Consider the following 72,089-nt stretch of genomic DNA (forward strand, 5'->3'; position numbering starts at 1 on the left):
CATTATTGGCCGTTACCCCTTTACGTCTCACCAGCAGGTAGAGGGTACACAGTTCTCTAAAACCCCGTCAGCATTTATTGTTTGTAGACTTTTTGCTGATGGTCAGTCGACTGGTGTAAGTTGAAACTTTTTGTAGATTAGATTTCATGGGTCTAACACTCCCTGAGGTTGAGCTTTTATCCATTTTCCTTTTTTTTTAAAAGAGCGTGAGTAAAACGTTAATATTCATACTCTCTTCTGGAAACATTTGCCTGTTTTGAAATTTTTGTCCATTCCCTACTTCAGCACAATTTTTTAGGGCAGGTGTCCTTTACAGCCCTGAGTCCTTGTGAATGTTAAGTGACCATTAGCTGTGAGTTTAAAGCTGCTCTTGCAGGAAATGGCCACAAGGTGGCATCATTTCTCCTTTACCAAATTTGGTAAGTGGGGAAACAGAGCCTTAATGGAAGTGGTGTTCTAGGTTGTAAATTAGAATGGATTGTGCGAGGAAAAAGCCCTTTATGTTTATGTCTCATTACTTGTTGTTCATATTTATAATTTACTTTTTATTTTTTATCCAAGCAAATTTGATTACAATGGTTTGTTTGTTCTAGGTGTGCAAATGTGGTTCTTTCACACATATACGTGTATCTATTCTTCCTCGCATCCTTTTCCCATATAGGTTATGACACAATGTTGAGTAGTCTTCTCCTGGTCTTCCGTACGTCTTTGGTGATTATATATTTCACATGGTTTGTATATCTCTGTTAACCCCAATATGGTAAATTATCCAATCCTCATCCCTTTCTCTTTGGTGAACTATAAGTTTTTTAATGAATCTGTGATTGCCTTTCTCTGTGGAAATATCTTCATTAGTATCAATTTTTATGTAACTCCTAAAAGAGATATGATAGGATATGTGTCTTTTACTTTCTCACTTACTACAGGTGCTGTGATTACGTCTAGACTCATCTATGGTGCTGCAAATGGCATTGTTTCATTTTTTTCACTAGCGAATATTCCATCTATACATGGAGGAGTTCTTCTTTGTCCACCCATCTGTTGGTGGACTTTTTGGTTACCTCCATATCTTGGCTATTGTAATACTGTGCAATGCAGATTGGCCTGCCTGTGTCTTTCCAATTCTCTCCTCTTAGATTTTAGGTTGAGGAGTGGGCCTGCTGGATCATATGGTAGCTCAATGTTTACCTTTTTAAGGCACCTCCATTCTGTTCTCATTTGTGGCCCTTTCCAAGTTACGTCCCCCTTGAAGTTGAGGGTATGCCTTTCTCCACAACAGCTTCAGCATTTATTGTTTGTAGTTTTCTTGCTGATGGTTTTTCTGACAAGTGTGAGCTGATACCTCTTTTTGGTTGAATTCGCATGTGCCTCATAATCCGTTGAAACTGAGCTTTAAGGCATATCCTTTTTATTTTTCAAGCTGTGATTACCCCTTAGTTCTTCAAAGTGTTCTCTTAAAGTATGTGTCACATTTTGAAATGTTTTGGCCATTACCTCCCTCAAGACATATTGAGGGCATGTTTCATTTACAGTCCTGCATTACTTCTTCCTATGAAATGACCATTAGCACAGGCCTTAAAGCTGTTTTTGCAGGTAACTGCTAGAGGGTGGCAGCCTTTCTATGTTCCCCACCCTGGTAACTAGGGAAATGACCTTGTGGCCTGTGGTGTTTCTCAGTTATAAATTAGAGTGGAGTGTGCCCGGACAAACCCACACAAGCTGATGTGTCTTTACTTTTGTTCAATTTTTAAATTTAATTTTTATTTTTTATTGGAGTAATTTTCCACTGTGTACTTGGACCACTTCTACTTTGTGCATTCCTCAGTTGATGGACATTTTCATTGCTTCCAAGTGTTGGCTATGGTAAATATTGTTGGAGTGCAGGATTGCCAGCCTGTGACTTTTTTTTTTAATATTTTTTTATTTATTTATTTATTTATTTATTTATTTATTTATTTATGGCTGTGTTGGATCTTCGTTTGTGCGCGAGGGCTTTCTGTAGTTGCGGCGAGCGGGGGCCACTCTTCATCGCGGTGCGTGGGTCTCTCACTATCGCGGCCTCTCTTGTTGCGGAGCACAGGCTCCATGCGCGCAGGCTCAGTGGTTGTGGCTCACGGGCCCCGTTGCTCCGCGACATGTGGGATCTTCCCAGACCGGGGCTCGAACCCGTGTGCCCTGCATTGGCAGGCAGACTCTCAACCACTGCACCACCAGGGAAGCCCCAAGCCTGTGACTTTTTGATTCTCATTTTCTCAGGTGATAGGCCCAGCAGTGGGTGTGATTGATTGACTGGTAGCACCGTGTTACCCTTATCAAAGCACCTTCTTTGTGTTTTCATTAGTGGCTCTTACCACGTCCCCCTTAGAATCGAGGGTACGCATTTCTCCACAATCGCTTCAGCATTTATTGTTTGCAGCATTTATGCTAATGGCCCTTCTGGCTGGTGTGAGCTGATAGGTTTTTGTACTTTGGGTTTTCATGTCTTTGAAAATTCATAAAACTCATCATTTTTCTCTGCCGTTTTCTTTTCTGCTAAAAAAAGGAAACAGTTGGGAGTACAATATAATTCTTGAAATTGTCTTCTTGGAAGCTTGCCCTCTGTTAAATTTTTTGGTCGATTTTCCAGCCCAGAATTTTTTTAGAGAGCAGGTCTCATTTCCCGAACTGCAAGTGTGGTGCATATTTAGTGACCTTTAGTAATGGGTTAAAAGCTGCTGTTGTGGGAAGTGGCCTCAAGCAGGCAGCATTCCTCGATTCCCAAATCTGGGTACTAGGGCAGCAGAGCCTTTCTGGAAGTCGTGTTCCTAGGTTGTAAATTTTATTGGAATGTGCATGGAGAAACCCCCATAAGTTTATGTCTCATTATTTCTTCTTGGTTTTAAAAATTTTTTTAATTGGAGTAAAGCTTAGAATATTGTTTGTCCGAGGTGTACACAATCTGGTTCATTTGTACATTATATTTGTCTACTCAAGTACAGATGCTCTTCCCATGTAAAATGTTACTGAGGGTTCTGCAGACCTCCCTTGCTATATGGTTGGTGTTTTTGAGATATGTATATAATATGAGTTTGTATACATATAGTAACACTAATCTTAATTTATCCATTCCCCCCACCTTTCCTTTTAGATGAGCATAGTTTGTTTTCTAAGTGCGTGAGTGTCTTTCTCTGTGGAAATATGTTCATTTGTGTCAGTTATTAGATAATGCCTATAAGTGATATCATAGAATGTAGGTCTTTTGCTTTCCGACTTAACTCATGTTTCGTGATTATCTCCAGACTCATTTGTGGTGCCTCAGAGAGCAATGGTTCATTGTTTTCCATGGCTATTATTTCATTGTGTACATGGACCACTTCTTCTTTATCCATTCACCTCTTGTTGGACATTTTGATTGCTTCACTGTCTTGGCTATTGTGAATAAGGCTGTACTGCAGCTTTTGCAGCTTGTGTCTTCTCGATACTAATCTTCTCAGGTGAGAGGTCCAATGGTGCGCCTGCTAGATTGAATGGTACCTCCATTTTTACTTTTAAACAAAGATCCTTTCTGTTCTCATTATTGGCTTTTACCTCTTTACGTCTCACCAGCAGGTAGAGGGTACACAGTTCTCTAAAACCCCGTCAGCATTTATTGTTTGTAGACTTTTTGCTGATGGTCAGTCGACTGGTGTAAGTTGAAACTTTTTGTAGATTAGATTTCATGGGTCTAACACTCCCTGAGGTTGAGCTTTTATCCATTTTCCTTTTTTTTTAAAAGAGCGTGAGTAAAACGTTAATATTCATACTCTCTTCTGGAGACATTTGCCTGTTTTGAAATTTTTGTCCATTCCCTACTTCAGCACAATTTTTTAGGGCAGGTGTCCTTTACAGCCCTGAGTCCTTGTGAAAGTTAAGTTACCATTAGCTGTGAGTTTAAAGCTGCTCTTGCAGGAAATGGCCACAAGGTGGCATCATTTCTCCTTTACCAAATTTGGTAACAGGGGAAACAGAGCCTTAATGGAAGTGGTGTTCTAGGTTGTAAATTAGAATGGAATGTGCCAGGAAAAAGCCCTTTATATTTATGTCTCAGTACTTGTTGTTCATATTTATAATTTACTTTTTATTTTTTATCCAAGCAAATTTGATTACAATGGTTTGTTTGTTCTAGGTATGCAAATGTGGTTCTTTCACACATATACGTGCATCTATTCTTCCTCGCATCCTTTTCCCATGTAGGTTATGACACAAAGTTAAATAGTCTTCTCCTGGTCTTCCGTACGTCTTTGGTGATTATATATTTCACATGGTTTGTATATCTCTGTTAACCCCAATATGGTAATGTATCCAATCCTCATCCCTTTCTATTTGGTGAACCATAAGTTTTTTAATGAATCTGTGATTGCCTTTCTCTGTGGAAATATCTTCATTGGTATCAATTTTTAAGTAACTCCTAAAAGTGATATGATAGGATATGTGTCTTTTACTTTCTCACTTACAACAGGTGGTGTGATTATGTCTAGACTCATCTATGGTGCTGCAAATGGCATTGTTTCATTTTTTTCACTAGCGAATATTCCATCTATACATGGAGGAGTTCTTCTTTGTCCACCCATCTGTTGGTGGACTTTTTGGTTACCTCCATATCTTGGCTATTGTAATACTGTGCAATGCAGATTTGCCTGCCTGTGTCTTTCCAATTCTCTCTTCTTAGATTATTGGTCGAGGAGTGGGCCTGCTGGATCATATGGTAGCTCAATGTTTACCTTTTCAAGGCACCTCCATTCTGTTCTCATTCATGGCCCTTTCCAAGTTACGTCCCCCTTGAAGTTGAGGGTATGCATTTCTCCACAACAGCTTCAGCATTTATTGTTTGTAGTTTTCTTGCTGATGGTTTTTCTGACAAGTGTGAGCTGATACCCCTTTGAGGTTGAATTCGCATGTGCCTCATAATCCTTTGAAACTGAACTTTAAGGCATATCCTTTTTATTTTTCAAGCTGTGATTACCCCTTAGTTCTTCAAAGTGTTCTCTTAAAGTATGTGTCACATTTTGAAATGTTTTGGCCATTACCTCCCTCAAGACATATTGAGGGCATGTTTCATTTACAGTCCTGCATTACTTCTTCCTATGAAATGACCATTAGCACAGGCCTTAAAGCTGTTTTTGCAGGTAACTGCCAGAGGGTGGCAGCCTTTCTATGTTCCCCACCCTGGTAACTAGGGAAATGCCCTTGCGGCCTGTGGTGTTTCTCGGTTATAAATTAGAGTGGAGTGTGCCCGGACAAACCCACACAAGCTGATGTCTCTTTACTTTTGTTGGATTTTTAAATTTAATTTTTATTTTTTATTGGAGTAATTTTCCACTGTGTACGTGGACCACTTCTACTTTGTGCATTCCTCGGTTGATGGACATTTTCATTGCCTCCAAGTGTTCGCTATCGTTAATATTGTTGGAGTGCAGGATTTTCATCCTGTGACTTTTTGATTCTCATTTTCTCAGGCGATAGTCCTAGCAGTGGGTGTGATTGATTGACTGGTAGCACCGTGTTACCCTTTTCAAATCACCTTCTTTGTGTTTTCCTTAGTGGTTCCTACCACGTCCCGCTTAGAATCAACGGTACGCATTTCTCCACAATCCCTCCAGCATTTATTCTTTGCAGCATTTATGCTAATGGCCCTTCTGGCTGGTGTGAGCTGATAGGTTTTTGTAATTTGGGTTTCCATGTCTTTGAAAATTCATAAAACTCATCATTTTTTCCGCCGTTTTCTTTTCTGTTAAAAAAAGGATACAATTGGGAATACAATATAACTCTTGAAATTGTCTTCTTGGAAGGTTGCCCTCTGTTTAATTTTTTGGTCGATTTTCCAGCCCAGAATTTTTTTAGAGAGCAGGTGTCATTTACCGAACTGCAAGTTTGGTGAATATTTAGTGACCTTTAGCAATGGGTTTAAAGCTGCTCTTGTAGGAAGTGGCCTCAAGCAGGCAGCATTTCTCCATTCCCCAATCTGTGTACTAGGGCAGCAGAGCCTTTCTGGAAGTCGTGTCCCTAGGTTGTAAATTACATTGGAATGTGCATGGAGAAACCCCCATAAGTTTATGTCTCATTATTTCTTCTTGGTTTTAATTTTTTTTTTTAATTGGGGTAAAGCTTAGAATATTGTTCATCCTAGTTGTACACAGTCTGGTTCATTTGTACATTATATATGTCTATTCAAGTACAGATCCTCTTCCAATGTAAAATGTTACAGAGGGTTCCGCACACATCCCTTGCTATATGGTCGGTCTTTTTGAGTTATGTATATAATATGTGTTTGTATACATATAGTAACACTAATCTTAATTTATCCATTCCCCACACCTTTCCTTTTAGATGAGCATAATTTGTTTTCTAAGTCAGTGAGTGTCTTTCTCTGTGGAAATATGTTCATTTGTGTCCGTTATTAGATAACGCCTCTAAGTGATATCATAGAATATAGGTCTTTTGCTTTCGGACTTATCTCATATTTCGTGACTACCTCCAAACTCATTTGTGGTGCCTCAAAGAGCAATGGTTCATTGTTTTCCATGGCTAACATTCCATTGTGTACATGGACCACTTCTTCTTTATCCATTCACCTGTTGTTGGAAATTTTGATTGCTTCACTGTCTTGGCTATTGTGAATAAGGCTGTACTGCAGCTTTTGCGGCCTGTGTCTTCTCGATTCTTGTCTTCTCCGGTGAGAGGTCCAATGGTGCGCCTGCTGGATTGAATGGTACCTCCATTTTTACTTTTAAACACAGCTCCTTTCTGTTCTCATTATTGGCTGTTACCCCTTTACGTCTCACCAGCAGGTACAGGGTACAGAGTTCTCTAAAACCGCTTCAGCATTTATTGTTTGTAGACATTTTGCTGATGGTTAGTCGAATGGTGTAAGTTGAAACTTTTTGTAGATTAGATTGCATGGGTCTAAAACTCCCTGAGGTTGAGCCTTTATCCATTTTCCATTTTTTTTAAAGAGCGTGAGTAAAACGTAACTATTCATACTATCTTCTTGAAACATTTGCCTGTTTTGAATTTTTTTGTCCATTCCCTCCATCAGCACAATTATTTAGGGCAGGTGTCCTTTACAGCCCTGAGTCCTTGTGAATGTTAAGTGACCATTAGCTGTGAGTTTAAATCTGCTCTTGCAGGAAATGGGCACAAGGTGACATCATTTCTCCTTTACCATATTTGGTAACTGGGGAAACAGATCCTTAATGGAAGTGGTGTTCTAGGTTGTAAATTAAAATGGAATGTGCCAGGAAAAAGCCCTTTATGTTCATGTCTCATTACTTCCTGTTCATATTTATAATTTACTTTTTATTTTTTATCCAAGCAAATTTGATTACAATGGTTTGTTTGTTCTAGGTGTGCAAATGTGGTTCTTTCACACATATACGTGTATCTGTTATTCCTCGCATCTTTTTCCCATGTAGTTTATGACACAATGTTGAGTAGTCTTCTCCTGGTCTTCCATACGTCTTTGCTGATTATATATTTCACATGGTTTGTATATCTCTGTTAACCCCAAAATGGTAATGTATCCAATCCTAATCCCTTTCTATTTGGTGAACCATAAGTTTTTTAATGAATCTGTGATTGCCTTTCTCTGTGGAAATATCTTCATTGGTATCAATTTTTAAGTAACTCCTAAAAGTGATATGATAGGATATGTGTCTTTTGCTTTCTCACTTACTACAGGTGGCGTGATTACGTATAGACCCATCTATGGTGCTGCAAATGGCATTGTTTCATTTGTTTCACTAGCGAATATTCCATCTGTACATGGAGGAGTTCTTCTTTGTCCACCCATCTGTTGGTGGACTTTTTGTTTACTTCCATATCTTGGCTATTGTAATACTGTGCCATGCAGATTTGCCTGCCTGTGTCTTTCCAATTTTCTCTTCTTATATTATAGGTCGAGGAGTGGGCCTCCTGGATCATATGGTAGCTCAATGTTTACCTTTTAAAGGCACCTCCATTCTGTTCTTATTCGTGGCCCTTTCCAAGTTATGTCCCACTTGAAGATGAAGGTATTCAATTCTCCAAAACACCTTCAGCATTTATTGTTTGTAGTTTTCTTGCTGATGGTTATTCTGACAAGTGTGAGCTGATACCTCTTGGTGGTTGAATTCGCATGTGCTTCATCATCCGTTGAAACTGAGCTTTAAGGCATGTCCTTTTTATTTTTCAAGCTGAGATTACCTCTTATTTCTTCAAAGTGTTCTCTTAAAGTATGTGTCACATTTTGAAATGTTTTGGCCATTACCTCTCTCAAGACATTTTGAGGGCAGGTTTCATTTACAGTCCTGCATTACTTCTTCCTATGAAATGACCATTAGCACAGGCTTTAAAGCTGCTTTTGCAGGTAAAAGCCAGAGGGTGGCAGCCTTTCTATGTTCCCCACCCTGTAAACTAGGGAAAAGCCCTTGGGGCCTGTGGTGTTTCTCGGTTATAAATTAGAGTGGAGTGTGCCCGGAGAAACCCACACAAGCTGATGTCTCTTTACTTTTGTTGGAGTTTTAAATTAAATTTTTATTTTTTATTGGAGTAATTTTCCAGTGTGTACGTGGACCACTTCTACATTGTGCATTCCATGGTTGATGGACATTTTCTTTGCTTCCATGTGTTGGCTATGGTAAATATTGTTGGAGTGCAGCATTGCCATCCTGTGGCTTTTTGATTCTCATTTTCTCACGTGATAGGCCCAGCAGTGGGTGTGATTGATTGACTGATAGCACCGTGTTTCCCTTTTCAAAGCACCTTCTTTGTGTTTTCATTAGTGGCACTTACCACGTCCCTCTTATCATCGAGGGTACGCATTTCTCCACAATCGCTTCAGCATTTATTGTTTGCAGCATTTATGCTAATGGCCCTTCTGGCTGGTGTGAGCTGATAGGTTTTTTTACGTTGGGTTTGCATGTCTTTGAAAATTCATAAAACTCATCATTTTTCTCCGCCATTTTCTTTTCTGTTACAAAAATGAAACAATTGGGAGTACAATATAACTCTTGAAATTGTCTTCTTGGAAGCTTGCACTCTGTTTAATTTTTGGTCGATTTTCCACCCCAGAATTTCTTTAGAGAGCAGGTGTCATTTACCGAACTGCAAGTGTGGTGCATATTTAGTGACTTTTAGCAATGGGTTTAAAGCTGCTGTTGTGGGAAGTGGCCTCAAGCAGGCAGCATTTCTGCATTCCCAAACCTGGGTACTAGGGCAGCAGAGCCTTTCTGGAAGTCGTGTTCCTAGGTTGTAAATTACATTGGAATGTGCATGGAGAAACCCCCATAAGTTTATGTCTCATTATTTCTTCTTGGTTTTAAATTTTTTTTTTAATTGGGGTAAAGCTTAGAATATTGTTCGTCCTAGGTGTACACAATCTGGTTCATTTGTACATTATATATGTCTATTCAAGTACAGACCCTCTTCCCATGTAAAATGTTACAGAGGGTTCCGCACACCTCCCTTGCTATATGGTCGGTCTTTTTGAGATATGTATATAATATGTGTTTGTATACATATAGTAACACTAATCTTAATTTATCCATTCCCCACACCTTTCCTTTTAGATGAGCATACTTTGTTTTGTAAGTCAGTGAGTGTCTTTCTCTGTGGAAATATGTTCTTTTGTGTCAGTTATTAGATAACGCCTATAAGTGATATCATAGAATATACGTCTTTTGCTTTCGGACTTACCTCATGTTTCGTGATTATCTCCAGACTCATTTGTGGTGCCTCAGAGAGCAATGGTTCATTGTTTTCCATGGCTAATATTCCATTGTATACATGGACCACTTCGTCTTTATCCATTTATCTGTTGTTGGACATTTTGATTCCTTCAGTGTCTTGGCTATTGTGAATTAGGCTGCACTGCAGGTTTTGCATCCTGTGTCTTCTCGATTCTTGTCTTCTCCGGTGAGAGGTCCAATGGTGCGCCTGCTGGATTGAATGGTACCTCCATTTTTACTTTTAAACACAGCTCCTTTCTGTTCTCATTATTGGCCGTTACCCCTTTACGTCTCACCAGAAGGTAGAGGGTACACAGTTCTCTAATACCCCTTCAGCATTTATTGTTTGTAGACTTTTTGCTGATGTTCAGTCGACTGGTGTAAATTGAAACTTTTTGTAGATTAGATTGCATGGGTCTAACACTCCGTGAGGTTGAGCTTTTATCCATTTTCCTTTTTTTTAAAAGAGCGTGAGTTAAACGTTAATATTCACACTCTCTTCTTGAAACATTTGCCTGTTTTGAATTTTTTGTCCATTCCCTACTTCAGCACAATTTTTTAGGGCAGGTGTCCTTTACAGCCCTGAGTCCTTGAGAATGTTAACTGACCATTAGCTGTGAGTTTAAAGCTGCTCTTGCAGGAAACGGCCAAAAGGTGGCATCATTTCTCCTTTACCAAATTTGGTAACTGGGGAAACGAAGCCTTAATGGATGTGGTGTTCTAGGTTGTAAATTAGAATGGAATGTGCCAGGATAATGTCCTTTATGTTTATGTCTCATTACATCTTGTTCATATTTATAATTTACTTTTTATTTTTTATCCAAGCAAATTTGATTACAATGGTTTGTTTGTTCTAGGTGTGCAAATGTGGTTGTTTCACACATATACGTGTATCTATTCTTCCTCGCATCCTTTTCCCATGTAGGTTATGACACAATGTTGAGTAGTCTTCTCCTGGTCTTCCGTACGTCTTTGGTGATTATATATTTCACATGGTTTGTATATCTCTGTTAACCCCAATATGGTAAATTATCCAATCCTCATCCCTTTCTATTTGGTGAACCATAAGGATTTTAATGAATCTGTGATTGCCTTTCTCTGTGGAAATATCTTCATTGGTATCAATTTTTAAGTAACTCCTAAAAGTGATATGATAGTATATGTGTCTTTTACTTTCTCACTTACTACAGGTGGTGTGCTTACGTCTAGACTCATCTATGGTGCTGCAAATGGCATTGTTTCATTTTTTTCACTAGCGAATATTCCATCTATACATGGAGGAGTTCTTCTTTGTCCACCCATCTGTTGGTGGACTTTTTGGTTACCTACATATCTTGGCTATTGTAATACTGTGCAATGCAGATTTGCCTGCCTGTGTCTTTCCAATTCTCTCTTCTTAGATTATAGGTCGAGGAGTGGGCCTGCTGGATCATATGGTAGCTCAATGTTTACCTTTTTAAGGCACCTCCATTCTGTTCTCATTCGTGGCCCTTTCCAAGTTACGTCCCCCTTGAAGTTGAGAGTATGCATTTCTCCACAACAGCTTCAGCATTTATTGTTTGTAGTTTTCTTGCTGATGGTTTTTCTGACTACTGTGAGCTGACAACTCTTTTTGGTTGAATTCACATGTGCCTCATAATCCGTTGAAATTGAGCTTTAAGGCATATCCTTTTTATTTTTCAAGCTGTGATTACCCCTTAGTTCTTCAAAGTGTTCTCTTAAAGTATGTGTCACATTTTGAAATGTTTTGGCCATTACCTCCCTCAAGACATTTTGAGGGCAGGTTTCATTTACGGTCCTGCATTACTTCTTCCTATGAAATGATCATTAGCACAGGCCTTAAAGCTGCTTTTGCAGGTAACTGCCAGAGGGTGGCAGCCTTTCTATGTTCCCCTCCCTGGTAACTAGGGAAAAGCCCTTGCGGCCTGTGGTGTTTCTCGGTTATAAATTAGAGTGGAGTGTGCCCGGACAAACCCACACAAGCTGATGTCTCTTTACTTTTGTTGGATTTTTAAATTTAATTTTTATTTTTTATTGGAGTAATTTTCCACTGTGTACGTGGACCACTTTTACTTTGTGCATTCCTCGGTTGATGGACATTTTCATTGCTTCCAAGTGTTGGCTATGGTAAATATTGTTGGAGTGCAGGATTGCCAGCCTGTGACTTTTTTTTTTTTAATATTTATTTATTTATTTATTTATTTATTTATTTATTTATTTATTTTTGGCTGTGTTGGATCTTCGTTTGTGCGAGAGGGCTTTCTGTAGTTGCGTCGAGCGGGGGCCACTCTTCATCGTGGTGCGTGGGTCTCTCACTATCGCGGCCTCTCTTGTTGCGGAGCACAGGCTCCATGCGCGCAGGCTCAGTGGTTGTGGCTCACGGGCCCAGTTGCTCCGCGGCATGTGGGATCTTCCCAGACCTGGGCTCGAACCCGTGTGCCCTGCATTGGCAGGCAGACTCTCAACCACTGCACCACCAGGGAAGCCCCAAGGCTGTGAATTTTTGATTCTCATTTTCTCAGGTGATAGGCCCAGCAGTCGGTGTGATTGATTGACTGATAGCACCATGTTACCCTTATCAAAGCACCTTCTTTGTGTTTTCATTAGTGGCTCTTACCACGTCCCCCTTAGAATCGAGGGTACGCATTTCTCCACAATCGCTTCAGCGTTTATTGTTTGCAGCATTTATGCTAATGGCCCTTCTGGCTGGTGTGAGCTGATAGGTTTTTGTACTTTGGGTTTGCATGTCTTTGAAAATTCATAAAACTCATCATTTTTCTCTGCCGTTTTCTTTTCTGCTAAAAAAAGGAAACAGTTGGGAGTACAATATAACTCTTGAAATTGTCTTCTTGGAAGCTCTCCCTCTGTAAAATTTTTTGGTCGATTTTCCAGCCCAGAATTTTTTTAGAGAGCAGGTCTCATTTCCCGAACTGCAAGTGTGGTGCATATTTAGTGACCTTTAGCAATGGGTTAAAAGCTGCTGTTGTGGGAAGTGGCCTCAAGCAGGCAGCATTCCTCCATTCCCAAATCTGGGTACTAGGGCAGCAGAGCCTTTCTGGAAGTCGTGTTCCTAGGTTGTAAATTATATTGGAATGTGCATGGAGAAACCCCCATAAGTTTATGTCTCATTATTTCTTCTTGGTTTTAAATATTTTTTAAATTGGGGTAAAGCTTAGAATATTGTTTGTCCGAGGTGTACACAATCTGGTTCATTTGTACATTATATATGTCTATTCAAGTACAGATCCCCTTCCCATGTAAAATGTTCCAGAGGGTTCCGCACACCTGCCTTCTATATGGTAGGTCTTTTTGAGATATGTATATAATATGTGTTTGTATACATATAGTAACACTAACCTTAATTTATCCACTCCCCCCACCTTTCCTTTTAGATGTGCATAGTTTGTTTTCTAAATCTGTGAGTGTCTTTCTCTTTGGAAATATGTTCATTTGTGTCAGTTATTAGATAACGCCTGTAAGTGATATCATAGAATATAGGTCTTTTGCTTTCGGACTTACCTCATGTTTCGTGATTATCTCCAGACTCATTTGTGGTGCCTCAAAGAACAATGGTTCATTGTTTTCCATGGCTAATATTCCATTGTGTACATGGACCACTTCTTCTTTATCTCTTCACCTGTTGTTGGACATTTTGATTCCTTCACTGTCTTGGCTATTGTGAATAAGGCTGCACTGAAGCTTTTGCGGCCTGTGTCTTCTCGATTCTTGTCTTCTCCGGTGAGAGGTCCAATGGTGCGCCTGCTGGATTGAATGGTACCTCCATTTTTACTTTTAAACACAACTCCTTTCTGTTCTCATTATTGGCCGTTACCCCTTTACGTCTCACCAGCAGGTAGAGGGTACACAGTTCTCTAAAACCCCGTCAGCACTTATTGTTTGTAGACTTTTTGCTGATGGTCAGTCGACTGGTGTAAGTTGAAACTTTTTGTAGATTAGATTTCATGGGTCTAACACTCCCTGAGGTTGAGCTTTTATCCATTTTCCTTTTTTTTAAAAGAGCGTGAGTAAAACGTTAATATTCATACTCTCTTCTGGAAACATTTGCCTGTTTTGAAATTTTTGTCCATTCCCTACTTCAGCACAATTTTTTAGGGCAGGTGTCCTTTACAGCCCTGAGTCCTTGTGAATGTTAAGTGACCATTAGCTGTGAGTTTAAAGCTGCTCTTGCAGGAAACGGCCACAAGGTGGCATCATTTCTCCTTTACCAAATTTGGTAAGTGGGGAAACAGAGCCTTAATGGAAGTGGTGTTCTAGGTTGTAAATTAGAATGGAATGTGCGAGGAAAACGCCCTTTATGTTTATGTCTCATTACTTGTTGTTCATATTTATAATTTACTTTTTATTTTTTATGCAAGCAAATTTGATTACAATGGTTTGTTTGTTCTAGGTGGGCAAATGTGGTTCTTTCACACATATACGTGTATCTATTCTTCCTCGCATCCTTTTCCCATATAGGTTATGACACTATGTTGAGTAGTCTTCTCCTGGTCTTCCGTACGTCTTTGGTGATTATATATTTCACATGGTTTGTATATCTCTGTTAACCCCAATATGGTAAATTATCCAATCCTCATCCATTTCTATTTGGTGAACCATAAGTTTTTTAATGAATCTGTGATTGCCTTTCTCTGTGGAAATATCTTCATTAGTATCAATTTTTATGTAACTCCTAAAAGTGATATGATAGGATATGTGTCTTTTACTTTCTCACTTACTACAGGTGGTGTGATTACGTCTAGACTCATCTATGGTGCTGCAAATGGCATTGTTTCATTTTTTTCACTAGCGAATATTCCATCTATACATGGAGGAGTTCTTCTTTGTCCACCCATCTGTTGGTGGACTTTTTGGTTACCTCCATATCTTGGCTATTGTAATACTGTGCAATGCAGATTTGCCTGCCTGTGTCTTTCCAATTCTCTCTTCTTAGATTATAGGTCGAGGAGTGGGCCTGCTGGATCATATGGTAGCTCAATGTTTACCTTTTTAAGGCACCTCCATTCTGTTCTCATTTGTGGCCCTTTCCAAGTTACGTCCCCCTTGAAGTTGAGGGTATGCATTTCTCCACAACAGCTTCAGCATTTATTGTTTGTAGTTTTCTTGCTGATGGTTTTTCTGACAAGTGTGAGCTGATACCTCTTTTTGGTTGAATTCTCATGTGCCTCATAATCCGTTGAAACTGAGCTTTAAAGCATATCCTTTTTATTTTTCAAGCTGTGATTACCCCTTAGTTCTTCAAAGTATTCTCTTAAAGTATGTGTCACATTTTGAAATGTTTTGGCCATTACCTCCCTCAAGACATATTGAGGGCATGTTTCATTTACAGTCCTGCATTACTTCTTCCTATTAAATGACCATTAGCACAGGCCTTAAAGCTGTTTTTGCAGGTAACTGCCAGAGGGTGGCAGCCTTTCTATGTTCCCCACCCTGGTAACTAGGGAAATGCCCTTGCGGCCTGTGGTGTTACTCGGTTATAAATTAGAGTGGAGTGTGCCCGGACAAACCCACACAAGCTGATGTCTCTTTACTTTTGTTGGATTTTTAAATTTAATTTTTATTTTTTATTGGAATAATTTTCCACTGTGTACGTGGACCACTTCTACTTTGTGCATTCCTCGGTTGATGGACATTTTCATTGCTTCCAAGTGTTGGCTATGGAAAATATTGTTGGAGTGCAGGATTGCCAGCCTGTGACTTTTTTTTTTAATATTTATTTATTTATTTATTTATTTATTTATTTATTTATTTTTGGCTGTGTTGGATCTTCGTTTGTGCGCGAGGGCTTTCTGTAGTTGCGGCGAGCGGGTGCCACTCTTCATCGCGGTGCGTGGGTCTCTCACTATCGCGGCCTCTCTTGTTGCGGAGCACAGGCTCCATGCGCGCAGGCTCAGTGGTTGTGGTTCATGGGCCCAGTTGCTCCGCGGCATGTGGGATCTTCCCAGACCGGGGCTCGAACCCGTGTGCCCTGCATTGGCAGGCAGACTCTCAACCACTGCACCACCAGGGAAGCCCCAAGCCTGTGACTTTTTGATTCTCATTTTCTCAGGTGATAGGCCCAGCAGTGGGTGTGATTGATTGACTGGTAGCACCATGTTACCCTTATCAAAGCACCTTCTTTGTGTTTTCATTAGTGGCTCTTACCACATCCCCCTTAGAATCGAGGGTACGCATTTCTCCACAATCGCTTCAGCATTTATTGTTTGCAGCATTTATGCTAATGGCCCTTCTGGCTGGTGTGAGCTGATAGGTTTTTGTACTTTGGGTTTTCATGTCTTTGAAAATTCATAAAACTCATCATTTTCCTCTGCCGTTTTCTTTTCTGCTAAAAAAAGGGAACAGTTGGGAGTACAATATAATTCTTGAAATTGTCTTCTTGGAAGCTTGCCCTCTGTTAAATTTTTTGGTCGATTTCCAGCCCAGAATTTTTTTAGAGAGCAGGTCTCATTTCCCGAACTGCAAGTGTGGTGCATATTTAGTGACCTTTAGTAATGGGTTAAAAGCTGCTGTTGTGGGAAGTGGCCTCAAGCAGGCAGCATTCCTCCATTCCCAAATCTGGGTACTAGGGCAGCAGAGCCTTTCTGGAAGTCGTGTTCCTAGGTTGTAAATTATATTGGAATGTGCATGGAGAAACCCCCATAAGTTTATGTCTCATTATTTCTTCTTGGTTTTAAAAATTTTTTTAATTGGGGTAAAGCTTAGAATATTGTTTGTCCGAGGTGTACACAATCTGGTTCATTTGTACATTATATATGTCTATTCAAGTACAGATCCCCTTCCCATGTAAAATGTTACAGAGGGTTCCGCACACCTCCCTTCTATATGGTAGGTCTTTTTGAGATATGTATATAATATGTGTTTGTATACATATAGTAACACTAACCTTAATTTATCCACTCCCCCCACCTTTCCTTTTAGATGAGCATAGTTTGTTTTCTAAATCTGTGAGTGTCTTTCTCTTTGGAAATATGTTCATTTGTGTCAGTTATTAGATATCGCCTGTAAGTGATATCATAGAATATAGGTCTTTTGCTTTCGGACTTACCTCTTGTTTCGTGATTATCTCCAGACTCATTTGTGGTGCCTCAAAAAACAATGGTTCATTGTTTTCCATGGCTAATATTCCATTGTGTACATGGACCACTTCTTCTTTATCTATTCACCTGTTGTTGGACATTTTGATTCCTTCACTGTCTTGGCTATTGTGAAGAAGGCTGCACTGAAGCTTTTGCGGCCTGTGTCTTCTCGATTCTTGTCTTCTCCGGTGAGAGGTCCAATGGTGCGCCCGCTGCATTGAATGGTACCTCCATTTTTACTTTTAAACACAGTTCCTTTCTGTTCTCATTACTGGCCGTTACCCCTTTACGTCTCACCAGCAGGTAGAGGGTACACAGTTCTCTAAACCCCGTCAGCACTTATTGTTTGTAGACTTTTTGCTGATGGTCAGTCGACTGGTGTAAGTTGAAACTTTTTGTAGATTAGATTTCATGGGTCTAACACTCCCTGAGGTTGAGCTTTTATCCATTTTCCTTTTTTTTAAAAGAGCGTGAGTAAAACGTTAATATTCATACTCTCTTCTGGAAACATTTGCCTGTTTTGAAATTTTTGTCCATTCCCTACTTCAGCACAATTTTTTAGGGCAGGTGTCCTTTACAGCCCTGAGTCCTTGTGAATGTTAAGTGACCATTAGCTGTGAGTTTAAAGCTGCTCTTGCAGGAAACGGCCACAAGGTGGCATCATTTCTCCTTTACCAAATTTGGTAAGTGGGGAAACAGAGCCTTAATGGAAGTGGTGTTCTAGGTTGTAAATTAGAATGGAATGTGCGAGGAAAACGCCCTTTATGTTTATGTCTCATTACTTGTTGTTCATATTTATAATTTACTTTTTATTTTTTATCCAAGCAAATTTGATTACAATGGTTTGTTTGTTCTAGGTGGGCAAATGTGGTTCTTTCACACATATACGTGTATCTATTCTTCCTCGCATCCTTTTCCCATATAGGTTATGACACAATGTTGAGTAGTCTTCTCCTGGTCTTCCGTACGTCTTTGGTGATTATATATTTCACATGGTTTGTATATCTCTGTTAACCCCAATATGGTAAATTATCCAATCCTCATCCATTTCTATTTGGTGAACCATAAGTTTTTTAATGAATCTGTGATTGCCTTTCTCTGTGGAAATATCTTCATTAGTATCAATTTTTATGTAACTCCTAAAAGTGATATGATAGGATATGTGTCTTTTACTTTCTCACTTACTACAGGTGGTGTGATTACGTCTAGACTCATCTATGGTGCTGCAAATGGCATTGTTTCATTTTTTTCACTAGCGAATATTCCATCTATACATGGAGGAGTTCTTCTTTGTCCACCCATCTGTTGGTGGACTTTTTGGTTACCTCCATATCTTGGCTATTGTAATACTGTGCAATGCAGATTTGCCTGCCTGTGTCTTTCCAATTCTCTCTTCTTAGATTATAGGTCGAGGAGTGGGCCTGCTGGATCATATGGTAGCTCAATGTTTACCTTTTTAAGGCACCTCCATTCTGTTCTCATTTGTGGCCCTTTCCAAGTTACGTCCCCCTTGAAGTTGAGGGTATGCATTTCTCCACAACAGCTTCAGCATTTATTGTTTGTAGTTTTCTTGCTGATGGTTTTTCTGACAAGTGTGAGCTGATACCTCTTTTTGGTTGAATTCTCATGTGCCTCATAATCCGTTGAAACTGAGCTTTAAAGCATATCCTTTTTATTTTTCAAGCTGTGATTACCCCTTAGTTCTTCAAAGTATTCTCTTAAAGTATGTGTCACATTTTGAAATGTTTTGGCCATTACCTCCCTCAAGACATATTGAGGGCATGTTTCATTTACAGTCCTGCATTACTTCTTCCTATTAAATGACCATTAGCACAGGCCTTAAAGCTGTTTTTGCAGGTAACTGCCAGAGGGTGGCAGCCTTTCTATGTTCCCCACCCTGGTAACTAGGGAAATGCCCTTGCGGCCTGTGGTGTTACTCGGTTTTAAATTAGAGTGGAGTGTGCCCGGACAAACCCACACAAGCTGATGTCTCTTTACTTTTGTTGGATTTTTAAATTTAATTTTTATTTTTTATTGGAATAATTTTCCACTGTGTACGTGGACCACTTCTACTTTGTGCATTCCTCGGTTGATGGACATTTTCATTGCTTCCAAGTGTTGGCTATGGTAAATATTGTTGGAGTGCAGGATTGCCAGCCTGTGACTTTTTTTTTTTAATATTTATTTATTTATTTATTTATTTATTTTTGGCTGTGTTGGATCTTCGTTTGTGCGCGAGGGCTTTCTGTAGTTGCGGCGAGCGGGTGCCACTCTTCATCGCGGTGCGTGGGTCTCTCACTATCGCGGCCTCTCTTGTTGCGGAGCACAGGCTCCATGCGAGCAGGCTCAGTGGTTGTGGTTCATGGGCCCAGTTGCTCCGCGGCATGTGGGATCTTCCCAGACCGGGGCTCGAACCCGTGTGCCCTGCATTGGCAGGCAGACTCTCAACCACTGCACCACCAGGGAAGCCCCAAGCCTGTGACTTTTTGATTCTCATTTTCTCAGGTGATAGGCCCAGCAGTGGGTGTGATTGATTGACTGGTAGCACCATGTTACCCTTATCAAAGCACCTTCTTTGTGTTTTCATTAGTGGCTCTTACCACATCCCCCTTAGAATCGAGGGTACGCATTTCTCCACAATCGCTTCAGCATTTATTGTTTTCAGCATTTATGCTAATGGCCCTTCTGGCTGGTGTGAGCTGATAGGTTTTTGTACTTTGGGTTTTCATGTCTTTGAAAATCCATAAAACTCATCATTTTCCTCTGCCGTTTTCTTTTCTGCTAAAAAAAGGGAACAGTTGGGAGTACAATATAATTCTTGAAATTGTCTTCTTGGAAGCTTGCCCTCTGTTAAATTTTTTGGTCGATTTCCAGCCCAGAATTTTTTTAGAGAGCAGGTCTCATTTCCCGAACTGCAAGTGTGGTGCATATTTAGTGACCTTTAGTAATGGGTTAAAAGCTGCTGTTGTGGGAAGTGGCCTCAAGCAGGCAGCATTCCTCCATTCCCAAATCTGGGTACTAGGGCAGCAGAGCCTTTCTGGAAGTCGTGTTCCTAGGTTGTAAATTATATTGGAATGTGCATGGAGAAACCCCCATAAGTTTATGTCTCATTATTTCTTCTTGGTTTTAAAAATTTTTTTAATTGGAGTAAAGCTTAGAATATTGTTTGTCCGAGGTGTACACAATCTGGTTCATTTGTACATTATATATGTCTATTCAAGTACAGATCCCCTTCCCATGTAAAATGTTACAGAGGGTTCCGCACACCTCCCTTCTATATGGTAGGTCTTTTTGAGATATGTATATAATATGTGTTTGTATACATATAGTAACACTAACCTTAATTTATCCACTCCCCCCACCTTTCCTTTTAGATGAGCATAGTTTGTTTTCTAAATCTGTGAGTGTCTTTCTCTTTGGAAATATGTTCATTTGTGTCAGTTATTAGATAACGCCTGTAAGTGATATCATAGAATATAGGTCTTTTGCTTTCGGACTTACCTCTTGTTTCGTGATTATCTCCAGACTCATTTGTGGTGCCTCAAAAAACAATGGTTCATTGTTTTCCATGGCTAATATTCCATTGTGTACATGGACCACTTCTTCTTTATCTCTTCACCTGTTGTTGGACATTTTGATTCCTTCACTGTCTTGGCTATTGTGAAGAAGGCTGCACTGAAGCTTTTGCGGCCTGTGTCTTCTCGATTCTTGTCTTCTCCGGTGAGAGGTCCAATGTTGCGCCCGCTGCATTGAATGGTACCTCCATTTTTACTTTTAAACACAGTTCCTTTCTGTTCTCATTATTGGCCGTTACCCCTTTACGTCTCACCAGCAGGTAGAGGGTACACAGTTCTCTAAACCCCGTCAGCATTTATTGTTTGTAGACTTTTTGCTGATGGTCAGTCGACTGGTGTAAGTTGAAACTTTTTGTAGATTAGATTTCATGGGTCTAACACTCCCTGAGGTTGAGCTTTTATCCATTTTCCTTTTTTTTAAAAGAGCGTGAGTAAAACGTTAATATTCATACTCTCTTCTGGAAACATTTGCCTGTTTTGAAATTTTTGTCCATTCCCTACTTCAGCACAATTTTTTAGGGCAGGTGTCCTTTACAGCCCTGAGTCCTTGTGAATGTTAAGTGACCATTAGCTGTGAGTTTAAAGCTGCTCTTGCAGGAAACGGCCACAAGGTGGCATCATTTCTCCTTTACCAAATTTGGTAAGTGAGGAAACAGAGCCTTAATGGAAGTGGTGTTCTAGGTTGTAAATTAGAATGGAATGTGCGAGGAAAACGCCCTTTATGTTTATGTCTCATTACTTGTTGTTCATATTTATAATTTACTTTTTATTTTTTATGCAAGCAAATTTGATTACAATGGTTTGTTTGTTCTAGGTGGGCAAATGTGGTTCTTTCACACATATACGTGTATCTATTCTTCCTCGCATCCTTTTCCCATATAGGTTATGACACAATGTTGAGTAGTCTTCTCCTGGTCTTCCGTACGTCTTTGGTGATTATATATTTCACATGGTTTGTATATCTCTGTTAACCCCAATATGGTAAATTATCCAATCCTCATCCATTTCTATTTGGTGAACCATAAGTTTTTTAATGAATCTGTGATTGCCTTTCTCTGTGGAAATATCTTCATTAGTATCAATTTTTATGTAACTCCTAAAAGTGATATGATAGGATATGTGTCTTTTACTTTCTCACTTACTACAGGTGGTGTGATTACGTCTAGACTCATCTATGGTGCTGCAAATGGCATTGTTTCATTTTGTTCACTAGCGAATATTCCATCTATACATGGAGGAGTTCTTCTTTGTCCACCCATCTGTTGGTGGACTTTTTGGTTACCTCCATATCTTGGCTATTGTAATACTGTGCAATGCAGATTTGCCTGCCTGTGTCTTTCCAATTCTCTCTTCTTAGATTATAGGTCGAGGAGTGGGCCTGCTGGATCATATGGTAGCTCAATGTTTACCTTTTTAAGGCACCTCCATTCTGTTCTCATTTGTGGCCCTTTCCAAGTTACGTCCCCCTTGAAGTTGAGGGTATGCATTTCTCCACAACAGCTTCAGCATTTATTGTTTGTAGTTTTCTTGCTGATGGTTTTTCTGACAAGTGTGAGCTGATACCTCTTTTTGGTTGAATTCTCATGTGCCTCATAATCCGTTGAAACTGAGCTTTAAAGCATATCCTTTTTATTTTTCAAGCTGTGATTACCCCTTAGTTCTTCAAAGTATTCTCTTAAAGTATGTGTCACATTTTGAAATGTTTTGGCCATTACCTCCCTCAAGACATATTGAGGGCATGTTTCATTTACAGTCCTGCATTACTTCTTCCTATTAAATGACCATTAGCACAGGCCTTAAAGCTGTTTTTGCAGGTAACTGCCAGAGGGTGGCAGCCTTTCTATGTTCCCCACCCTGGTAACTAGGGAAATGCCCTTGCGGCCTGTGGTGTTACTCGGTTATAAATTAGAGTGGAGTGTGCCCGGACAAACCCACACAAGCTGATGTCTCTTTACTTTTGTTGGATTTTTAAATTTAATTTTTATTTTTTATTGGAATAATTTTCCACTGTGTACGTGGACCACTTCTACTTTGTGCATTCCTCGGTTGATGGACATTTTCATTGCTTCCAAGTGTTGGCTATGGAAAATATTGTTGGAGTGCAGGATTGCCAGCCTGTGACTTTTTTTTTTTAATATTTATTTATTTATTTATTTATTTATTTATTTATTTATTTATTTTTGGCTGTGTTGGATCTTCGTTTGTGCGCGAGGGCTTTCTGTAGTTGCGGCGAGCGGGTGCCACTCTTCATCGCGGTGCGTGGGTCTCTCACTATCGCGGCCTCTCTTGTTGCGGAGCACAGGCTCCATGCGCGCAGGCTCAGTGGTTGTGGTTCATGGGCCCAGTTGCTCCGCGGCATGTGGGATCTTCCCAGACCGGGGCTCGAACCCGTGTGCCCTGCATTGGCAGGCAGACTCTCAACCACTGCACCACCAGGGAAGCCCCAAGCCTGTGACTTTTTGATTCTCATTTTCTCAGGTGATAGGCCCAGCAGTGGGTGTGATTGATTGACTGGTAGCACCATGTTACCCTTATCAAAGCACCTTCTTTGTGTTTTCATTAGTGGCTCTTACCACATCCCCCTTAGAATCGAGGGTACGCATTTCTCCACAATCGCTTCAGCATTTATTGTTTTCAGCATTTATGCTAATGGCCCTTCTGGCTGGTGTGAGCTGATAGGTTTTTGTACTTTGGGTTTTCATGTCTTTGAAAATCCATAAAACTCATCATTTTCCTCTGCCGTTTTCTTTTCTGCTAAAAAAAGGGAACAGTTGGGAGTACAATATAATTCTTGAAATTGTCTTCTTGGAAGCTTGCCCTCTGTTAAATTTTTTGGTCGATTTCCAGCCCAGAATTTTTTTAGAGAGCAGGTCTCATTTCCCGAACTGCAAGTGTGGTGCATATTTAGTGACCTTTAGTAATGGGTTAAAAGCTGCTGTTGTGGGAAGTGGCCTCAAGCAGGCAGCATTCCTCCATTCCCAAATCTGGGTACTAGGGCAGCAGAGCCTTTCTGGAAGTCGTGTTCCTAGGTTGTAAATTATATTGGAATGTGCATGGAGAAACCCCCATAAGTTTATGTCTCATTATTTCTTCTTGGTTTTAAAAATTTTTTTAATTGGGGTAAAGCTTAGAATATTGTTTGTCCGAGGTGTACACAATCTGGTTCATTTGTACATTATATATGTCTATTCAAGTACAGATCCCCTTCCCATGTAAAATGTTACAGAGGGTTCCGCACACCTCCCTTCTATATGGTAGGTCTTTTTGAGATATGTATATAATATGTGTTTGTATACATATAGTAACACTAACCTTAATTTATCCACTCCCCCCACCTTTCCTTTTAGATGAGCATAGTTTGTTTTCTAAATCTGTGAGTGTCTTTCTCTTTGGAAATATGTTCATTTGTGTCAGTTATTAGATAACGCCTGTAAGTGATATCATAGAATATAGGTCTTTTGCTTTCGGACTTACCTCTTGTTTCGTGATTATCTCCAGACTCATTTGTGGTGCCTCAAAAAACAATGGTTCATTGTTTTCCATGGCTAATATTCCATTGTGTACATGGACCACTTCTTCTTTATCTATTCACCTGTTGTTGGACATTTTGATTCCTTCACTGTCTTGGCTATTGTGAAGAAGGCTGCACTGAAGCTTTTGCGGCCTGTGTCTTCTCGATTCTTGTCTTCTCCGGTGAGAGGTCCAATGGTGCGCCCGCTGCATTGAATGGTACCTCCATTTTTACTTTTAAACACAGTTCCTTTCTGTTCTCATTATTGGCCGTTACCCCTTTACGTCTCACCAGCAGGTAGAGGGTACACAGTTCTCTAAACCCCGTCAGCATTTATTGTTTGTAGACTTTTTGCTGATGGTCAGTCGACTGGTGTAAGTTGAAACTTTTTGTAGATTAGATTTCATGGGTCTAACACTCCCTGAGGTTGAGCTTTTATCCATTTTCCTTTTTTTTAAAAGAGCGTGAGTAAAACGTTAATATTCATACTCTCTTCTGGAAACATTTGCCTGTTTTGAAATTTTTGTCCATTCCCTACTTCAGCACAATTTTTTAGGGCAGGTGTCCTTTACAGCCCTGAGTCCTTGTGAATGTTAAGTGACCATTAGCTGTGAGTTTAAAGCTGCTCTTGCAGGAAACGGCCACAAGGTGGCATCATTTCTCCTTTACCAAATTTGGTAAGTGGGGAAACAGAGCCTTAATGGAAGTGGTGTTCTAGGTTGTAAATTAGAATGGAATGTGCGAGGAAAACGCCCTTTATGTTTATGTCTCATTACTTGTTGTTCATATTTATAATTTACTTTTTATTTTTTATCCAAGCAAATTTGATTACAATGGTTTGTTTGTTCTAGGTGGGCAAATGTGGTTCTTTCACACATATACGTGTATCTATTCTTCCTCGCATCCTTTTCCCATATAGGTTATGACACAATGTTGAGTAGTCTTCTCCTGGTCTTCCGTACGTCTTTGGTGATTATATATTTCACATGGTTTGTATATCTCTGTTAACCCCAATATGGTAAATTATCCAATCCTCATCCATTTCTATTTGGTGAACCATAAGTTTTTTAATGAATCTGTGATTGCCTTTCTCTGTGGAAATATCTTCATTAGTATCAATTTTTATGTAACTCCTAAAAGTGATATGATAGGATATGTGTCTTTTACTTTCTCACTTACTACAGGTGGTGTGATTACGTCTAGACTCATCTATGGTGCTGCAAATGGCATTGTTTCATTTTTTTCACTAGCGAATATTCCATCTATACATGGAGGAGTTCTTCTTTGTCCACCCATCTGTTGGTGGACTTTTTGGTTACCTCCATATCTTGGCTATTGTAATACTGTGCAATGCAGATTTGCCTGCCTGTGTCTTTCCAATTCTCTCTTCTTAGATTATAGGTCGAGGAGTGGGCCTGCTGGATCATATGGTAGCTCAATGTTTACCTTTTTAAGGCACCTCCATTCTGTTCTCATTTGTGGCCCTTTCCAAGTTACGTCCCCCTTGAAGTTGAGGGTATGCATTTCTCCACAACAGCTTCAGCATTTATTGTTTGTAGTTTTCTTGCTGATGGTTTTTCTGACAAGTGTGAGCTGATACCTCTTTTTGGTTGAATTCTCATGTGCCTCATAATCCGTTGAAACTGAGCTTTAAAGCATATCCTTTTTATTTTTCAAGCTGTGATTACCCCTTAGTTCTTCAAAGTATTCTCTTAAAGTATGTGTCACATTTTGAAATGTTTTGGCCATTACCTCCCTCAAGACATATTGAGGGCATGTTTCATTTACAGTCCTGCATTACTTCTTCCTATTAAATGACCATTAGCACAGGCCTTAAAGCTGTTTTTGCAGGTAACTGCCAGAGGGTGGCAGCCTTTCTATGTTCCCCACCCTGGTAACTAGGGAAATGCCCTTGCGGCCTGTGGTGTTACTCGGTTATAAATTAGAGTGGAGTGTGCCCGGACAAACCCACACAAGCTGATGTCTCTTTACTTTTGTTGGATTTTTAAATTTAATTTTTATTTTTTATTGGAATAATTTTCCACTGTGTACGTGGACCACTTCTACTTTGTGCATTCCTCGGTTGATGGACATTTTCATTGCTTCCAAGTGTTGGCTATGGAAAATATTGTTGGAGTGCAGGATTGCCAGCCTGTGACTTTTTTTTTTTAATATTTATTTATTTATTTATTTATTTATTTATTTATTTATTTATTTATTTATTTATTTTTGGCTGTGTTGGATCTTCGTTTGTGCGCGAGGGCTTTCTGTAGTTGCGGCGAGCGGGTGCCACTCTTCATCGCGGTGCGTGGGTCTCTCACTATCGCGGCCTCTCTTGTTGCGGAGCACAGGCTCCATGCGCGCAGGCTCAGTGGTTGTGGTTCATGGGCCCAGGTGCTCCACGGCATGTGGGATCTTCCCAGACCGGGGCTCGAACCCGTGTGCCCTGCATTGGCAGGCAGACTCTCAACCACTGCACCACCAGGGAAGCCCCAAGCCTGTGACTTTTTGATTCTCATTTTCTCAGGTGATAGGCCCAGCAGTGGGTGTGATTGATTGACTGGTAGCACCATGTTACCCTTATCAAAGCACCTTCTTTGTGTTTTCATTAGTGGCTCTTACCACATCCCCCTTAGAATCGAGGGTACGCATTTCTCCACAATCGCTTCAGCATTTATTGTTTTCAGCATTTATGCTAATGGCCCTTCTGGCTGGTGTGAGCTGATAGGTTTTTGTACTTTGGGTTTTCATGTCTTTGAAAATTCATAAAACTCATCATTTTCCTCTGCCGTTTTCTTTTCTGCTAAAAAAAGGGAACAGTTGGGAGTACAATATAATTCTTGAAATTGTCTTCTTGGAAGCTTGCCCTCTGTTAAATTTTTTGGTCGATTTCCAGCCCAGAATTTTTTTAGAGAGCAGGTCTCATTTCCCGAACTGCAAGTGTGGTGCATATTTAGTGACCTTTAGTAATGGGTTAAAAGCTGCTGTTGTGGGAAGTGGCCTCAAGCAGGCAGCATTCCTCCATTCCCAAATCTGGGTACTAGGGCAGCAGAGCCTTTCTGGAAGTCGTGTTCCTAGGTTGTAAATTATATTGGAATGTGCATGGAGAAACCCCCATAAGTATATGTCTCATTATTTCTTCTTGGTTTTAAAAATTTTTTTAATTGGAGTAAAGCTTAGAATATTGTTTGTCCGAGGTGTACACAATCTGGTTCATTTGTACATTATATATGTCTATTCAAGTACAGATCCCCTTCCCATGTAAAATGTTACAGAGGGTTCCGCACACCTCCCTTCTATATGGTAGGTCTTTTTGAGATATGTATATAATATGTGTTTGTATACATATAGTAACACTAACCTTAATTTATCCACTCCCCCCACCTTTCCTTTTAGATGAGCATAGTTTGTTTTCTAAATCTGTGAGTGTCTTTCTCTTTGGAAATATGTTCATTTGTGTCAGTTATTAGATATCGCCTGTAAGTGATATCATAGAATATAGGTCTTTTGCTTTCGGACTTACCTCTTGTTTCGTGATTATCTCCAGACTCATTTGTGGTGCCTCAAAAAACAATGGTTCATTGTTTTCCATGGCTAATATTCCATTGTGTACATGGACCACTTCTTCTTTATCTATTCACCTGTTGTTGGACATTTTGATTCCTTCACTGTCTTGGCTATTGTGAAGAAGGCTGCACTGAAGCTTTTGCGGCCTGTGTCTTCTCGATTCTTGTCTTCTCCGGTGAGAGGTCCAATGGTGCGCCCGCTGCATTGAATGGTACCTCCATTTTTACTTTTAAACACAGTTCCTTTCTGTTCTCATTATTGGCTGTTACCCCTTTACGTCTCACCAGCAGGTAGAGGGTACACAGTTCTCTAAAACCCCGTCAGCACTTATTGTTTGTAGACTTTTTGCTGATGGTCAGTCGACTGGTGTAAGTTGAAACTTTTTGTAGATTAGATTTCATGGGTCTAACACTCCCTGAGGTTGAGCTTTTATCCATTTTCCTTTTTTTTAAAAGAGCGTGAGTAAAACGTTAATATTCATACTCTCTTCTGGAAACATTTGCCTGTTTTGAAATTTTTGTCCATTCCCTACTTCAGCACAATTTTTTAGGGCAGGTGTCCTTTACAGCCCTGAGTCCTTGTGAATGTTAAGTGACCATTAGCTGTGAGTTTAAAGCTGCTCTTGCAGGAAACGGCCACAAGGTGGCATCATTTCTCCTTTACCAAATTTGGTAAGTGGGGAAACAGAGCCTTAATGGAAGTGGTGTTCTAGGTTGTAAATTAGAATGGAATGTGCGAGGAAAACGCCCTTTATGTTTATGTCTCATTACTTGTTGTTCATATTTATAATTTACTTTTTATTTTTTATCCAAGCAAATTTGATTACAATGGTTTGTTTGTTCTAGGTGGGCAAATGTGGTTCTTTCACACATATACGTGTATCTATTCTTCCTCGCATCCTTTTCCCATATAGGTTATGACACAATGTTGAGTAGTCTTCTCCTGGTCTTCCGTACGTCTTTGGTGATTATATATTTCACATGGTTTGTATATCTCTGTTAACCCCAATATGGTAAATTATCCAATCCTCATCCATTTCTATTTGGTGAACCATAAGTTTTTTAATGAATCTGTGATTGCCTTTCTCTGTGGAAATATCTTCATTAGTATCAATTTTTATGTAACTCCTAAAAGTGATATGATAGGATATGTGTCTTTTACTTTCTCACTTACTACAGGTGGTGTGATTACGTCTAGACTCATCTATGGTGCTGCAAATGGCATTGTTTCATTTTTTTCACTAGCGAATATTCCATCTATACATGGAGGAGTTCTTCTTTGTCCACCCATCTGTTGGTGGACTTTTTGGTTACCTCCATATCTTGGCTATTGTAATACTGTGCAATGCAGATTTGCCTGCCTGTGTCTTTCCAATTCTCTCTTCTTAGATTATAGGTCGAGGAGTGGGCCTGCTGGATCATATGGTAGCTCAATGTTTACCTTTTTAAGGCACCTCCATTCTGTTCTCATTTGTGGCCCTTTCCAAGTTACGTCCCCCTTGAAGTTGAGGGTATGCATTTCTCCACAACAGCTTCAGCATTTATTGTTTGTAGTTTTCTTGCTGATGGTTTTTCTGACAAGTGTGAGCTGATACCTCTTTTTGGTTGAATTCTCATGTGCCTCATAATCCGTTGAAACTGAGCTTTAAAGCATATCCTTTTTATTTTTCAAGCTGTGATTACCCCTTAGTTCTTCAAAGTATTCTCTTAAAGTATGTGTCACATTTTGAAATGTTTTGGCCATTACCTCCCTCAAGACATATTGAGGGCATGTTTCATTTACAGTCCTGCATTACTTCTTCCTATTAAATGACCATTAGCACAGGCCTTAAAGCTGTTTTTGCAGGTAACTGCCAGAGGGTGGCAGCCTTTCTATGTTCCCCACCCTGGTAACTAGGGAAATGCCCTTGCGGCCTGTGGTGTTACTCGGTTATAAATTAGAGTGGAGTGTGCCCGGACAAACCCACACAAGCTGATGTCTCTTTACTTTTGTTGGATTTTTAAATTTAATTTTTATTTTTTATTGGAATAATTTTCCACTGTGTACGTGGACCACTTCTACTTTGTGCATTCCTCGGTTGATGGACATTTTCATTGCTTCCAAGTGTTGGCTATGGAAAATATTGTTGGAGTGCAGGATTGCCAGCCTGTGACTTTTTTTTTTTAATATTTATTTATTTATTTATTTATTTATTTATTTATTTATTTTTGGCTGTGTTGGATCTTCGTTTGTGCGCGAGGGCTTTCTGTAGTTGCGGCGAGCGGGTGCCACTCTTCATCGCGGTGCGTGGGTCTCTCACTATCGCGGCCTCTCTTGTTGCGGAGCACAGGCTCCATGCGCGCAGGCTCAGTGGTTGTGGTTCATGGGCCCAGTTGCTCCGCGGCATGTGGGATCTTCCCAGACCGGGGCTCGAACCCGTGTGCCCTGCATTGGCAGGCAGACTCTCAACCACTGCACCACCAGGGAAGCCCCAAGCCTGTGACTTTTTGATTCTCATTTTCTCAGGTGATAGGCCCAGCAGTGGGTGTGATTGATTGACTGGTAGCACCATGTTACCCTTATCAAAGCACCTTCTTTGTGTTTTCATTAGTGGCTCTTACCACATCCCCCTTAGAATCGAGGGTACGCATTTCTCCACAATCGCTTCAGCATTTATTGTTTTCAGCATTTATGCTAATGGCCCTTCTGGCTGGTGTGAGCTGATAGGTTTTTGTACTTTGGGTTTTCATGTCTTTGAAAATTCATAAAACTCATCATTTTCCTCTCCCGTTTTCTTTTCTGCTAAAAAAACGGAACAGTTGGGAGTACAATATAATTCTTGAAATTGTCTTCTTGGAAGCTTGCCCTCTGTTAAATTTTTTGGTCGATTTCCAGCCCAGAATTTTTTTAGAGAGCAGGTCTCATTTCCCGAACTGCAAGTGTGGTGCATATTTAGTGACCTTTAGTAATGGGTTAAAAGCTGCTGTTGTGGGAAGTGGCCTCAAGCAGGCAGCATTCCTCCATTCCCAAATCTGGGTACTAGGGCAGCAGAGCCTTTCTGGAAGTCGTGTTCCTAGGTTGTAAATTATATTGGAATGTGCATGGAGAAACCCCCATAAGTTTATTTCTCATTATTTCTTCTTGGTTTTAAAAATTTTTTTAATTGGGGTAAAGCTTAGAATATTGTTTGTCCGAGGTGTACACAATCTGGTTCATTTGTACATTATATATGTCTATTCAAGTACAGATCCCCTTCCCATGTAAAATGTTACAGAGGGTTCCGCACACCTCCCTTCTATATGGTAGGTCTTTTTGAGATATGTATATAATATGTGTTTGTATACATATAGTAACACTAACCTTAATTTATCCACTCCCCCCACCTTTCCTTTTAGATGAGCATAGTTTGTTTTCTAAATCTGTGAGTGTCTTTCTCTTTGGAAATATGTTCATTTGTGTCAGTTATTAGATAACGCCTGTAAGTGATATCATAGAATATAGGTCTTTTGCTTTCGGACTTACCTCTTGTTTCGTGATTATCTCCAGACTCATTTGTGGTGCCTCAAAAAACAATGGTTCATTGTTTTCCATGGCTAATATTCCATTGTGTACATGGACCACTTCTTCTTTATCTATTCACCTGTTGTTGGACATTTTGATTCCTTCACTGTCTTGGCTATTGTGAAGAAGGCTGCACTGAAGCTTTTGCGGCCTGTGTCTTCTCGATTCTTGTCTTCTCCGGTGAGAGGTCCAATGGTGCGCCCGCTGCATTGAATGGTACCTCCATTTTTACTTTTAAACACAGTTCCTTTCTGTTCTCATTATTGGCCGTTACCCCTTTACGTCTCACCAGCAGGTAGAGGGTACACAGTTCTCTAAAACCCCGTCAGCACTTATTGTTTGTAGACTTTTTGCTGATGGTCAGTCGACTGGTGTAAGTTGAAACTTTTTGTAGATTAGATTTCATGGGTCTAACACTCCCTGAGGTTGAGCTTTTATCCATTTTCCTTTTTTTTAAAAGAGCGTGAGTAAAACGTTAATATTCATACTCTCTTCTGGAAACATTTGCCTGTTTTGAAATTTTTGTCCATTCCCTACTTCAGCACAATTTTTTAGGGCAGGTGTCCTTTACAGCCCTGAGTCCTTGTGAATGTTAAGTGACCATTAGCTGTGAGTTTAAAGCTGCTCTTGCAGGAAACGGCCACAAGGTGGCATCATTTCTCCTTTACCAAATTTGGTAAGTGGGGAAACAGAGCCTTAATGGAAGTGGTGTTCTAGGTTGTAAATTAGAATGGAATGTGCGAGGAAAACGCCCTTTATGTTTATGTCTCATTACTTGTTGTTCATATTTATAATTTACTTTTTATTTTTTATCCAAGCAAATTTGATTACAATGGTTTGTTTGTTCTAGGTGGGCAAATGTGGTTCTTTCACACATATACGTGTATCTATTCTTCCTCGCATCCTTTTCCCATATAGGTTATGACACAATGTTGAGTAGTCTTCTCCTGGTCTTCCGTACGTCTTTGGTGATTATATATTTCACATGGTTTGTATATCTCTGTTAACCCCAATATGGTAAATTATCCAATCCTCATCCATTTCTATTTGGTGAACCATAAGTTTTTTAATGAATCTGTGATTGCCTTTCTCTGTGGAAATATCTTCATTAGTATCAATTTTTATGTAACTCCTAAAAGTGATATGATAGGATATGTGTCTTTTACTTTCTCACTTACTACAGGTGGTGTGATTACGTCTAGACTCATCTATGGTGCTGCAAATGGCATTGTTTCATTTTTTTCACTAGCGAATATTCCATCTATACATGGAGGAGTTCTTCTTTGTCCACCCATCTGTTGGTGGACTTTTTGGTTACCTCCATATCTTGGCTATTGTAATACTGTGCAATGCAGATTTGCCTGCCTGTGTCTTTCCAATTCTCTCTTCTTAGATTATAGGTCGAGGAGTGGGCCTGCTGGATCATATGGTAGCTCAATGTTTACCTTTTTAAGGCACCTCCATTCTGTTCTCATTTGTGGCCCTTTCCAAGTTACGTCCCCCTTGAAGTTGAGGGTATGCATTTCTCCACAACAGCTTCAGCATTTATTGTTTGTAGTTTTCTTGCTGATGGTTTTTCTGACAAGTGTGAGCTGATACCTCTTTTTGGTTGAATTCTCATGTGCCTCATAATCCGTTGAAACTGAGCTTTAAAGCATATCCTTTTTATTTTTCAAGCTGTGATTACCCCTTAGTTCTTCAAAGTATTCTCTTAAAGTATGTGTCACATTTTGAAATGTTTTGGCCATTACCTCCCTCAAGACATATTGAGGGCATGTTTCATTTACAGTCCTGCATTACTTCTTCCTATTAAATGACCATTAGCACAGGCCTTAAAGCTGTTTTTGCAGGTAACTGCCAGAGGGTGGCAGCCTTTCTATGTTCCCCACCCTGGTAACTAGGGAAATGCCCTTGCGGCCTGTGGTGTTACTCGGTTATAAATTAGAGTGGAGTGTGCCCGGACAAACCCACACAAGCTGAGGTCTCTTTACTTTTGTTGGATTTTTAAATTTAATTTTTATTTTTTATTGGAATAATTTTCCACTGTGTACGTGGACCACTTCTACTTTGTGCATTCCTCGGTTGATGGACATTTTCATTGCTTCCAAGTGTTGGCTATGGAAAATATTGTTGGAGTGCAGGATTGCCAGCCTGTGACTTTTTTTTTTTAATATTTATTTATTTATTTATTTATTTATTTATTTATTTATTTATTTTTGGCTGTGTTGGATCTTCGTTTGTGCGCGAGGGCTTTCTGTAGTTGCGGCGAGCGGGTGCCACTCTTCATCGCGGTGCGTGGGTCTCTCACTATCGCGGCCTCTCTTGTTGCGGAGCACAGGCTCCATGCGCGCAGGCTCAGTGGTTGTGGTTCATGGGCCCAGGTGCTCCGCGGCATGTGGGATCTTCCCAGACCGGGGCTCGAACCCGTGTGCCCTGCATTGGCAGGCAGACTCTCAACCACTGCACCACCAGGGAAGCCCCAAGCCTGTGACTTTTTGATTCTCATTTTCTCAGGTGATAGGCCCAGCAGTGGGTGTGATTGATTGACTGGTAGCACCATGTTACCCTTATCAAAGCACCTTCTTTGTGTTTTCATTAGTGGCTCTTACCACATCCCCCTTAGAATCGAGGGTACGCATTTCTCCACAATCGCTTCAGCATTTATTGTTTTCAGCATTTATGCTAATGGCCCTTCTGGCTGGTGTGAGCTGATAGGTTTTTGTACTTTGGGTTTTCATGTCTTTGAAAATTCATAAAACTCATCATTTTCCTCTCCCGTTTTCTTTTCTGCTAAAAAAACGGAACAGTTGGGAGTACAATATAATTCTTGAAATTGTCTTCTTGGAAGCTTGCCCTCTGTTAAATTTTTTGGTCGATTTCCAGCCCAGAATTTTTTTAGAGAGCAGGTCTCATTTCCCGAACTGCAAGTGTGGTGCATATTTAGTGACCTTTAGTAATGGGTTAAAAGCTGCTGTTGTGGGAAGTGGCCTCAAGCAGGCAGCATTCCTCCATTCCCAAATCTGGGTACTAGGGCAGCAGAGCCTTTCTGGAAGTCGTGTTCCTAGGTTGTAAATTATATTGGAATGTGCATGGAGAAACCCCCATAAGTTTATGTCTCATTATTTCTTCTTGGTTTTAAAAATTTTTTTAATTGGGGTAAAGCTTAGAATATTGTTTGTCCGAGGTGTACACAATCTGGTTCATTTGTACATTATATATGTCTATTCAAGTACAGATCCCCTTCCCATGTAAAATGTTACAGAGGGTTCCGCACACCTCCCTTCTATATGGTAGGTCTTTTTGAGATATGTATATAATATGTGTTTGTATACATATAGTAACACTAACCTTAATTTATCCACTCCCCCCACCTTTCCTTTTAGATGAGCATAGTTTGTTTTCTAAATCTGTGAGTGTCTTTCTCTTTGGAAATATGTTCATTTGTGTCAGTTATTAGATATCGCCTGTAAGTGATATCATAGAATATAGGTCTTTTGCTTTCGGACTTACCTCTTGTTTCGTGATTATCTCCAGACTCATTTGTGGTGCCTCAAAAAACAATGGTTCATTGTTTTCCATGGCTAATATTCCATTGTGTACATGGACCACTTCTTCTTTATCTATTCACCTGTTGTTGGACATTTTGATTCCTTCACTGTCTTGGCTATTGTGAAGAAGGCTGCACTGAAGCTTTTGCGGCCTGTGTCTTCTCGATTCTTGTCTTCTCCGGTGAGAGGTCCAATGGTGCGCCCGCTGCATTGAATGGTACCTCCATTTTTACTTTTAAACACAGTTCCTTTCTGTTCTCATTACTGGCCGTTACCCCTTTACGTCTCACCAGCAGGTAGAGGGTACACAGTTCTCTAAAACCCCGTCAGCACTTATTGTTTGTAGACTTTTTGCTGATGGTCAGTCGACTGGTGTAAGTTGAAACTTTTTGTAGATTAGATTTCATGGGTCTAACACTCCCTGAGGTTGAGCTTTTATCCATTTTCCTTTTTTTTAAAAGAGCGTGAGTAAAACGTTAATATTCATACTCTCTTCTGGAAACATTTGCCTGTTTTGAAATTTTTGTCCATTCCCTACTTCAGCACAATTTTTTAGGGCAGGTGTCCTTTACAGCCCTGAGTCCTTGTGAATGTTAAGTGACCATTAGCTGTGAGTTTAAAGCTGCTCTTGCAGGAAACGGCCACAAGGTGGCATCATTTCTCCTTTACCAAATTTGGTAAGTGGGGAAACAGAGCCTTAATGGAAGTGGTGTTCTAGGTTGTAAATTAGAATGGAATGTGCGAGGAAAACGCCCTTTATGTTTATGTCTCATTACTTGTTGTTCATATTTATAATTTACTTTTTATTTTTTATCCAAGCAAATTTGATTACAATGGTTTGTTTGTTCTAGGTGGGCAAATGTGGTTCTTTCACACATATACGTGTATCTATTCTTCCTCGCATCCTTTTCCCATATAGGTTATGACACAATGTTGAGTAGTCTTCTCCTGGTCTTCCGTACGTCTTTGGTGATTATATATTTCACATGGTTTGTATATCTCTGTTAACCCCAATATGGTAAATTATCCAATCCTCATCCATTTCTATTTGGTGAACCATAAGTTTTTTAATGAATCTGTGATTGCCTTTCTCTGTGGAAATATCTTCATTAGTATCAATTTTTATGTAACTCCTAAAAGTGATATGATAGGATATGTGTCTTTTACTTTCTCACTTACTACAGGTGGTGTGATTACGTCTAGACTCATCTATGGTGCTGCAAATGGCATTGTTTCATTTTTTTCACTAGCGAATATTCCATCTATACATGGAGGAGTTCTTCTTTGTCCACCCATCTGTTGGTGGACTTTTTGGTTACCTCCATATCTTGGCTATTGTAATACTGTGCAATGCAGATTTGCCTGCCTGTGTCTTTCCAATTCTCTCTTCTTAGATTATAGGTCGAGGAGTGGGCCTGCTGGATCATATGGTAGCTCAATGTTTACCTTTTTAAGGCACCTCCATTCTGTTCTCATTTGTGGCCCTTTCCAAGTTACGTCCCCCTTGAAGTTGAGGGTATGCATTTCTCCACAACAGCTTCAGCATTTATTGTTTGTAGTTTTCTTGCTGATGGTTTTTCTGACAAGTGTGAGCTGATACCTCTTTTTGGTTGAATTCTCATGTGCCTCATAATCCGTTGAAACTGAGCTTTAAAGCATATCCTTTTTATTTTTCAAGCTGTGATTACCCCTTAGTTCTTCAAAGTATTCTCTTAAAGTATGTGTCACATTTTGAAATGTTTTGGCCATTACCTCCCTCAAGACATATTGAGGGCATGTTTCATTTACAGTCCTGCATTACTTCTTCCTATTAAATGACCATTAGCACAGGCCTTAAAGCTGTTTTTGCAGGTAACTGCCAGAGGGTGGCAGCCTTTCTATGTTCCCCACCCTGGTAACTAGGGAAATGCCCTTGCGGCCTGTGGTGTTACTCGGTTATAAATTAGAGTGGAGTGTGCCCGGACAAACCCACACAAGCTGATGTCTCTTTACTTTTGTTGGATTTTTAAATTTAATTTTTATTTTTTATTGGAATAATTTTCCACTGTGTACGTGGACCACTTCTACTTTGTGCATTCCTCGGTTGATGGACATTTTCATTGCTTCCAAGTGTTGGCTATGGAAAATATTGTTGGAGTGCAGGATTGCCAGCCTGTGACTTTTTTTTTTTAATATTTATTTATTTATTTATTTATTTATTTATTTATTTATTTATTTTTGGCTGTGTTGGATCTTCGTTTGTGCGCGAGGGCTTTCTGTAGTTGCGGCGAGCGGGTGCCACTCTTCATCGCGGTGCGTGGGTCTCTCACTATCGCGGCCTCTCTTGTTGCGGAGCACAGGCTCCATGAGCGCAGGCTCAGTGGTTGTGGTTCATGGGCCCAGGTGCTCCGCGGCATGTGGGATCTTCCCAGACCGGAGCTCGAACCCGTGTGCCCTGCATTGGCAGGCAGACTCTCAACCACTGCACCACCAGGGAAGCCCCAAGCCTGTGACTTTTTGATTCTCATTTTCTCAGGTGATAGGCCCAGCAGTGGGTGTGATTGATTGACTGGTAGCACCATGTTACCCTTATCAAAGCACCTTCTTTGTGTTTTCATTAGTGGCTCTTACCACATCCCCCTTAGAATCGAGGGTACGCATTTCTCCACAATCGCTTCAGCATTTATTGTTTTCAGCATTTATGCTAATGGCCCTTCTGGCTGGTGTGAGCTGATAGGTTTTTGTACTTTGGGTTTTCATGTCTTTGAAAATTCATAAAATTCATCATTTTCCTCTGCCGTTTTCTTTTCTGCTAAAAAAAGGGAACAGTTGGGAGTACAATATAATTCTTGAAATTGTCTTCTTGGAAGCTTGCCCTCTGTTAAATTTTTTGGTCGATTTCCAGCCCAGAATTTTTTTAGAGAGCAGGTCTCATTTCCCGAACTGCAAGTGTGGTGCATATTTAGTGACCTTTAGTAATGGGTTAAAAGCTGCTGTTGTGGGAAGTGGCCTCAAGCAGGCAGCATTCCTCCATTCCCAAATCTGGGTACTAGGGCAGCAGAGCCTTTCTGGAAGTCGTGTTCCTAGGTTGTAAATTATATTGGAATGTGCATGGAGAAACCCCCATAAGTTTATGTCTCATTATTTCTTCTTGGTTTTAAAAATTTTTTTAATTGGGGTAAAGCTTAGAATATTGTTTGTCCGAGGTGTACACAATCTGGTTCATTTGTACATTATATATGTCTATTCAAGTACAGATCCCCTTCCCATGTAAAATGTTACAGAGGGTTCCGCACACCTCCCTTCTATATGGTAGGTCTTTTTGAGATATGTATATAATATGTGTTTGTATACATATAGTAACACTAACCTTAATTTATCCACTCCCCCCACCTTTCCTTTTAGATGAGCATAGTTTGTTTTCTAAATCTGTGAGTGTCTTTCTCTTTGGAAATATGTTCATTTGTGTCAGTTATTAGATAACGCCTGTAAGTGATATCATAGAATATAGGTCTTTTGCTTTCGGACTTACCTCTTGTTTCGTGATTATCTCCAGACTCATTTGTGGTGCCTCAAAAAACAATGGTTCATTGTTTTCCATGGCTAATATTCCATTGTGTACATGGACCACTTCTTCTTTATCTATTCACCTGTTGTTGGACATTTTGATTCCTTCACTGTCTTGGCTATTGTGAAGAAGGCTGCACTGAAGCTTTTGCGGCCTGTGTCTTCTCGATTCTTGTCTTCTCCGGTGAGAGGTCCAATGGTGCGCCCGCTGCATTGAATGGTACCTCCATTTTTACTTTTAAACACAGTTCCTTTCTGTTCTCATTATTGGCCGTTACCCCTTTACGTCTCACCAGCAGGTAGAGGGTACACAGTTCTCTAAAACCCCGTCAGCACTTATTGTTTGTAGACTTTTTGCTGATGGTCAGTCGACTGGTGTAAGTTGAAACTTTTTGTAGATTAGATTTCATGGGTCTAACACTCCCTGAGGTTGAGCTTTTATCCATTTTCCTTTTTTTTAAAAGAGCGTGAGTAAAACGTTAATATTCATACTCTCTTCTGGAAACATTTGCCTGTTTTGAAATTTTTGTCCATTCCCTACTTCAGCACAATTTTTTAGGGCAGGTGTCCTTTACAGCCCTGAGTCCTTGTGAATGTTAAGTGACCATTAGCTGTGAGTTTAAAGCTGCTCTTGCAGGAAACGGCCACAAGGTGGCATCATTTCTCCTTTACCAAATTTGGTAAGTGGGGAAACAGAGCCTTAATGGAAGTGGTGTTCTAGGTTGTAAATTAGAATGGAATGTGCGAGGAAAACGCCCTTTATGTTTATGTCTCATTACTTGTTGTTCATATTTATAATTTACTTTTTATTTTTTATCCAAGCAAATTTGATTACAATGGTTTGTTTGTTCTAGGTGGGCAAATGTGGTTCTTTCACACATATACGTGTATCTATTCTTCCTCGCATCCTTTTCCCATATAGGTTATGACACAATGTTGAGTAGTCTTCTCCTGGTCTTCCGTACGTCTTTGGTGATTATATATTTCACATGGTTTGTATATCTCTGTTAACCCCAATATGGTAAATTATCCAATCCTCATCCATTTCTATTTGGTGAACCATAAGTTTTTTAATGAATCTGTGATTGCCTTTCTCTGTGGAAATATCTTCATTAGTATCAATTTTTATGTAACTCCTAAAAGTGATATGATAGGATATGTGTCTTTTACTTTCTCACTTACTACAGGTGGTGTGATTACGTCTAGACTCATCTATGGTGCTGCAAATGGCATTGTTTCATTTTTTTCACTAGCGAATATTCCATCTATACATGGAGGAGTTCTTCTTTGTCCACCCATCTGTTGGTGGACTTTTTGGTTACCTCCATATCTTGGCTATTGTAATACTGTGCAATGCAGATTTGCCTGCCTGTGTCTTTCCAATTCTCTCTTCTTAGATTATAGGTCGAGGAGTGGGCCTGCTGGATCATATGGTAGCTCAATGTTTACCTTTTTAAGGCACCTCCATTCTGTTCTCATTTGTGGCCCTTTCCAAGTTACGTCCCCCTTGAAGTTGAGGGTATGCATTTCTCCACAACAGCTTCAGCATTTATTGTTTGTAGTTTTCTTGCTGATGGTTTTTCTGACAAGTGTGAGCTGATACCTCTTTTTGGTTGAATTCTCATGTGCCTCATAATCCGTTGAAACTGAGCTTTAAAGCATATCCTTTTTATTTTTCAAGCTGTGATTACCCCTTAGTTCTTCAAAGTATTCTCTTAAAGTATGTGTCACATTTTGAAATGTTTTGGCCATTACCTCCCTCAAGACATATTGAGGGCATGTTTCATTTACAGTCCTGCATTACTTCTTCCTATTAAATGACCATTAGCACAGGCCTTAAAGCTGTTTTTGCAGGTAACTGCCAGAGGGTGGCAGCCTTTCTATGTTCCCCACCCTGGTAACTAGGGAAATGCCCTTGCGGCCTGTGGTGTTACTCGGTTATAAATTAGAGTGGAGTGTGCCCGGACAAACCCACACAAGCTGAGGTCTCTTTACTTTTGTTGGATTTTTAAATTTAATTTTTATTTTTTATTGGAATAATTTTCCACTGTGTACGTGGACCACTTCTACTTTGTGCATTCCTCGGTTGATGGACATTTTCATTGCTTCCAAGTGTTGGCTATGGAAAATATTGTTGGAGTGCAGGATTGCCAGCCTGTGACTTTTTTTTTTTAATATTTATTTATTTATTTATTTATTTATTTATTTATTTATTTATTTTTGGCTGTGTTGGATCTTCGTTTGTGCGCGAGGGCTTTCTGTAGTTGCGGCGAGCGGGTGCCACTCTTCATCGCGGTGCGTGGGTCTCTCACTATCGCGGCCTCTCTTGTTGCGGAGCACAGGCTCCATGCGCGCAGGCTCAGTGGTTGTGGTTCATGGGCCCAGGTGCTCCGCGGCATGTGGGATCTTCCCAGACCGGGGCTCGAACCCGTGTGCCCTGCATTGGCAGGCAGACTCTCAACCACTGCACCACCAGGGAAGCCCCAAGCCTGTGACTTTTTGATTCTCATTTTCTCAGGTGATAGGCCCAGCAGTGGGTGTGATTGATTGACTGGTAGCACCATGTTACCCTTATCAAAGCACCTTCTTTGTGTTTTCATTAGTGGCTCTTACCACATCCCCCTTAGAATCGAGGGTACGCATTTCTCCACAATCGCTTCAGCATTTATTGTTTTCAGCATTTATGCTAATGGCCCTTCTGGCTGGTGTGAGCTGATAGGTTTTTGTACTTTGGGTTTTCATGTCTTTGAAAATTCATAAAACTCATCATTTTCCTCTCCCGTTTTCTTTTCTGCTAAAAAAACGGAACAGTTGGGAGTACAATATAATTCTTGAAATTGTCTTCTTGGAAGCTTGCCCTCTGTTAAATTTTTTGGTCGATTTCCAGCCCAGAATTTTTTTAGAGAGCAGGTCTCATTTCCCGAACTGCAAGTGTGGTGCATATTTAGTGACCTTTAGTAATGGGTTAAAAGCTGCTGTTGTGGGAAGTGGCCTCAAGCAGGCAGCATTCCTCCATTCCCAAATCTGGGTACTAGGGCAGCAGAGCCTTTCTGGAAGTCGTGTTCCTAGGTTGTAAATTATATTGGAATGTGCATGGAGAAACCCCCATAAGTTTATGTCTCATTATTTCTTCTTGGTTTTAAAAATTTTTTTAATTGGGGTAAAGCTTAGAATATTGTTTGTCCGAGGTGTACACAATCTGGTTCATTTGTACATTATATATGTCTATTCAAGTACAGATCCCCTTCCCATGTAAAATGTTACAGAGGGTTCCGCACACCTCCCTTCTATATGGTAGGTCTTTTTGAGATATGTATATAATATGTGTTTGTATACATATAGTAACACTAACCTTAATTTATCCACTCCCCCCACCTTTCCTTTTAGATGAGCATAGTTTGTTTTCTAAATCTGTGAGTGTCTTTCTCTTTGGAAATATGTTCATTTGTGTCAGTTATTAGATATCGCCTGTAAGTGATATCATAGAATATAGGTCTTTTGCTTTCGGACTTACCTCTTGTTTCGTGATTATCTCCAGACTCATTTGTGGTGCCTCAAAAAACAATGGTTCATTGTTTTCCATGGCTAATATTCCATTGTGTACATGGACCACTTCTTCTTTATCTATTCACCTGTTGTTGGACATTTTGATTCCTTCACTGTCTTGGCTATTGTGAAGAAGGCTGCACTGAAGCTTTTGCGGCCTGTGTCTTCTCGATTCTTGTCTTCTCCGGTGAGAGGTCCAATGGTGCGCCCGCTGCATTGAATGGTACCTCCATTTTTACTTTTAAACACAGTTCCTTTCTGTTCTCATTACTGGCCGTTACCCCTTTACGTCTCACCAGCAGGTAGAGGGTACACAGTTCTCTAAAACCCCGTCAGCACTTATTGTTTGTAGACTTTTTGCTGATGGTCAGTCGACTGGTGTAAGTTGAAACTTTTTGTAGATTAGATTTCATGGGTCTAACACTCCCTGAGGTTGAGCTTTTATCCATTTTCCTTTTTTTTAAAAGAGCGTGAGTAAAACGTTAATATTCATACTCTCTTCTGGAAACATTTGCCTGTTTTGAAATTTTTGTCCATTCCCTACTTCAGCACAATTTTTTAGGGCAGGTGTCCTTTACAGCCCTGAGTCCTTGTGAATGTTAAGTGACCATTAGCTGTGAGTTTAAAGCTGCTCTTGCAGGAAACGGCCACAAGGTGGCATCATTTCTCCTTTACCAAATTTGGTAAGTGGGGAAACAGAGCCTTAATGGAAGTGGTGTTCTAGGTTGTAAATTAGAATGGAATGTGCGAGGAAAACGCCCTTTATGTTTATGTCTCATTACTTGTTGTTCATATTTATAATTTACTTTTTATTTTTTATCCAAGCAAATTTGATTACAATGGTTTGTTTGTTCTAGGTGGGCAAATGTGGTTCTTTCACACATATACGTGTATCTATTCTTCCTCGCATCCTTTTCCCATATAGGTTATGACACAATGTTGAGTAGTCTTCTCCTGGTCTTCCGTACGTCTTTGGTGATTATATATTTCACATGGTTTGTATATCTCTGTTAACCCCAATATGGTAAATTATCCAATCCTCATCCATTTCTATTTGGTGAACCATAAGTTTTTTAATGAATCTGTGATTGCCTTTCTCTGTGGAAATATCTTCATTAGTATCAATTTTTATGTAACTCCTAAAAGTGATATGATAGGATATGTGTCTTTTACTTTCTCACTTACTACAGGTGGTGTGATTACGTCTAGACTCATCTATGGTGCTGCAAATGGCATTGTTTCATTTTTTTCACTAGCGAATATTCCATCTATACATGGAGGAGTTCTTCTTTGTCCACCCATCTGTTGGTGGACTTTTTGGTTACCTCCATATCTTGGCTATTGTAATACTGTGCAATGCAGATTTGCCTGCCTGTGTCTTTCCAATTCTCTCTTCTTAGATTATAGGTCGAGGAGTGGGCCTGCTGGATCATATGGTAGCTCAATGTTTACCTTTTTAAGGCACCTCCATTCTGTTCTCATTTGTGGCCCTTTCCAAGTTACGTCCCCCTTGAAGTTGAGGGTATGCATTTCTCCACAACAGCTTCAGCATTTATTGTTTGTAGTTTTCTTGCTGATGGTTTTTCTGACAAGTGTGAGCTGATACCTCTTTTTGGTTGAATTCTCATGTGCCTCATAATCCGTTGAAACTGAGCTTTAAAGCATATCCTTTTTATTTTTCAAGCTGTGATTACCCCTTAGTTCTTCAAAGTATTCTCTTAAAGTATGTGTCACATTTTGAAATGTTTTGGCCATTACCTCCCTCAAGACATATTGAGGGCATGTTTCATTTACAGTCCTGCATTACTTCTTCCTATTAAATGACCATTAGCACAGGCCTTAAAGCTGTTTTTGCAGGTAACTGCCAGAGGGTGGCAGCCTTTCTATGTTCCCCACCCTGGTAACTAGGGAAATGCCCTTGCGGCCTGTGGTGTTACTCGGTTATAAATTAGAGTGGAGTGTGCCCGGACAAACCCACACAAGCTGATGTCTCTTTACTTTTGTTGGATTTTTAAATTTAATTTTTATTTTTTATTGGAATAATTTTCCACTGTGTACGTGGACCACTTCTACTTTGTGCATTCCTCGGTTGATGGACATTTTCATTGCTTCCAAGTGTTGGCTATGGAAAATATTGTTGGAGTGCAGGATTGCCAGCCTGTGACTTTTTTTTTTTAATATTTATTTATTTATTTATTTATTTATTTATTTATTTATTTATTTTTGGCTGTGTTGGATCTTCGTTTGTGCGCGAGGGCTTTCTGTAGTTGCGGCGAGCGGGTGCCACTCTTCATCGCGGTGCGTGGGTCTCTCACTATCGCGGCCTCTCTTGTTGCGGAGCACAGGCTCCATGAGCGCAGGCTCAGTGGTTGTGGTTCATGGGCCCAGGTGCTCCGCGGCATGTGGGATCTTCCCAGACCGGAGCTCGAACCCGTGTGCCCTGCATTGGCAGGCAGACTCTCAACCACTGCACCACCAGGGAAGCCCCAAGCCTGTGACTTTTTGATTCTCATTTTCTCAGGTGATAGGCCCAGCAGTGGGTGTGATTGATTGACTGGTAGCACCATGTTACCCTTATCAAAGCACCTTCTTTGTGTTTTCATTAGTGGCTCTTACCACATCCCCCTTAGAATCGAGGGTACGCATTTCTCCACAATCGCTTCAGCATTTATTGTTTTCAGCATTTATGCTAATGGCCCTTCTGGCTGGTGTGAGCTGATAGGTTTTTGTACTTTGGGTTTTCATGTCTTTGAAAATTCATAAAATTCATCATTTTCCTCTGCCGTTTTCTTTTCTGCTAAAAAAAGGGAACAGTTGGGAGTACAATATAATTCTTGAAATTGTCTTCTTGGAAGCTTGCCCTCTGTTAAATTTTTTGGTCGATTTCCAGCCCAGAATTTTTTTAGAGAGCAGGTCTCATTTCCCGAACTGCAAGTGTGGTGCATATTTAGTGACCTTTAGTAATGGGTTAAAAGCTGCTGTTGTGGGAAGTGGCCTCAAGCAGGCAGCATTCCTCCATTCCCAAATCTGGGTACTAGGGCAGCAGAGCCTTTCTGGAAGTCGTGTTCCTAGGTTGTAAATTATATTGGAATGTGCATGGAGAAACCCCCATAAGTTTATGTCTCATTATTTCTTCTTGGTTTTAAAAATTTTTTTAATTGGGGTAAAGCTTAGAATATTGTTTGTCCGAGGTGTACACAATCTGGTTCATTTGTACATTATATATGTCTATTCAAGTACAGATCCCCTTCCCATGTAAAATGTTACAGAGGGTTCCGCACACCTCCCTTCTATATGGTAGGTCTTTTTGAGATATGTATATAATATGTGTTTGTATACATATAGTAACACTAACCTTAATTTATCCACTCCCCCCACCTTTCCTTTTAGATGAGCATAGTTTGTTTTCTAAATCTGTGAGTGTCTTTCTCTTTGGAAATATGTTCATTTGTGTCAGTTATTAGATATCGCCTGTAAGTGATATCATAGAATATAGGTCTTTTGCTTTCGGACTTACCTCTTGTTTCGTGATTATCTCCAGACTCATTTGTGGTGCCTCAAAAAACAATGGTTCATTGTTTTCCATGGCTAATATTCCATTGTGTACATGGACCACTTCTTCTTTATCTATTCACCTGTTGTTGGACATTTTGATTCCTTCACTGTCTTGGCTATTGTGAAGAAGGCTGCACTGAAGCTTTTGCGGCCTGTGTCTTCTCGATTCTTGTCTTCTCCGGTGAGAGGTCCAATGGTGCGCCCGCTGCATTGAATGGTACCTCCATTTTTACTTTTAAACACAGTTCCTTTCTGTTCTCATTACTGGCCGTTACCCCTTTACGTCTCACCAGCAGGTAGAGGGTACACAGTTCTCTAAAACCCCGTCAGCACTTATTGTTTGTAGACTTTTTGCTGATGGTCAGTCGACTGGTGTAAGTTGAAACTTTTTGTAGATTAGATTTCATGGGTCTAACACTCCCTGAGGTTGAGCTTTTATCCATTTTCCTTTTTTTTAAAAGAGCGTGAGTAAAACGTTAATATTCATACTCTCTTCTGGAAACATTTGCCTGTTTTGAAATTTTTGTCCATTCCCTACTTCAGCACAATTTTTTAGGGCAGGTGTCCTTTACAGCCCTGAGTCCTTGTGAATGTTAAGTGACCATTAGCTGTGAGTTTAAAGCTGCTCTTGCAGGAAACGGCCACAAGGTGGCATCATTTCTCCTTTACCAAATTTGGTAAGTGGGGAAACAGAGCCTTAATGGAAGTGGTGTTCTAGGTTGTAAATTAGAATGGAATGTGCGAGGAAAACGCCCTTTATGTTTATGTCTCATTACTTGTTGTTCATATTTATAATTTACTTTTTATTTTTTATCCAAGCAAATTTGATTACAATGGTTTGTTTGTTCTAGGTGGGCAAATGTGGTTCTTTCACACATATACGTGTATCTATTCTTCCTCGCATCCTTTTCCCATATAGGTTATGACACAATGTTGAGTAGTCTTCTCCTGGTCTTCCGTACGTCTTTGGTGATTATATATTTCACATGGTTTGTATATCTCTGTTAACCCCAATATGGTAAATTATCCAATCCTCATCCATTTCTATTTGGTGAACCATAAGTTTTTTAATGAATCTGTGATTGCCTTTCTCTGTGGAAATATCTTCATTAGTATCAATTTTTATGTAACTCCTAAAAGTGATATGATAGGATATGTGTCTTTTACTTTCTCACTTACTACAGGTGGTGTGATTACGTCTAGACTCATCTATGGTGCTGCAAATGGCATTGTTTCATTTTTTTCACTAGCGAATATTCCATCTATACATGGAGGAGTTCTTCTTTGTCCACCCATCTGTTGGTGGACTTTTTGGTTACCTCCATATCTTGGCTATTGTAATACTGTGCAATGCAGATTTGCCTGCCTGTGTCTTTCCAATTCTCTCTTCTTAGATTATAGGTCGAGGAGTGGGCCTGCTGGATCATATGGTAGCTCAATGTTTACCTTTTTAAGGCACCTCCATTCTGTTCTCATTTGTGGCCCTTTCCAAGTTACGTCCCCCTTGAAGTTGAGGGTATGCATTTCTCCACAACAGCTTCAGCATTTATTGTTTGTAGTTTTCTTGCTGATGGTTTTTCTGACAAGTGTGAGCTGATACCTCTTTTTGGTTGAATTCTCATGTGCCTCATAATCCGTTGAAACTGAGCTTTAAAGCATATCCTTTTTATTTTTCAAGCTGTGATTACCCCTTAGTTCTTCAAAGTATTCTCTTAAAGTATGTGTCACATTTTGAAATGTTTTGGCCATTACCTCCCTCAAGACATATTGAGGGCATGTTTCATTTACAGTCCTGCATTACTTCTTCCTATTAAATGACCATTAGCACAGGCCTTAAAGCTGTTTTTGCAGGTAACTGCCAGAGGGTGGCAGCCTTTCTATGTTCCCCACCCTGGTAACTAGGGAAATGCCCTTGCGGCCTGTGGTGTTACTCGGTTATAAATTAGAGTGGAGTGTGCCCGGACAAACACACACAAGCTGATGTCTCTTTACTTTTGTTGGATTTTTAAATTTAATTTTTATTTTTTATTGGAATAATTTTCCACTGTGTACGTGGACCACTTCTACTTTGTGCATTCCTCGGTTGATGGACATTTTCATTGCTTCCAAGTGTTGGCTATGGTAAATATTGTTGGAGTGCAGGATTGCCAGCCTGTGACTTTTTTTTTTTAATATTTATTTATTTATTTATTTATTTATTTTTGGCTGTGTTGGATCTTCGTTTGTGCGCGAGGGCTTTCTGTAGTTGCGGCGAGCGGGTGCCACTCTTCATCGCGGTGCGTGGGTCTCTCACTATCGCGGCCTCTCTTGTTGCGGAGCACAGGCTCCATGCGCGCAGGCTCAGTGGTTGTGGTTCATGGGCCCAGTTGCTCCGCGGCATGTGGGATCTTCCCAGACCGGGGCTCGAACCCGTGTGCCCTGCATTGGCAGGCAGACTCTCAACCACTGCACCACCAGGGAAGCCCCAAGCCTGTGACTTTTTGATTCTCATTTTCTCAGGTGATAGGCCCAGCAGTGGGTGTGATTGATTGACTGGTAGCACCATGTTACCCTTATCAAAGCACCTTCTTTGTGTTTTCATTAGTGGCTCTTACCACATCCCCCTTAGAATCGAGGGTACGCATTTCTCCACAATCGCTTCAGCATTTATTGTTTTCAGCATTTATGCTAATGGCCCTTCTGGCTGGTGTGAGCTGATAGGTTTTTGTACTTTGGGTTTTCATGTCTTTGAAAATCCATAAAACTCATCATTTTCCTCTGCCGTTTTCTTTTCTGCTAAAAAAAGGGAACAGTTGGGAGTACAATATAATTCTTGAAATTGTCTTCTTGGAAGCTTGCCCTCTGTTAAATTTTTTGGTCGATTTCCAGCCCAGAATTTTTTTAGAGAGCAGGTCTCATTTCCCGAACTGCAAGTGTGGTGCATATTTAGTGACCTTTAGTAATGGGTTAAAAGCTGCTGTTGTGGGAAGTGGCCTCAAGCAGGCAGCATTCCTCCATTCCCAAATCTGGGTACTAGGGCAGCAGAGCCTTTCTGGAAGTCGTGTTCCTAGGTTGTAAATTATATTGGAATGTGCATGGAGAAACCCCCATAAGTTTATGTCTCATTATTTCTTCTTGGTTTTAAAAATTTTTTTAATTGGGGTAAAGCTTAGAATATTGTTTGTCCGAGGTGTACACAATCTGGTTCATTTGTACATTATATATGTCTATTCAAGTACAGATCCCCTTCCCACGTAAAATGTTACAGAGGGTTCCGCACACCTCCCTTCTATATGGTAGGTCTTTTTGAGATATGTATATAATATGTGTTTGTATACATATAGTAACACTAACCTTAATTTATCCACTCCCCCCACCTTTCCTTTTAGATGAGCATAGTTTGTTTTCTAAATCTGTGAGTGTCTTTCTCTTTGGAAATACGTTCATTTGTGTCAGTTATTAGATAACGCCTGTAAGTGATATCATAGAATATAGGTCTTTTGCTTTCGGACTTACCTCTTGTTTCGTGATTATCTCCAGACTCATTTGTGGTGCCTCAAAAAACAATGGTTCATTGTTTTCCATGGCTAATATTCCATTGTGTACATGGACCACTTCTTCTTTATCTATTCACCTGTTGTTGGACATTTTGATTCCTTCACTGTCTTGGCTATTGTGAAGAAGGCTGCACTGAAGCTTTTGCGGCCTGTGTCTTCTCGATTCTTGTCTTCTCCGGTGAGAGGTCCAATGTTGCGCCCGCTGCATTGAATGGTACCTCCATTTTTACTTTTAAACACAGTTCCTTTCTGTTCTCATTACTGGCCGTTACCCCTTTACGTCTCACCAGCAGGTAGAGGGTACACAGTTCTCTAAACCCCGTCAGCATTTATTGTTTGTAGACTTTTTGCTGATGGTCAGTCGACTGGTGTAAGTTGAAACTTTTTGTAGATTAGATTTCATGGGTCTAACACTCCCTGAGGTTGAGCTTTTATCCATTTTCCTTTTTTTTAAAAGAGCGTGAGTAAAACGTTAATATTCATACTCTCTTCTGGAAACATTTGCCTGTTTTGAAATTTTTGTCCATTCCCTACTTCAGCACAATTTTTTAGGGCAGGTGTCCTTTACAGCCCTGAGTCCTTGTGAATGTTAAGTGACCATTAGCTGTGAGTTTAAAGCTGCTCTTGCAGGAAACGGCCACAAGGTGGCATCATTTCTCCTTTACCAAATTTGGTAAGTGGGGAAACAGAGCCTTAATGGAAGTGGTGTTCTAGGTTGTAAATTAGAATGGAATGTGCGAGGAAAACGCCCTTTATGTTTATGTCTCATTACTTGTTGTTCATATTTATAATTTACTTTTTATTTTTTATGCAAGCAAATTTGATTACAATGGTTTGTTTGTTCTAGGTGGGCAAATGTGGTTCTTTCACACATATACGTGTATCTATTCTTCCTCGCATCCTTTTCCCATATAGGTTATGACACAATGTTGAGTAGTCTTCTCCTGGTCTTCCGTACGTCTTTGGTGATTATATATTTCACATGGTTTGTATATCTCTGTTAACCCCAATATGGTAAATTATCCAATCCTCATCCATTTCTATTTGGTGAACCATAAGTTTTTTAATGAATCTGTGATTGCCTTTCTCTGTGGAAATATCTTCATTAGTATCAATTTTTATGTAACTCCTAAAAGTGATATGATAGGATATGTGTCTTTTACTTTCTCACTTACTACAGGTGGTGTGATTACGTCTAGACTCATCTATGGTGCTGCAAATGGCATTGTTTCATTTTTTTCACTAGCGAATATTCCATCTATACATGGAGGAGTTCTTCTTTGTCCACCCATCTGTTGGTGGACTTTTTGGTTACCTCCATATCTTGGCTATTGTAATACTGTGCAATGCAGATTTGCCTGCCTGTGTCTTTCCAATTCTCTCTTCTTAGATTATAGGTCGAGGAGTGGGCCTGCTGGATCATATGGTAGCTCAATGTTTACCTTTTTAAGGCACCTCCATTCTGTTCTCATTTGTGGCCCTTTCCAAGTTACGTCCCCCTTGAAGTTGAGGGTATGCATTTCTCCACAACAGCTTCAGCATTTATTGTTTGTAGTTTTCTTGCTGATGGTTTTTCTGACAAGTGTGAGCTGATACCTCTTTTTGGTTGAATTCTCATGTGCCTCATAATCCGTTGAAACTGAGCTTTAAAGCATATCCTTTTTATTTTTCAAGCTGTGATTACCCCTTAGTTCTTCAAAGTATTCTCTTAAAGTATGTGTCACATTTTGAAATGTTTTGGCCATTACCTCCCTCAAGACATATTGAGGGCATGTTTCATTTACAGTCCTGCATTACTTCTTCCTATTAAATGACCATTAGCACAGGCCTTAAAGCTGTTTTTGCAGGTAACTGCCAGAGGGTGGCAGCCTTTCTATGTTCCCCACCCTGGTAACTAGGGAAATGCCCTTGCGGCCTGTGGTGTTACTCGGTTATAAATTAGAGTGGAGTGTGCCCGGACAAACCCACACAAGCTGATGTCTCTTTACTTTTGTTGGATTTTTAAATTTAATTTTTATTTTTTATTGGAATAATTTTCCACTGTGTACGTGGACCACTTCTACTTTGTGCATTCCTCGGTTGATGGACATTTTCATTGCTTCCAAGTGTTGGCTATGGAAAATATTGTTGGAGTGCAGGATTGCCAGCCTGTGACTTTTTTTTTTAATATTTATTTATTTATTTATTTATTTATTTATTTATTTATTTTTGGCTGTGTTGGATCTTCGTTTGTGCGCGAGGGCTTTCTGTAGTTGCGGCGAGCGGGTGCCACTCTTCATCGCGGTGCGTGGGTCTCTCACTATCGCGGCCTCTCTTGTTGCGGAGCACAGGCTCCATGCGCGCAGGCTCAGTGGTTGTGGTTCATGGGCCCAGTTGCTCCGCGGCATGTGGGATCTTCCCAGACCGGGGCTCGAACCCGTGTGCCCTGCATTGGCAGGCAGACTCTCAACCACTGCACCACCAGGGAAGCCCCAAGCCTGTGACTTTTTGATTCTCATTTTCTCAGGTGATAGGCCCAGCAGTGGGTGTGATTGATTGACTGGTAGCACCATGTTACCCTTATCAAAGCACCTTCTTTGTGTTTTCATTAGTGGCTCTTACCACATCCCCCTTAGAATCGAGGGTACGCATTTCTCCACAATCGCTTCAGCATTTATTGTTTTCAGCATTTATGCTAATGGCCCTTCTGGCTGGTGTGAGCTGATAGGTTTTTGTACTTTGGGTTTTCATGTCTTTGAAAATCCATAAAACTCATCATTTTCCTCTGCCGTTTTCTTTTCTGCTAAAAAAAGGGAACAGTTGGGAGTACAATATAATTCTTGAAATTGTCTTCTTGGAAGCTTGCCCTCTGTTAAATTTTTTGGTCGATTTCCAGCCCAGAATTTTTTTAGAGAGCAGGTCTCATTTCCCGAACTGCAAGTGTGGTGCATATTTAGTGACCTTTAGTAATGGGTTAAAAGCTGCTGTTGTGGGAAGTGGCCTCAAGCAGGCAGCATTCCTCCATTCCCAAATCTGGGTACTAGGGCAGCAGAGCCTTTCTGGAAGTCGTGTTCCTAGGTTGTAAATTATATTGGAATGTGCATGGAGAAACCCCCATAAGTTTATGTCTCATTATTTCTTCTTGGTTTTAAAAATTTTTTTAATTGGGGTAAAGCTTAGAATATTGTTTGTCCGAGGTGTACACAATCTGGTTCATTTGTACATTATATATGTCTATTCAAGTACAGATCCCCTTCCCATGTAAAATGTTACAGAGGGTTCCGCACACCTCCCTTCTATATGGTAGGTCTTTTTGAGATATGTATATAATATGTGTTTGTATACATATAGTAACACTAACCTTAATTTATCCACTCCCCCCACCTTTCCTTTTAGATGAGCATAGTTTGTTTTCTAAATCTGTGAGTGTCTTTCTCTTTGGAAATATGTTCATTTGTGTCAGTTATTAGATATCGCCTGTAAGTGATATCATAGAATATAGGTCTTTTGCTTTCGGACTTACCTCTTGTTTCGTGATTATCTCCAGACTCATTTGTGGTGCCTCAAAAAACAATGGTTCATTGTTTTCCATGGCTAATATTCCATTGTGTACATGGACCACTTCTTCTTTATCTATTCACCTGTTGTTGGACATTTTGATTCCTTCACTGTCTTGGCTATTGTGAAGAAGGCTGCACTGAAGCTTTTGCGGCCTGTGTCTTCTCGATTCTTGTCTTCTCCGGTGAGAGGTCCAATGGTGCGCCCGCTGCATTGAATGGTACCTCCATTTTTACTTTTAAACACAGTTCCTTTCTGTTCTCATTACTGGCCGTTACCCCTTTACGTCTCACCAGCAGGTAGAGGGTACACAGTTCTCTAAAACCCCGTCAGCACTTATTGTTTGTAGACTTTTTGCTGATGGTCAGTCGACTGGTGTAAGTTGAAACTTTTTGTAGATTAGATTTCATGGGTCTAACACTCCCTGAGGTTGAGCTTTTATCCATTTTCCTTTTTTTTAAAAGAGCGTGAGTAAAACGTTAATATTCATACTCTCTTCTGGAAACATTTGCCTGTTTTGAAATTTTTGTCCATTCCCTACTTCAGCACAATTTTTTAGGGCAGGTGTCCTTTACAGCCCTGAGTCCTTGTGAATGTTAAGTGACCATTAGCTGTGAGTTTAAAGCTGCTCTTGCAGGAAACGGCCACAAGGTGGCATCATTTCTCCTTTACCAAATTTGGTAAGTGGGGAAACAGAGCCTTAATGGAAGTGGTGTTCTAGGTTGTAAATTAGAATGGAATGTGCGAGGAAAACGCCCTTTATGTTTATGTCTCATTACTTGTTGTTCATATTTATAATTTACTTTTTATTTTTTATCCAAGCAAATTTGATTACAATGGTTTGTTTGTTCTAGGTGGGCAAATGTGGTTCTTTCACACATATACGTGTATCTATTCTTCCTCGCATCCTTTTCCCATATAGGTTATGACACAATGTTGAGTAGTCTTCTCCTGGTCTTCCGTACGTCTTTGGTGATTATATATTTCACATGGTTTGTATATCTCTGTTAACCCCAATATGGTAAATTATCCAATCCTCATCCATTTCTATTTGGTGAACCATAAGTTTTTTAATGAATCTGTGATTGCCTTTCTCTGTGGAAATATCTTCATTAGTATCAATTTTTATGTAACTCCTAAAAGTGATATGATAGGATATGTGTCTTTTACTTTCTCACTTACTACAGGTGGTGTGATTACGTCTAGACTCATCTATGGTGCTGCAAATGGCATTGTTTCATTTTTTTCACTAGCGAATATTCCATCTATACATGGAGGAGTTCTTCTTTGTCCACCCATCTGTTGGTGGACTTTTTGGTTACCTCCATATCTTGGCTATTGTAATACTGTGCAATGCAGATTTGCCTGCCTGTGTCTTTCCAATTCTCTCTTCTTAGATTATAGGTCGAGGAGTGGGCCTGCTGGATCATATGGTAGCTCAATGTTTACCTTTTTAAGGCACCTCCATTCTGTTCTCATTTGTGGCCCTTTCCAAGTTACGTCCCCCTTGAAGTTGAGGGTATGCATTTCTCCACAACAGCTTCAGCATTTATTGTTTGTAGTTTTCTTGCTGATGGTTTTTCTGACAAGTGTGAGCTGATACCTCTTTTTGGTTGAATTCTCATGTGCCTCATAATCCGTTGAAACTGAGCTTTAAAGCATATCCTTTTTATTTTTCAAGCTGTGATTACCCCTTAGTTCTTCAAAGTATTCTCTTAAAGTATGTGTCACATTTTGAAATGTTTTGGCCATTACCTCCCTCAAGACATATTGAGGGCATGTTTCATTTACAGTCCTGCATTACTTCTTCCTATTAAATGACCATTAGCACAGGCCTTAAAGCTGTTTTTGCAGGTAACTGCCAGAGGGTGGCAGCCTTTCTATGTTCCCCACCCTGGTAACTAGGGAAATGCCCTTGCGGCCTGTGGTGTTACTCGGTTATAAATTAGAGTGGAGTGTGCCAGGACAAACACACACAAGCTGATGTCTCTTTACTTTTGTTGGATTTTTAAATTTAATTTTTATTTTTTATTGGAATAATTTTCCACTGTGTACGTGGACCACTTCTACTTTGTGCATTCCTCGGTTGATGGACATTTTCATTGCTTCCAAGTGTTGGCTATGGTAAATATTGTTGGAGTGCAGGATTGCCAGCCTGTGACTTTTTTTTTTTAATATTTATTTATTTATTTATTTATTTATTTTTGGCTGTGTTGGATCTTCGTTTGTGCGCGAGGGCTTTCTGTAGTTGCGGCGAGCGGGTGCCACTCTTCATCGCGGTGCGTGGGTCTCTCACTATCGCGGCCTCTCTTGTTGCGGAGCACAGGCTCCATGAGCGCAGGCTCAGTGGTTGTGGTTCATGGGCCCAGGTGCTCCGCGGCATGTGGGATCTTCCCAGACCGGGGCTCGAACCCGTGTGCCCTGCATTGGCAGGCAGACTCTCAACCACTGCACCACCAGGGAAGCCCCAAGCCTGTGACTTTTTGATTCTCATTTTCTCAGGTGATAGGCCCAGCAGTGGGTGTGATTGATTGACTGGTAGCACCATGTTACCCTTATCAAAGCACCTTCTTTGTGTTTTCATTAGTGGCTCTTACCACATCCCCCTTAGAATCGAGGGTACGCATTTCTCCACAATCGCTTCAGCATTTATTGTTTTCAGCATTTATGCTAATGGCCCTTCTGGCTGGTGTGAGCTGATAGGTTTTTGTACTTTGGGTTTTCATGTCTTTGAAAATTCATAAAATTCATCATTTTCCTCTGCCGTTTTCTTTTCTGCTAAAAAAAGGGAACAGTTGGGAGTACAATATAATTCTTGAAATTGTCTTCTTGGAAGCTTGCCCTCTGTTAAATTTTTTGGTCGATTTCCAGCCCAGAATTTTTTTAGAGAGCAGGTCTCATTTCCCGAACTGCAAGTGTGGTGCATATTTAGTGACCTTTAGTAATGGGTTAAAAGCTGCTGTTGTGGGAAGTGGCCTCAAGCAGGCAGCATTCCTCCATTCCCAAATCTGGGTACTAGGGCAGCAGAGCCTTTCTGGAAGTCGTGTTCCTAGGTTGTAAATTATATTGGAATGTGCATGGAGAAACCCCCATAAGTTTATGTCTCATTATTTCTTCTTGGTTTTAAAAATTTTTTTAATTGGGGTAAAGCTTAGAATATTGTTTGTCCGAGGTGTACACAATCTGGTTCATTTGTACATTATATATGTCTATTCAAGTACAGATCCCCTTCCCATGTAAAATGTTACAGAGGGTTCCGCACACCTCCCTTCTATATGGTAGGTCTTTTTGAGATATGTATATAATATGTGTTTGTATACATATAGTAACACTAACCTTAATTTATCCACTCCCCCCACCTTTCCTTTTAGATGAGCATAGTTTGTTTTCTAAATCTGTGAGTGTCTTTCTCTTTGGAAATATGTTCATTTGTGTCAGTTATTAGATATCGCCTGTAAGTGATATCATAGAATATAGGTCTTTTGCTTTCGGACTTACCTCTTGTTTCGTGATTATCTCCAGACTCATTTGTGGTGCCTCAAAAAACAATGGTTCATTGTTTTCCATGGCTAATATTCCATTGTGTACATGGACCACTTCTTCTTTATCTATTCACCTGTTGTTGGACATTTTGATTCCTTCACTGTCTTGGCTATTGTGAAGAAGGCTGCACTGAAGCTTTTGCGGCCTGTGTCTTCTCGATTCTTGTCTTCTCCGGTGAGAGGTCCAATGGTGCGCCCGCTGCATTGAATGGTACCTCCATTTTTACTTTTAAACACAGTTCCTTTCTGTTCTCATTACTGGCCGTTACCCCTTTACGTCTCACCAGCAGGTAGAGGGTACACAGTTCTCTAAAACCCCGTCAGCACTTATTGTTTGTAGACTTTTTGCTGATGGTCAGTCGACTGGTGTAAGTTGAAACTTTTTGTAGATTAGATTTCATGGGTCTAACACTCCCTGAGGTTGAGCTTTTATCCATTTTCCTTTTTTTTAAAAGAGCGTGAGTAAAACGTTAATATTCATACTCTCTTCTGGAAACATTTGCCTGTTTTGAAATTTTTGTCCATTCCCTACTTCAGCACAATTTTTTAGGGCAGGTGTCCTTTACAGCCCTGAGTCCTTGTGAATGTTAAGTGACCATTAGCTGTGAGTTTAAAGCTGCTCTTGCAGGAAACGGCCACAAGGTGGCATCATTTCTCCTTTACCAAATTTGGTAAGTGGGGAAACAGAGCCTTAATGGAAGTGGTGTTCTAGGTTGTAAATTAGAATGGAATGTGCGAGGAAAACGCCCTTTATGTTTATGTCTCATTACTTGTTGTTCATATTTATAATTTACTTTTTATTTTTTATCCAAGCAAATTTGATTACAATGGTTTGTTTGTTCTAGGTGGGCAAATGTGGTTCTTTCACACATATACGTGTATCTATTCTTCCTCGCATCCTTTTCCCATATAGGTTATGACACAATGTTGAGTAGTCTTCTCCTGGTCTTCCGTACGTCTTTGGTGATTATATATTTCACATGGTTTGTATATCTCTGTTAACCCCAATATGGTAAATTATCCAATCCTCATCCATTTCTATTTGGTGAACCATAAGTTTTTTAATGAATCTGTGATTGCCTTTCTCTGTGGAAATATCTTCATTAGTATCAATTTTTATGTAACTCCTAAAAGTGATATGATAGGATATGTGTCTTTTACTTTCTCACTTACTACAGGTGGTGTGATTACGTCTAGACTCATCTATGGTGCTGCAAATGGCATTGTTTCATTTTTTTCACTAGCGAATATTCCATCTATACATGGAGGAGTTCTTCTTTGTCCACCCATCTGTTGGTGGACTTTTTGGTTACCTCCATATCTTGGCTATTGTAATACTGTGCAATGCAGATTTGCCTGCCTGTGTCTTTCCAATTCTCTCTTCTTAGATTATAGGTCGAGGAGTGGGCCTGCTGGATCATATGGTAGCTCAATGTTTACCTTTTTAAGGCACCTCCATTCTGTTCTCATTTGTGGCCCTTTCCAAGTTACGTCCCCCTTGAAGTTGAGGGTATGCATTTCTCCACAACAGCTTCAGCATTTATTGTTTGTAGTTTTCTTGCTGATGGTTTTTCTGACAAGTGTGAGCTGATACCTCTTTTTGGTTGAATTCTCATGTGCCTCATAATCCGTTGAAACTGAGCTTTAAAGCATATCCTTTTTATTTTTCAAGCTGTGATTACCCCTTAGTTCTTCAAAGTATTCTCTTAAAGTATGTGTCACATTTTGAAATGTTTTGGCCATTACCTCCCTCAAGACATATTGAGGGCATGTTTCATTTACAGTCCTGCATTACTTCTTCCTATTAAATGACCATTAGCACAGGCCTTAAAGCTGTTTTTGCAGGTAACTGCCAGAGGGTGGCAGCCTTTCTATGTTCCCCACCCTGGTAACTAGGGAAATGCCCTTGCGGCCTGTGGTGTTACTCGGTTATAAATTAGAGTGGAGTGTGCCCGGACAAACACACACAAGCTGATGTCTCTTTACTTTTGTTGGATTTTTAAATTTAATTTTTATTTTTTATTGGAATAATTTTCCACTGTGTACGTGGACCACTTCTACTTTGTGCATTCCTCGGTTGATGGACATTTTCATTGCTTCCAAGTGTTGGCTATGGTAAATATTGTTGGAGTGCAGGATTGCCAGCCTGTGACTTTTTTTTTTTAATATTTATTTATTTATTTATTTATTTATTTTTGGCTGTGTTGGATCTTCGTTTGTGCGCGAGGGCTTTCTGTAGTTGCGGCGAGCGGGTGCCACTCTTCATCGCGGTGCGTGGGTCTCTCACTATCGCGGCCTCTCTTGTTGCGGAGCACAGGCTCCATGCGCGCAGGCTCAGTGGTTGTGGTTCATGGGCCCAGTTGCTCCGCGGCATGTGGGATCTTCCCAGACCGGGGCTCGAACCCGTGTGCCCTGCATTGGCAGGCAGACTCTCAACCACTGCACCACCAGGGAAGCCCCAAGCCTGTGACTTTTTGATTCTCATTTTCTCAGGTGATAGGCCCAGCAGTGGGTGTGATTGATTGACTGGTAGCACCATGTTACCCTTATCAAAGCACCTTCTTTGTGTTTTCATTAGTGGCTCTTACCACATCCCCCTTAGAATCGAGGGTACGCATTTCTCCACAATCGCTTCAGCATTTATTGTTTTCAGCATTTATGCTAATGGCCCTTCTGGCTGGTGTGAGCTGATAGGTTTTTGTACTTTGGGTTTTCATGTCTTTGAAAATCCATAAAACTCATCATTTTCCTCTGCCGTTTTCTTTTCTGCTAAAAAAAGGGAACAGTTGGGAGTACAATATAATTCTTGAAATTGTCTTCTTGGAAGCTTGCCCTCTGTTAAATTTTTTGGTCGATTTCCAGCCCAGAATTTTTTTAGAGAGCAGGTCTCATTTCCCGAACTGCAAGTGTGGTGCATATTTAGTGACCTTTAGTAATGGGTTAAAAGCTGCTGTTGTGGGAAGTGGCCTCAAGCAGGCAGCATTCCTCCATTCCCAAATCTGGGTACTAGGGCAGCAGAGCCTTTCTGGAAGTCGTGTTCCTAGGTTGTAAATTATATTGGAATGTGCATGGAGAAACCCCCATAAGTTTATGTCTCATTATTTCTTCTTGGTTTTAAAAATTTTTTTAATTGGGGTAAAGCTTAGAATATTGTTTGTCCGAGGTGTACACAATCTGGTTCATTTGTACATTATATATGTCTATTCAAGTACAGATCCCCTTCCCACGTAAAATGTTACAGAGGGTTCCGCACACCTCCCTTCTATATGGTAGGTCTTTTTGAGATATGTATATAATATGTGTTTGTATACATATAGTAACACTAACCTTAATTTATCCACTCCCCCCACCTTTCCTTTTAGATGAGCATAGTTTGTTTTCTAAATCTGTGAGTGTCTTTCTCTTTGGAAATACGTTCATTTGTGTCAGTTATTAGATAACGCCTGTAAGTGATATCATAGAATATAGGTCTTTTGCTTTCGGACTTACCTCTTGTTTCGTGATTATCTCCAGACTCATTTGTGGTGCCTCAAAAAACAATGGTTCATTGTTTTCCATGGCTAATATTCCATTGTGTACATGGACCACTTCTTCTTTATCTATTCACCTGTTGTTGGACATTTTGATTCCTTCACTGTCTTGGCTATTGTGAAGAAGGCTGCACTGAAGCTTTTGCGGCCTGTGTCTTCTCGATTCTTGTCTTCTCCGGTGAGAGGTCCAATGTTGCGCCCGCTGCATTGAATGGTACCTCCATTTTTACTTTTAAACACAGTTCCTTTCTGTTCTCATTACTGGCCGTTACCCCTTTACGTCTCACCAGCAGGTAGAGGGTACACAGTTCTCTAAACCCCGTCAGCATTTATTGTTTGTAGACTTTTTGCTGATGGTCAGTCGACTGGTGTAAGTTGAAACTTTTTGTAGATTAGATTTCATGGGTCTAACACTCCCTGAGGTTGAGCTTTTATCCATTTTCCTTTTTTTTAAAAGAGCGTGAGTAAAACGTTAATATTCATACTCTCTTCTGGAAACATTTGCCTGTTTTGAAATTTTTGTCCATTCCCTACTTCAGCACAATTTTTTAGGGCAGGTGTCCTTTACAGCCCTGAGTCCTTGTGAATGTTAAGTGACCATTAGCTGTGAGTTTAAAGCTGCTCTTGCAGGAAACGGCCACAAGGTGGCATCATTTCTCCTTTACCAAATTTGGTAAGTGGGGAAACAGAGCCTTAATGGAAGTGGTGTTCTAGGTTGTAAATTAGAATGGAATGTGCGAGGAAAACGCCCTTTATGTTTATGTCTCATTACTTGTTGTTCATATTTATAATTTACTTTTTATTTTTTATGCAAGCAAATTTGATTACAATGGTTTGTTTGTTCTAGGTGGGCAAATGTGGTTCTTTCACACATATACGTGTATCTATTCTTCCTCGCATCCTTTTCCCATATAGGTTATGACACAATGTTGAGTAGTCTTCTCCTGGTCTTCCGTACGTCTTTGGTGATTATATATTTCACATGGTTTGTATATCTCTGTTAACCCCAATATGGTAAATTATCCAATCCTCATCCATTTCTATTTGGTGAACCATAAGTTTTTTAATGAATCTGTGATTGCCTTTCTCTGTGGAAATATCTTCATTAGTATCAATTTTTATGTAACTCCTAAAAGTGATATGATAGGATATGTGTCTTTTACTTTCTCACTTACTACAGGTGGTGTGATTACGTCTAGACTCATCTATGGTGCTGCAAATGGCATTGTTTCATTTTTTTCACTAGCGAATATTCCATCTATACATGGAGGAGTTCTTCTTTGTCCACCCATCTGTTGGTGGACTTTTTGGTTACCTCCATATCTTGGCTATTGTAATACTGTGCAATGCAGATTTGCCTGCCTGTGTCTTTCCAATTCTCTCTTCTTAGATTATAGGTCGAGGAGTGGGCCTGCTGGATCATATGGTAGCTCAATGTTTACCTTTTTAAGGCACCTCCATTCTGTTCTCATTTGTGGCCCTTTCCAAGTTACGTCCCCCTTGAAGTTGAGGGTATGCATTTCTCCACAACAGCTTCAGCATTTATTGTTTGTAGTTTTCTTGCTGATGGTTTTTCTGACAAGTGTGAGCTGATACCTCTTTTTGGTTGAATTCTCATGTGCCTCATAATCCGTTGAAACTGAGCTTTAAAGCATATCCTTTTTATTTTTCAAGCTGTGATTACCCCTTAGTTCTTCAAAGTATTCTCTTAAAGTATGTGTCACATTTTGAAATGTTTTGGCCATTACCTCCCTCAAGACATATTGAGGGCATGTTTCATTTACAGTCCTGCATTACTTCTTCCTATTAAATGACCATTAGCACAGGCCTTAAAGCTGTTTTTGCAGGTAACTGCCAGAGGGTGGCAGCCTTTCTATGTTCCCCACCCTGGTAACTAGGGAAATGCCCTTGCGGCCTGTGGTGTTACTCGGTTATAAATTAGAGTGGAGTGTGCCCGGACAAACCCACACAAGCTGATGTCTCTTTACTTTTGTTGGATTTTTAAATTTAATTTTTATTTTTTATTGGAATAATTTTCCACTGTGTACGTGGACCACTTCTACTTTGTGCATTCCTCGGTTGATGGACATTTTCATTGCTTCCAAGTGTTGGCTATGGAAAATATTGTTGGAGTGCAGGATTGCCAGCCTGTGACTTTTTTTTTTAATATTTATTTATTTATTTATTTATTTATTTATTTATTTATTTTTGGCTGTGTTGGATCTTCGTTTGTGCGCGAGGGCTTTCTGTAGTTGCGGCGAGCGGGTGCCACTCTTCATCGCGGTGCGTGGGTCTCTCACTATCGCGGCCTCTCTTGTTGCGGAGCACAGGCTCCATGCGCGCAGGCTCAGTGGTTGTGGTTCATGGGCCCAGTTGCTCCGCGGCATGTGGGATCTTCCCAGACCGGGGCTCGAACCCGTGTGCCCTGCATTGGCAGGCAGACTCTCAACCACTGCACCACCAGGGAAGCCCCAAGCCTGTGACTTTTTGATTCTCATTTTCTCAGGTGATAGGCCCAGCAGTGGGTGTGATTGATTGACTGGTAGCACCATGTTACCCTTATCAAAGCACCTTCTTTGTGTTTTCATTAGTGGCTCTTACCACATCCCCCTTAGAATCGAGGGTACGCATTTCTCCACAATCGCTTCAGCATTTATTGTTTTCAGCATTTATGCTAATGGCCCTTCTGGCTGGTGTGAGCTGATAGGTTTTTGTACTTTGGGTTTTCATGTCTTTGAAAATCCATAAAACTCATCATTTTCCTCTGCCGTTTTCTTTTCTGCTAAAAAAAGGGAACAGTTGGGAGTACAATATAATTCTTGAAATTGTCTTCTTGGAAGCTTGCCCTCTGTTAAATTTTTTGGTCGATTTCCAGCCCAGAATTTTTTTAGAGAGCAGGTCTCATTTCCCGAACTGCAAGTGTGGTGCATATTTAGTGACCTTTAGTAATGGGTTAAAAGCTGCTGTTGTGGGAAGTGGCCTCAAGCAGGCAGCATTCCTCCATTCCCAAATCTGGGTACTAGGGCAGCAGAGCCTTTCTGGAAGTCGTGTTCCTAGGTTGTAAATTATATTGGAATGTGCATGGAGAAACCCCCATAAGTTTATGTCTCATTATTTCTTCTTGGTTTTAAAAATTTTTTTAATTGGGGTAAAGCTTAGAATATTGTTTGTCCGAGGTGTACACAATCTGGTTCATTTGTACATTATATATGTCTATTCAAGTACAGATCCCCTTCCCATGTAAAATGTTACAGAGGGTTCCGCACACCTCCCTTCTATATGGTAGGTCTTTTTGAGATATGTATATAATATGTGTTTGTATACATATAGTAACACTAACCTTAATTTATCCACTCCCCCCACCTTTCCTTTTAGATGAGCATAGTTTGTTTTCTAAATCTGTGAGTGTCTTTCTCTTTGGAAATATGTTCATTTGTGTCAGTTATTAGATATCGCCTGTAAGTGATATCATAGAATATAGGTCTTTTGCTTTCGGACTTACCTCTTGTTTCGTGATTATCTCCAGACTCATTTGTGGTGCCTCAAAAAACAATGGTTCATTGTTTTCCATGGCTAATATTCCATTGTGTACATGGACCACTTCTTCTTTATCTATTCACCTGTTGTTGGACATTTTGATTCCTTCACTGTCTTGGCTATTGTGAAGAAGGCTGCACTGAAGCTTTTGCGGCCTGTGTCTTCTCGATTCTTGTCTTCTCCGGTGAGAGGTCCAATGGTGCGCCCGCTGCATTGAATGGTACCTCCATTTTTACTTTTAAACACAGTTCCTTTCTGTTCTCATTACTGGCCGTTACCCCTTTACGTCTCACCAGCAGGTAGAGGGTACACAGTTCTCTAAAACCCCGTCAGCACTTATTGTTTGTAGACTTTTTGCTGATGGTCAGTCGACTGGTGTAAGTTGAAACTTTTTGTAGATTAGATTTCATGGGTCTAACACTCCCTGAGGTTGAGCTTTTATCCATTTTCCTTTTTTTTAAAAGAGCGTGAGTAAAACGTTAATATTCATACTCTCTTCTGGAAACATTTGCCTGTTTTGAAATTTTTGTCCATTCCCTACTTCAGCACAATTTTTTAGGGCAGGTGTCCTTTACAGCCCTGAGTCCTTGTGAATGTTAAGTGACCATTAGCTGTGAGTTTAAAGCTGCTCTTGCAGGAAACGGCCACAAGGTGGCATCATTTCTCCTTTACCAAATTTGGTAAGTGGGGAAACAGAGCCTTAATGGAAGTGGTGTTCTAGGTTGTAAATTAGAATGGAATGTGCGAGGAAAACGCCCTTTATGTTTATGTCTCATTACTTGTTGTTCATATTTATAATTTACTTTTTATTTTTTATCCAAGCAAATTTGATTACAATGGTTTGTTTGTTCTAGGTGGGCAAATGTGGTTCTTTCACACATATACGTGTATCTATTCTTCCTCGCATCCTTTTCCCATATAGGTTATGACACAATGTTGAGTAGTCTTCTCCTGGTCTTCCGTACGTCTTTGGTGATTATATATTTCACATGGTTTGTATATCTCTGTTAACCCCAATATGGTAAATTATCCAATCCTCATCCATTTCTATTTGGTGAACCATAAGTTTTTTAATGAATCTGTGATTGCCTTTCTCTGTGGAAATATCTTCATTAGTATCAATTTTTATGTAACTCCTAAAAGTGATATGATAGGATATGTGTCTTTTACTTTCTCACTTACTACAGGTGGTGTGATTACGTCTAGACTCATCTATGGTGCTGCAAATGGCATTGTTTCATTTTTTTCACTAGCGAATATTCCATCTATACATGGAGGAGTTCTTCTTTGTCCACCCATCTGTTGGTGGACTTTTTGGTTACCTCCATATCTTGGCTATTGTAATACTGTGCAATGCAGATTTGCCTGCCTGTGTCTTTCCAATTCTCTCTTCTTAGATTATAGGTCGAGGAGTGGGCCTGCTGGATCATATGGTAGCTCAATGTTTACCTTTTTAAGGCACCTCCATTCTGTTCTCATTTGTGGCCCTTTCCAAGTTACGTCCCCCTTGAAGTTGAGGGTATGCATTTCTCCACAACAGCTTCAGCATTTATTGTTTGTAGTTTTCTTGCTGATGGTTTTTCTGACAAGTGTGAGCTGATACCTCTTTTTGGTTGAATTCTCATGTGCCTCATAATCCGTTGAAACTGAGCTTTAAAGCATATCCTTTTTATTTTTCAAGCTGTGATTACCCCTTAGTTCTTCAAAGTATTCTCTTAAAGTATGTGTCACATTTTGAAATGTTTTGGCCATTACCTCCCTCAAGACATATTGAGGGCATGTTTCATTTACAGTCCTGCATTACTTCTTCCTATTAAATGACCATTAGCACAGGCCTTAAAGCTGTTTTTGCAGGTAACTGCCAGAGGGTGGCAGCCTTTCTATGTTCCCCACCCTGGTAACTAGGGAAATGCCCTTGCGGCCTGTGGTGTTACTCGGTTATAAATTAGAGTGGAGTGTGCCAGGACAAACACACACAAGCTGATGTCTCTTTACTTTTGTTGGATTTTTAAATTTAATTTTTATTTTTTATTGGAATAATTTTCCACTGTGTACGTGGACCACTTCTACTTTGTGCATTCCTCGGTTGATGGACATTTTCATTGCTTCCAAGTGTTGGCTATGGTAAATATTGTTGGAGTGCAGGATTGCCAGCCTGTGACTTTTTTTTTTTAATATTTATTTATTTATTTATTTATTTATTTTTGGCTGTGTTGGATCTTCGTTTGTGCGCGAGGGCTTTCTGTAGTTGCGGCGAGCGGGTGCCACTCTTCATCGCGGTGCGTGGGTCTCTCACTATCGCGGCCTCTCTTGTTGCGGAGCACAGGCTCCATGCGCGCAGGCTCAGTGGTTGTGGTTCATGGGCCCAGTTGCTCCGCGGCATGTGGGATCTTCCCAGACCGGGGCTCGAACCCGTGTGCCCTGCATTGGCAGGCAGACTCTCAACCACTGCACCACCAGGGAAGCCCCAAGCCTGTGACTTTTTGATTCTCATTTTCTCAGGTGATAGGCCCAGCAGTGGGTGTGATTGATTGACTGGTAGCACCATGTTACCCTTATCAAAGCACCTTCTTTGTGTTTTCATTAGTGGCTCTTACCACATCCCCCTTAGAATCGAGGGTACGCATTTCTCCACAATCGCTTCAGCATTTATTGTTTTCAGCATTTATGCTAATGGCCCTTCTGGCTGGTGTGAGCTGATAGGTTTTTGTACTTTGGGTTTTCATGTCTTTGAAAATCCATAAAACTCATCATTTTCCTCTGCCGTTTTCTTTTCTGCTAAAAAAAGGGAACAGTTGGGAGTACAATATAATTCTTGAAATTGTCTTCTTGGAAGCTTGCCCTCTGTTAAATTTTTTGGTCGATTTCCAGCCCAGAATTTTTTTAGAGAGCAGGTCTCATTTCCCGAACTGCAAGTGTGGTGCATATTTAGTGACCTTTAGTAATGGGTTAAAAGCTGCTGTTGTGGGAAGTGGCCTCAAGCAGGCAGCATTCCTCCATTCCCAAATCTGGGTACTAGGGCAGCAGAGCCTTTCTGGAAGTCGTGTTCCTAGGTTGTAAATTATATTGGAATGTGCATGGAGAAACCCCCATAAGTTTATGTCTCATTATTTCTTCTTGGTTTTAAAAATTTTTTTAATTGGGGTAAAGCTTAGAATATTGTTTGTCCGAGGTGTACACAATCTGGTTCATTTGTACATTATATATGTCTATTCAAGTACAGATCCCCTTCCCATGTAAAATGTTACAGAGGGTTCCGCACACCTCCCTTCTATATGGTAGGTCTTTTTGAGATATGTATATAATATGTGTTTGTATACATATAGTAACACTAACCTTAATTTATCCACTCCCCCCACCTTTCCTTTTAGATGAGCATAGTTTGTTTTCTAAATCTGTGAGTGTCTTTCTCTTTGGAAATACGTTCATTTGTGTCAGTTATTAGATAACGCCTGTAAGTGATATCATAGAATATAGGTCTTTTGCTTTCGGACTTACCTCTTGTTTCGTGATTATCTCCAGACTCATTTGTGGTGCCTCAAAAAACAATGGTTCATTGTTTTCCATGGCTAATATTCCATTGTGTACATGGACCACTTCTTCTTTATCTATTCACCTGTTGTTGGACATTTTGATTCCTTCACTGTCTTGGCTATTGTGAAGAAGGCTGCACTGAAGCTTTTGCGGCCTGTGTCTTCTCGATTCTTGTCTTCTCCGGTGAGAGGTCCAATGTTGCGCCCGCTGCATTGAATGGTACCTCCATTTTTACTTTTAAACACAGTTCCTTTCTGTTCTCATTACTGGCCGTTACCCCTTTACGTCTCACCAGCAGGTAGAGGGTACACAGTTCTCTAAACCCCGTCAGCATTTATTGTTTGTAGACTTTTTGCTGATGGTCAGTCGACTGGTGTAAGTTGAAACTTTTTGTAGATTAGATTTCATGGGTCTAACACTCCCTGAGGTTGAGCTTTTATCCATTTTCCTTTTTTTTAAAAGAGCGTGAGTAAAACGTTAATATTCATACTCTCTTCTGGAAACATTTGCCTGTTTTGAAATTTTTGTCCATTCCCTACTTCAGCACAATTTTTTAGGGCAGGTGTCCTTTACAGCCCTGAGTCCTTGTGAATGTTAAGTGACCATTAGCTGTGAGTTTAAAGCTGCTCTTGCAGGAAACGGCCACAAGGTGGCATCATTTCTCCTTTACCAAATTTGGTAAGTGGGGAAACAGAGCCTTAATGGAAGTGGTGTTCTAGGTTGTAAATTAGAATGGAATGTGCGAGGAAAACGCCCTTTATGTTTATGTCTCATTACTTGTTGTTCATATTTATAATTTACTTTTTATTTTTTATGCAAGCAAATTTGATTACAATGGTTTGTTTGTTCTAGGTGGGCAAATGTGGTTCTTTCACACATATACGTGTATCTATTCTTCCTCGCATCCTTTTCCCATATAGGTTATGACACAATGTTGAGTAGTCTTCTCCTGGTCTTCCGTACGTCTTTGGTGATTATATATTTCACATGGTTTGTATATCTCTGTTAACCCCAATATGGTAAATTATCCAATCCTCATCCATTTCTATTTGGTGAACCATAAGTTTTTTAATGAATCTGTGATTGCCTTTCTCTGTGGAAATATCTTCATTAGTATCAATTTTTATGTAACTCCTAAAAGTGATATGATAGGATATGTGTCTTTTACTTTCTCACTTACTACAGGTGGTGTGATTACGTCTAGACTCATCTATGGTGCTGCAAATGGCATTGTTTCATTTTTTTCACTAGCGAATATTCCATCTATACATGGAGGAGTTCTTCTTTGTCCACCCATCTGTTGGTGGACTTTTTGGTTACCTCCATATCTTGGCTATTGTAATACTGTGCAATGCAGATTTGCCTGCCTGTGTCTTTCCAATTCTCTCTTCTTAGATTATAGGTCGAGGAGTGGGCCTGCTGGATCATATGGTAGCTCAATGTTTACCTTTTTAAGGCACCTCCATTCTGTTCTCATTTGTGGCCCTTTCCAAGTTACGTCCCCCTTGAAGTTGAGGGTATGCATTTCTCCACAACAGCTTCAGCATTTATTGTTTGTAGTTTTCTTGCTGATGGTTTTTCTGACAAGTGTGAGCTGATACCTCTTTTTGGTTGAATTCTCATGTGCCTCATAATCCGTTGAAACTGAGCTTTAAAGCATATCCTTTTTATTTTTCAAGCTGTGATTACCCCTTAGTTCTTCAAAGTATTCTCTTAAAGTATGTGTCACATTTTGAAATGTTTTGGCCATTACCTCCCTCAAGACATATTGAGGGCATGTTTCATTTACAGTCCTGCATTACTTCTTCCTATTAAATGACCATTAGCACAGGCCTTAAAGCTGTTTTTGCAGGTAACTGCCAGAGGGTGGCAGCCTTTCTATGTTCCCCACCCTGGTAACTAGGGAAATGCCCTTGCGGCCTGTGGTGTTACTCGGTTATAAATTAGAGTGGAGTGTGCCCGGACAAACCCACACAAGCTGATGTCTCTTTACTTTTGTTGGATTTTTAAATTTAATTTTTATTTTTTATTGGAATAATTTTCCACTGTGTACGTGGACCACTTCTACTTTGTGCATTCCTCGGTTGATGGACATTTTCATTGCTTCCAAGTGTTGGCTATGGAAAATATTGTTGGAGTGCAGGATTGCCAGCCTGTGACTTTTTTTTTTAATATTTATTTATTTATTTATTTATTTATTTATTTATTTATTTTTGGCTGTGTTGGATCTTCGTTTGTGCGCGAGGGCTTTCTGTAGTTGCGGCGAGCGGGTGCCACTCTTCATCGCGGTGCGTGGGTCTCTCACTATCGCGGCCTCTCTTGTTGCGGAGCACAGGCTCCATGCGCGCAGGCTCAGTGGTTGTGGTTCATGGGCCCAGTTGCTCCGCGGCATGTGGGATCTTCCCAGACCGGGGCTCGAACCCGTGTGCCCTGCATTGGCAGGCAGACTCTCAACCACTGCACCACCAGGGAAGCCCCAAGCCTGTGACTTTTTGATTCTCATTTTCTCAGGTGATAGGCCCAGCAGTGGGTGTGATTGATTGACTGGTAGCACCATGTTACCCTTATCAAAGCACCTTCTTTGTGTTTTCATTAGTGGCTCTTACCACATCCCCCTTAGAATCGAGGGTACGCATTTCTCCACAATCGCTTCAGCATTTATTGTTTTCAGCATTTATGCTAATGGCCCTTCTGGCTGGTGTGAGCTGATAGGTTTTTGTACTTTGGGTTTTCATGTCTTTGAAAATCCATAAAACTCATCATTTTCCTCTGCCGTTTTCTTTTCTGCTAAAAAAAGGGAACAGTTGGGAGTACAATATAATTCTTGAAATTGTCTTCTTGGAAGCTTGCCCTCTGTTAAATTTTTTGGTCGATTTCCAGCCCAGAATTTTTTTAGAGAGCAGGTCTCATTTCCCGAACTGCAAGTGTGGTGCATATTTAGTGACCTTTAGTAATGGGTTAAAAGCTGCTGTTGTGGGAAGTGGCCTCAAGCAGGCAGCATTCCTCCATTCCCAAATCTGGGTACTAGGGCAGCAGAGCCTTTCTGGAAGTCGTGTTCCTAGGTTGTAAATTATATTGGAATGTGCATGGAGAAACCCCCATAAGTTTATGTCTCATTATTTCTTCTTGGTTTTAAAAATTTTTTTAATTGGGGTAAAGCTTAGAATATTGTTTGTCCGAGGTGTACACAATCTGGTTCATTTGTACATTATATATGTCTATTCAAGTACAGATCCCCTTCCCATGTAAAATGTTACAGAGGGTTCCGCACACCTCCCTTCTATATGGTAGGTCTTTTTGAGATATGTATATAATATGTGTTTGTATACATATAGTAACACTAACCTTAATTTATCCACTCCCCCCACCTTTCCTTTTAGATGAGCATAGTTTGTTTTCTAAATCTGTGAGTGTCTTTCTCTTTGGAAATACGTTCATTTGTGTCAGTTATTAGATAACGCCTGTAAGTGATATCATAGAATATAGGTCTTTTGCTTTCGGACTTACCTCTTGTTTCGTGATTATCTCCAGACTCATTTGTGGTGCCTCAAAAAACAATGGTTCATTGTTTTCCATGGCTAATATTCCATTGTGTACATGGACCACTTCTTCTTTATCTATTCACCTGTTGTTGGACATTTTGATTCCTTCACTGTCTTGGCTATTGTGAAGAAGGCTGCACTGAAGCTTTTGCGGCCTGTGTCTTCTCGATTCTTGTCTTCTCCGGTGAGAGGTCCAATGTTGCGCCCGCTGCATTGAATGGTACCTCCATTTTTACTTTTAAACACAGTTCCTTTCTGTTCTCATTATTGGCCGTTACCCCTTTACGTCTCACCAGCAGGTAGAGGGTACACAGTTCTCTAAACCCCGTCAGGATTTATTGTTTGTAGACTTTTTGCTGATGGTCAGTCGACTGGTGTAAGTTGAAACTTTTTGTAGATTAGATTTCATGGGTCTAACACTCCCTGAGGTTGAGCTTTTATCCATTTTCCTTTTTTTTTTAAAAGAGCGTGAGTAAAACGTTAATATTCATACTCTCTTCTGGAGACATTTGCCTGTTTTGAAATTTTTGTCCATTCCCTACTTCAGCACAATTTTTTAGGACAGGTGTCCTTTACAGCCCTGAGTCCTTGTGAATGTTAAGTGACCATTAGCTGTGAGTTTAAAGCTGCTCTTGCAGGAAACGGCCACAAGGTGGCATCATTTCTCCTTTACCAAATTTGGTAACTGGGGAAACAGAGCCTTAATGGAAGTGGTGTTCTAGGTTGTAAATTAGAATGGAATGTGCCAGGAAAAAGCCCTTTATGTTTATGTCTCATTACTTGTTGTTCATATTTATAATTTACTTTTTATTTTTTATCCAAGCAAATTTGATTACAATGGTTTGTTTGTTCTAGGTGGGCAAATGTGGTTCTTTCACACATATACGTGTATCTATTCTTCCTCGCATCCTTTTCCCATATAGGTTATGACACAATGTTGAGTAGTCTTCTCCTGGTCTTCCGTACGTCTTTGGTGATTATATATTTCACATGGTTTGTATATCTCTGTTAAACCCAATATGGTAAATTATCCAATCCTCATCCCTTTCTATTTGATGAACCATAAGTTTTTTAATGAATCTGTGATTGCCTTTCTCTGTGGAAATATCTTCATTAGTATCAATTTTTATGTAACTCCTAAAAGTGATATGATAGGATATGTGTCTTTTACTTTCTCACTTACTACAGGTGCTGTGATTACGTCTAGATTCATCTATGGTGCTGCAAATGGCATTGTTTCATTTTTTTCACTAGCGAATATTCCATCTATACATGGAGGAGTTCTTCTTTGTCCACCCATCTGTTGGTGGACTTTTTGGTTACCTCCATATCTTGGCTATTGTAATACGGTGCAATGCAGATTGGCCTGCCTGTGTCTTTCCAATTCTCTCTTCTTAGATTATAGGTCGAGGAGTGGGCCTGCTGGATCATATGGTAGCTCAATGTATACCTTTTTAAGGCACCTCCATTCTCTTCTCATTTGTGGCCCTTTCCAAGTTACGTCCCCCTTGAAGTTGAGGGTATGCATTTCTCCACAACAGCTTCAGCATTTATTGTTTGTAGTTTTCTTGCTGATGGTTTTTCTGACAAGTGTGAGCTGATACCTCTTTTTGGTTGAATTCGCATGTGCCTCATAATCCGTTGAAACTGAGCTTTAAGGCATATCCTTTTTATTTTTCAAGCTGTGATTACCCCTTAGTTCTTCAAAGTGTTCTCTTAAAGTATGTGTCACATTTTGAAATGTTTTGGCCATTACCTCCCTCAAGACATATTGAGGGCATGTTTCATTTACAGTCCTGCATTACTTCTTCCTATGAAATGACCATTAGCACAGGCCTTAAAGCTGTTTTTGCAGGTAACTGCCAGAGGGTGGCAGCCTTTCTATGTTCCCCACCCTGGTAACTAGGGAAATGCCCTTGCGGCCTGTGGTGTTTCTCAGTTATAAATTAGAGTGGAGTGTGCCCGGACAAACCCACACAAGCTGATGTGTCTTTACTTTTGTTCAATTTTTAAATTTAATTTTTATTTTTTATTGGAGTAATTTTCCACTGTGTACTTGGACCACTTCTACTTTGTGCATTCCTCAGTTGATGGACATTTTCATTGCTTCCAAGAGTTGGCTATGGT

Source organism: Balaenoptera physalus (assembly GCF_965194825.1).
Source record: "Balaenoptera physalus genome assembly, chromosome: 14".
Lineage (NCBI taxonomy): Eukaryota > Metazoa > Chordata > Mammalia > Artiodactyla > Balaenopteridae > Balaenoptera > Balaenoptera physalus.